Source organism: Magnolia sinica, chromosome 15 (genome assembly GCF_029962835.1).
Source record: "Magnolia sinica isolate HGM2019 chromosome 15, MsV1, whole genome shotgun sequence".
Classification (NCBI taxonomy): Eukaryota; Viridiplantae; Streptophyta; class Magnoliopsida; order Magnoliales; family Magnoliaceae; genus Magnolia; species Magnolia sinica.
In genome coordinates this window covers 3,427,882-3,499,970 of record NC_080587.1, presented here as the reverse complement: position 1 = coordinate 3,499,970, position 72,089 = coordinate 3,427,882, and the positions used below count along the sequence as shown (strand labels likewise).

The 72,089-nt window shown below is 39.8% G+C and overlaps 4 protein-coding genes across 9 annotated transcripts in view; 1 reads left to right on the top strand and 3 right to left on the bottom strand.

The window, feature by feature from the left end:
• Nucleotides 1-14,490: 14,490 nt before the first annotated feature.
• On the top strand, nucleotides 14,491-26,479 carry LOC131228069 (uncharacterized). Of its 2 annotated transcripts, XR_009162704.1 has the most exons (3): nucleotides 14,491-15,772; nucleotides 15,868-15,976; nucleotides 25,869-26,479. XR_009162704.1 is itself a non-coding variant. In XM_058223898.1 (2 exons), exons 1-2 carry the CDS (start codon nucleotides 21,053-21,055, stop codon nucleotides 25,902-25,904), a joined length of 1,179 nt encoding a protein of 392 aa, XP_058079881.1. In that variant the 5' UTR covers nucleotides 21,002-21,052; the 3' UTR covers nucleotides 25,905-26,479. The 2 variants fall into 2 exon arrangements, 1 of the variants encoding a protein (XP_058079881.1); XM_058223898.1 differs by lacking the exons at nucleotides 14,491-15,772; nucleotides 15,868-15,976 and adding an exon at nucleotides 21,002-22,195.
• On the bottom strand, nucleotides 24,555-26,638 carry LOC131228074 (uncharacterized). 3 transcript variants are annotated; one of them, XM_058223906.1, is made up of 2 exons: nucleotides 25,846-26,638; nucleotides 24,555-24,824 (listed from the first exon to the last, which is right to left on the bottom strand). In XM_058223906.1, exon 1 carries the CDS (start codon nucleotides 26,428-26,430, stop codon nucleotides 25,849-25,851), a length of 582 nt encoding a protein of 193 aa, XP_058079889.1. In that variant the 5' UTR covers nucleotides 26,431-26,638; the 3' UTR covers nucleotides 24,555-24,824; nucleotides 25,846-25,848. The 3 variants fall into 3 exon arrangements, with proteins under 3 accessions (XP_058079889.1, XP_058079888.1, XP_058079890.1); XM_058223905.1 differs by having other exon boundaries at nucleotides 24,555-24,829; nucleotides 25,846-26,631; XM_058223907.1 differs by lacking the exon at nucleotides 24,555-24,824 and adding an exon at nucleotides 24,915-25,135.
• Nucleotides 26,639-41,216: 14,578 nt separating this feature from the next.
• On the bottom strand, nucleotides 41,217-54,224 carry LOC131227862 (AP2-like ethylene-responsive transcription factor At1g16060). The gene is made up of 7 exons (XM_058223690.1): nucleotides 53,764-54,224; nucleotides 53,389-53,471; nucleotides 53,219-53,227; nucleotides 52,943-53,031; nucleotides 52,687-52,811; nucleotides 52,138-52,214; nucleotides 41,217-41,935 (listed from the first exon to the last, which is right to left on the bottom strand). Exons 1-7 carry the CDS (start codon nucleotides 53,988-53,990, stop codon nucleotides 41,325-41,327), a joined length of 1,221 nt encoding a protein of 406 aa, XP_058079673.1. The 5' UTR covers nucleotides 53,991-54,224; the 3' UTR covers nucleotides 41,217-41,324.
• A 14,564-nt stretch (nucleotides 54,225-68,788) lies between these two features.
• The window catches only part of LOC131226723 (uncharacterized), a 17,124-nt gene continuing 13,823 nt past the window's right edge, over nucleotides 68,789-72,089 (bottom strand). For all 3 annotated transcript variants that reach the window (XM_058222391.1, XM_058222388.1, XM_058222389.1), the window contains exon 9: nucleotides 68,789-69,971. In XM_058222391.1, coding sequence (XP_058078374.1) covers nucleotides 69,585-69,971 — 387 coding nt within the window. In that variant the 3' untranslated portion in view covers nucleotides 68,789-69,584. The remainder of the gene's footprint in view (nucleotides 69,972-72,089) is intronic.

Below are 72,089 nucleotides of genomic sequence, written 5' to 3'. Positions count from 1 at the left end.
ATTTATTTCAATGATAGATTTTCGAGCATTGAAATAGGGACGTAAAATAGATGTGTAAGTTCGACATTGTTGCTTTGATGATGGTCAATTTTCCTCCAAAGGATAGGAATTTTCTTCTCTAGGAGGATAGTTTTCGGTTAAATCTTTCTAAAATTCTATCCCAAAAATAAGGTGAAAGGCTTACCGAGGGGTCGTTTGGCATGGTGGATTGGAGGGGATTTCAAATCCCCTTGGTTGTTTGGCAGCATAAAAAAGTAATTGGGGGTTTCAAATCTCCCCTCTTTGAGGGGGTTTGCAATCCACGGTGAGAGCTTGGATTACACCTAAAATCATTTCAATAGTTGCAGGTGTCATTCTATTGGGCACATGGCCCACTAATGATGATCAACACCATCCAAACATTGTCCATGTAAATCAGCACCGTCCAAACAATGTCCATATTAATCAACGATTAAAAATCGTTGGTTAGTCACTCAAACATGATCTTGTGCTTGTGGTTCATTCGAGACTTGGAATTTCATCATTTTTAGGCAAAGCATATATTTCAATGGGCTTATCACAATCATAGTGTCAAAAATTATATATCTCACTAATTAGGGATATTAAAGTTGATTTAGTAATTAAATTCAAACCCTGTAAATATACCATGCAGGTATTTTTGAATTAAAGTTGATTCACACTCCAGGGTGCTAAACACACCGGGAGGATTGCCAATCCAAGGGTTTCCAATCCTCGGGGTTCCAATTCTAGGAGATTCCAAATCCATGCTCCCAAACATGCCCTAAGCATAAAGGTGTAATCATTCCACATAAGCACCATGGTAGGCCCCACACAACTCTAACGTTCGAAGGTGTGATCATTCCCTATTTATGTTTCTTATTATCATTTTGTTTTATCATGAATTCCATGAGCCTTATGCCATTGTATCCGTCCAAAGATCCCGTGGACAAGATTATTTTAGGCAACTCTTATTGTCCACATCCACCTCTAAGCATGGCCAAATTGTCACGCCCCAAAATTCGAGTACCCGAATAGGGTGTCCAGGACCCGAATTCCAGACCCGTAACCTATATAAAAAATATAAAAATAAAAAGATAAAGTATGACAATTTCATAAGCATTTCATTTTTTATCCCACCATAGCCCAAAACTTTAAAATTCAAACACAAACTAAGATAACTAATTACATAATTTGTTATTAAATCGATGCATAATTATTTAACTTAACTTGAAGTAAAAATAAAAAATAAAAAAAAATCAAGTCAAACATTACTACATTTAGAGTTTTAAAATAAAATAAAATTTATCCTATGTAAAATGACATGCCACGTGCATCTAACCACATTCCATGCTCCACTACTAATAGTAGTACCCTGCATCTTCAAAATCTTTATAACCTGAAACGGTTAAAACATAATGAGTTGAGAACTCAATAGGATCACATCAATCCCAAGTTGAAAGTCTTACAAATATTTCCAAATTTAACCTCGACATATTAATCAAAATAAGGCGAACATTGGATGAAAAATCATAGTTAATAATTTGACATTCATAATATGAAATGAATAAATTATTTAACATAGCTTTTCTAAAAATACTAAGATTTGGGTGGGCAAAACACTCATGTGTGCTGATCCTTTTAGGGGATGACCTACGGCAGAGCACCGGTGTTGATCCTTTCAGGATATGACCCTCGGCAGAGCACCGGTATAACCTTTTAGGGACAAAAGCCCAAGGCAGTGCACCCATGTGTATTGATCCTTTTAGGGAATCACTCAGGGCAGATCACCCGTGCCGATCCTTTTGGGAATGACCCTGGGCAGAGCACCCGTATCGTGCTGATCATTTTGGGAATGACCCTGAGCAGAGCACCCGTAAGAATCAATTTACAAAAAAAACAATTGTTCACATAAGATGCATCTAACCTACAAGGAAATATGATAGATATAATGTCTATGTTCACATCATGAATATTCATTATCACCACTAGATAATATTAAATGGAAAAAAAATAATATTTACATTGGTTCAATCAAATAAAAAAATATCTCAATGTCTAGATTATATAAGGCAATTACTTATGAATTTTTCAATAGGGAATGATCACCTACCTACTATGGAAAAATTGTGTGATGGAAGGAAAATAATCTAAAGCGATGCTGATCGTTACGTGTACTAACTTGGATTGACCAACTCTGAACTCAACTCGACTTAGGAAGTAGAAGGATCTTCAGGTTAAGCCGTACTCGGCAAATTCAGTCAACTTGGTGGAACAGCTCGATATACGCTACCCCACTCAAGATCTCTCTCTCTCTCTCTCTCTCTCTCTCTCTTTCTAGAATAGTTGTAAGGGATACTGGAAAAACCGACAACGCATCATTGGGGTTTGAGTCAGTGAGTCATGACTTGGATGTTGAACCCTCACGGATACTCTCCCTTCTCCTGATCTCTCTTTTCTTCCCACAATCTTCTTTTGTGATTTTCTCTATGGTTTTCTATAGGTAGCATGAAAAAATGGGGTATAAAAATAATGTCAGGTGAGTTAGTAGGTTGGGAGTTCATTGGACGGTTTAAATTGGATTAGTGGGTCCCACCATGATGATATCATGCATGGTGGATGGGTTCACATCCGTAACCGTACCGCGGAGAAGTGGAAAGAGAGGGAGTCGTGGAGGAGAGGGGCTGGTTACTTGCTTTGTTATTATTTTTTAAATTTTTTTAAAGAGTGGGCCCGATAAAAATGATGTGATAAATCCACACCGTTCATCAGTTTTGCCCATCAAAGTTAGGGCATGTGCCCAAAAATGAGGGTCGTCCACAGTTCAGGTGGGTCACACCAACGGCAACAGTAGAACCTACTGTTAAAAGAAACGGAGTATTACATTCTATCCACTTTAACAAAATTTCGTCCTCGAAATTTATATACCTAAAAGAGGTTAGGATACTTTTCTCAAATTTCTTGTTCTCGCTCCCACGATGCTTCTTCCTCGCTGTGATGACTCCATTGTACCTTCATGAGTGGTATAACCTTCGTTCGAAGTACTTGCTCTTTATGATCGAGAATGAGCACAGGTTGTTCTTCATATATAACATTTTCTTGAATCTCTAGTGGCTCCCATTCAATGACATGAGAATTATCCAGCTTGTACTTTCGAAGCATGGAGATGTGAAATACATCGTGGATATTGGATAACTGAGGCGGTAGGGCCAGCTTGTATGCTACAACTCCTACTCTTTGTAGGATCTCGAAGGGTCCAATAAAACATGGCGCGAGCTTCCCTTTCTTTCCAAAACGCATAACTCCTTTCATTGGAAAAACTTTTATGAACACATGATCTCCCACACAAAACTCTAAGTCTCTGCATCGATTATCTGCATAGCTCTTCTGGCGACTCTGGGCGGCGCACATACGTTCTCGAATGATATCAATCTTCTTAGAGGTCTCTTGAATAAGTTATGGTCCCAACAATGTCATTTCTCCTACTTCGGTCCAGCAGCTTGGTGATCTATAGGGTCTTCTGTATAAAGCTTCAAATGGTGCCATACCAATGCTGGCTTGGTAGTTATTATTATATGCGAATTCCACCAGCAGCAGATGATCATCCCAATTGCCCTTGAAGTCGAGAATGCAGCAGTGTAACATATCTTCTAAAATTTGGTTTATCCTTTCTGTTTGTCCATCAGTCTGCGGGTGAAATGTTGTGCAACAATCGAGAGCAGTTCTCAAAGCTTCCTGTAGACTTGCCCAAAACCGCGATTTAAACCTAGGATCTCGGTCGGAGACGATGGATACTAGAGTACCATGAAGTCGGACGATCTCTTTAATATAAATTTTACTTAAATCCACTGCAGATGTAGAAATATTTATTGGGATGAAGTGTGAGGATTTGGTCAACCTACACGATCACCCATACAGTGTCATGGTGTCAACCTGTCTTCGAAAATCCAACTATGAAATCCATGGATATATGCTCCCATTTCCACTTGGGGACCAGTAACGGCTGCAAGAGTCCTGGTAGTCTCCGATGGTCTGCCTTCACTTGTTGACATGTCGCACATTTAGATACGTACTCGGCGATTTCCCGCTTCATGTTGTTTCACCAATATTGGCGCTTGACATCATGGTACATTTTAGTCTCCCCTGGATGGATGGTGAATCTTGATCTATGAGCCTCGTCTAAAATCTCTTGCTTCAAATCAGGTTCGTTTGGAACACATATCCTTCTACGAAACCTAATCCCTTCATCAGTGTCAATTCGCCATTCTGCATTCTCTTTCCCTATTCCTTCTGCTCCTTTTTCTTATACCCAAACGTCTTCCTTCTGAGCTTCTAAAATACACCGAATCTAAGAGAAAAGTTTATCATGATCTAATTTCAATTCTAAAGTTTAAAAAACTAAATTTAGCTACTCAACTTAAGAAAATAAAAATAAAAATTACACACCAGGGCAGGCTGTGTTACTAGGTTACTTAGATGCGCCTGAGGTTCTTTAAGCTAGAGTTGCAGATCAAAATCCTTGATGACATTTAGCATCTCCCACTCTTTGATCATTAGGCTGGCCACAAGTCTTCGTGTCTTTCTTCTTAGGGCATCACCTACAACATTTGTTTTTCCTGGGTGATATGAAATATCGAAATGGTAGTCCTTCAAAAATTTCATCTATTTTCTCTGATACATATTCAATTTATTCTGATTAAAGAGATACTTTAAGCTCTTATGGTCTGAATATAAGTTGAATTGTTCCCCATATAGGTAGTGCCTCCAAATTTTCAAAGCAAAAACTACTGTTGGTAACTTTAGATTATGCGTCAGGTAATTTTGCTCATGAGTCTTTAACTGTCGTGATGTGAATGCGATAGCTTTTCTTCCTTGCATAGGAACACATCCTAATCCCTGATATGACGCGTCGGTATAAACGACGAATCTTCCTCCTTCGGTTAGTAATGCCAGAACTGGGGCAGATGTCAACCGCTTCTTCAGTTCGGTAAATGCCTGCTCACAATCTTGATCTCACTTAAAGTTCATATTCTTCTTAGTTAGATTAGTTAGGGGTCTTGATATATTGGAGAATCCTTTTATAAATCTTCGATAGTAACCAGTAAGGCCGAGAAAACTTCGCACTTCTGACACATTCGAGGGCTGCTTCCATTCTAATATTGCTTCAATTTTAGCTGGGTCCACAGATATCCCTTTCTCTAACACCACATGCCTCGAGAATTTTACTTCATGCTTCTAGAAGTCACATTTTGATAACTTGGCATACAATTGATTTTCCTTTAACGTTTGTAGAGCGGTCTTGAGATGTTCCTCATGCTCCTCATGAGTCTTGGAGTATATAAGAATATCATCGATGAATACAATAACGAATCGATCTAAATAAGGTTTAAATACCCGATTCATAAGATCTATAAATATCGCTGGAGCATTTGTCAATCCAAATGGCATTACCAAGAACTCATAGTGCCCGTAACGAGTCCTAAAAGCCGTCTTGTGCACGTCTTCGTCCTTTATTCTCAACTGATGGTAACCTGACCTCAAATCTATTTTAAAAAAGAACCTTGCTCCCTTAAGCTGGTCAAATAAATCATCAATCATAGGAAGAGAATATTTGTTCTTAATTGTTACTTTATTCAACTGACGATAATCGATACATAATCTCATAGTTTCATACTTCTTCCTTATAAATAAGACTGGTGCTCCCCATGGCGACGTGCTGCCTCTAATGAAACCCTAATCTAGCAACTGTTAGATCTGATCCTTTAATTCTTTTAATTCTACCAGAGCCATGCGGTAAGGTGCTCTAGAGATAAGTGCAATTTCGGGCATTAGATCGATACCGAAGTCCACATCTCTCTTTGGAGGTAACCTTGGAATATCCTGAAAAACTTCTGAAAACTCCCTAACCACGGGTATTTGTTCAATCCTTTCTTCTGATTGCTCGATTCCCACAATAGCCGACAAACCAATCGGCGCATTCCTTCTTCGTGTCTCACAGAATTTCAGTGGAGATCGTCCTTCTATGTTCAATGTAATCGTCTTCCTAAAACAATCTATCTTGGCACGATACTGGGACAACCAATCCATTCCTAAGATGACATCATATTCCCTCATAGACATAATTATGAGATTTGTTGGTAGTATTTCATTTTCAATTATGATGGGACATTCTTCACATCTTTGCTATAAATTCATGGACTTACCAAGAAGGGTTGCTACGATAATTTTCTTATCTAATCATACGGGTGATACACCAAGTGAGCATGCGAAAAAATAACCAATAAATGAATGTGTAGCTCATGAATCGAATAATGCTTTGGCAAGAGAGGTGTAAGTCAAGATAATACCTTCTACCACATCATTAATAGCTTCAGCACCATGTTGAGGAGTGATATCTGTAAATTATGCTGAGTCCTCATAAACAGAAGCAGTGGTCTCATACATTTGTGCAACATCATCATGAGGTGGCATTGGATCATCATAACTTCAATTTGGATCCTCATACTCCTGAAGTTGGGCTGGATCATTTGTGAATGAAGATAAATCGTAAACACGTCCTTGAGCTCGAGGTCGGGGCGCCTGACTTTCTAGCCTCAGTTGCTGATATTGGGGAGGCTTAACCTGTTGTTGCGATTGTTGAGGTGGTCTCGGATAAGCTTGAGGGGGTCTAGGTTGCTGGGATCGTAGATGTAAATATGCAGGCCTCTGAGGATAAGGTTGTGATGGTCTCGCAACTGACTGAATCATCTGAGGGGGCGGCAGAGGTTGTTGATACGAAGTAGACGGTGCATAATAAAGATGCGGCCTGTAAAATGATCGTGGTGGTCTTTGATTCCCTGGATATTGATGACGAGGTGGTAGAAGATAATAGGGGGCAGGATGACCCACCTTTCCGCAGTTATGGCAAGTCCCAGTGAATTGTGTTGAAAGTTGCATAGTGGCGTGACTGGGTACTGATGTTGGCATCATCTTTTGCCGCTTAGTTGCTTCATGTTGTGTGAGAGATATATGTGGCGTAGTCTTGGCTCCACTTCTCATGTCTTTCCTCGGCTCGAGGTTCTTCCAATGCTTATCAAAGTCCTTTTCCATTGCGCTGGCGCGTTCCAGTGCTTCTACATACATTTTAATAAGAAATGACACCAGTCGAGTATGGATGGAAGGTTTCAGTCCCTCAACAAACTTCTGCGCTTTACGAAGCTCATCCGGTATGAGAAATGTCGCAAATCGTGCTAACTCTGTAAACTTTGCATCATATTGGCACACCATCATATCTTCTTGTTTTAATTTCATGAATTTTGTAACCTTTTGAGCACACACATAAGCTGGAAAATATTTATTTTCAAACTTTGTGCAAAGTTAGTCCCATGTCCACCTTTCTATTCTCGGGTTTTCCTTGGTCGTAGATTCCCACCAATGATCGGCTTCTCCTTCCAACATATATATTGCTAATTCAGCCCTTTGTTGCTCATTACATCTCATAGCTGAGAAAATTCTCCATCTGCCTTTTCCAACCCTCAGCTTCACTTGGGTCAGGCCCACCTTTAAACGTAGGCAGTCTCTGCCTCTTAAACTTTTCCAACAAGGACCACAGCCCTTCAGGGGCTACAAGTGTCGCTTGAGTCTGCTCCTGAGATTGAGTTATAAGTACTTGTGTTCTCATAAATGAGGTAAATCCTTCCATCGCCTAGAGGATCTTGTCAATAATTGTTCCTTTCCTGGCTGCATCGAGTACTTGAGTTTCCGATGTGGCCCCGAGGTTCATACTCTGATCTGTCATAGCCTAGGATAAATAAAGAAAATTATAAATTTAACTGATTAATTTTAAGATTATAATAAATTATATGGTTTAATGTAGGCATACATGAAGATCTAAGAGAAGTCGAGCTAAGATGTAGTTTAGAACTATGTGCAGAAATCTCTGGTCATAAGAGTGCTATTCTAATTGATATTTCTGATATTTCTACATATTATTTTAACTTGAAAATTTTTACATAGATATTTATATAAGTTTAATATACCCCTGTAAAATTTTATAATATTTCGACGCCTATAAAATTTTTAAAAATTTAGAGAGTATGCGTTGTCCAGATTTGGATGATTTCTGGATAGGTTTTTCTTAACCTCAAATACATACATCAAGGGTTAGTATTTTTAATTTTTACCTTTTTTTTACAAAATTATACTTATCAAGCTTCAATTGAGTTTTTGAATCACCTCAATCGGAGTTTTACTTAAATAGTTATGATTTTTCAAAATCAGACATTTTATATTGATTATTGCTGCCCAACCCAAGAAATAGTTAGAAAAATTCTCAGAAAATTCCTAACGTCCAAATTTGATTTTTTTATGTTAATACACAGCCTAAATAGGATCTAAGTATTATATCACAATAGATTAAAATATTCTATATATGTATTCTAAATTTCTCATCTCCTAGTTAAGGCCATTTAGGAAGACTTAGAGCTAAATCTCTATTTTAGGTCCAATGTTTAAGATCAATCTGGCTCTGATACCAACTTTGTCACGCCCCAAAATTTAGGTACCCAAATAGGGTATCCAGGACCCAAATTCCATATCCGTGACCTATATAAAAAATATAAAAATAAAAAGATAAAGTATGACAATTTCATTTGCATTTCATTTTTTTCCACCATAGCCCAAAACTTTAAAATCCAAACACAAACTAAGATAACTAATTACATAATCTGTTATTACATCGCTGCATCATTATTTAACTTAACTTGAAGTAAAAAAAAAAAATCAAGTTAAACATTACTACATTTAGAGTTTTAAAATAAAATAAAATTTATCCTATGTAGAATGACATGCCACGTGCATCTAACCACATTCTATGCTCCACACTAATAGTAATACCCTACATGTTCAAAATATTCATAACCTGAAACAGTTATAACATAATGAGTTGACAACTCAATAGGATCACATCAATCTTAAGTTGAAAGTCTCACAAATATTACCAAATTTAACCTCGACATATTAATCAAAATAAGGCGAACATTGGATGTAAAATTATAGTTAATAATTTGACATTCATAATATGAAATGAATAAATTGTTTAATGTTCACTCCCCAAGTATAGGGTTGTGATGTAGTAATAAATTCGGTAAGACCGAGGTCGAATTCCAAGGGACTGAAACCTGTACGTAATCTGAAACTCACTAGAACTAGAACTAGATTAAGATGAAATCTAAATCGAATGATTTTGAGGAATAATAGTGAAATACTGATCTAAAACTTAAGAAATTCAGAGGAAGGAAACTAGGGATTCAGAGGATCCACTTGTAGAGATCAGGGAGATCTTATGCCTGCATCAGAAACTCAACTGGACTTAGAATCCATCTTCATCCAGTTGAAGGGTGTAATCATGAAAATTAGACTGAACTTCCGTTGATATAGTTTTTAAAAAGATGGAAGTTATATGAATTAGAATGGATTCCATCACCAAACCATGCCCAGGAAACAAAGTAAACAACAGAATTAAACTAATTACCAACCAAACGACATGATATGAAGGTTAGGAAGGGTATCGACATCCAACCATGTCCAGGAGACGATGGCGAACAACAGAGCTTCCTGACGTCATAATCAAAATAAGAGAAGGAAAATGCTCAAAGTCATCGCAGACTCATTGTAATTTAGTCACAACAGACCATTAAAAACTAAAAAAATATTCCTTTAATTAAACCAAAATCAACATCAATTCAGTCTAAACAAAAGGCATAGCAAAAAGTCTCCCATCACGCTACAGGCTTCACCTCTTAGCCCTAGCTAAGAGGTTTAGCCCGACATGATTAGGCTCAACATAAAAAGAAACAATAAAAATAAATATTGCTCTCTCTCTCCTCTGTGCTCCACGGCATGAATCCTTTTCTCTCTCTTGATGTTCCCTTTTATAGACAAAAGAAAGCTAGGCTGGTGGAATGAAGTGCGTCACAAGAGGCTGGAGTCGGTGGCCTCTTTTACGCAGAAGAATCTGCATGCGAAAGGAAACGCAACTCACTTGCGTTTGGCCCGAATCTTGGGACGATGGAGTAGCTGATTTCGAGATCTGAGCCGTTCAAACTCCTTGGTGACGGAAGGCGACCCCATAGGAAGACTTTGAACGATTCAGATCAACGAACCGATCATGATCTTAATCGTGGAATGGCCTGGAAGTCCCGGTTTTCCCGGACACGGAAAACAAGGCCCGCGCAAGATGGGTTCGCTGTTGAAGTCGGTGGGGCCCACTTCGATTTTGTTTTGAGAAATCCATTCTGTCCACCGGATTCCTCTCGAAATTTCGGTCAGAAATGACTGCTTTTGGATTGCTTTTAATGCGGTCCACTGAATTAGTTATGTTGTAATTGTTTTGAACGTTGCAGGGCAGTCCGTTTGTGGTCGCTGTGGCCGGCACGTGCACGTGCAAGATTACACACAGTCAACATATTTTTGACCTTTTTTTACCCATCTGCATGATGGACGGATCGGATTCATCATATGGGCCATGATGATGGCCCACCGGCTTACGCAAAGAGGCCCCACACAATCCGACCACGTACAGAGTAACGGCAGTTGCCGTTTTTGAAAGGGATATGGGTCTAAGATGGTTTGACCGTCTTGGATTTGCCGTGCATATCTGGTGCACTTGTGCACTGTGCACACTCAACTTAGGTGGGGTCCATGGTGATGATAATGAGAGATCCGATCCGTCCATCCCTTTTTCTCATCTCATTTAAGCTATTGAGACCAACTTTAAAGTATATCCAGATATCAGGTGGGCCCCAGATTGATAATTCATGGGTTGATTGACCGTTGGGCGACTTCCACAGGGTTCCAAGGGCTGAAATTCGACGTGTACGGTTAATTTATGGTCCTAAGACCATATATGAAGTCTCGAGCCGAACTGATGGTGGGAACCCTGTGATCTTGCATTCTGGACGATTTTCGAGCCCGTTTTACATGAGTGGCCCGATTTTCTCGAATCTCTGGCGTGTAAATCCGTCGATCTTGGTCCCTTGGAGTCATTCCCTTACCTTGGTGACATCAGAGCGTTAAATATACACTCTTAACATCCTTTTCAGTCACATGCTCGTAAATTCACCCTGCAGCACAAACACGGTTTAAATAGGCCTTTAAACATTTTCATGGTCGTAAATCCATGTAATAACTAGTGTCTAATATACAATATTTAACCCTCAATATTTAACATATCTTTTCTAAAAATACTAAGATTTGGAGTGGGCAAAACACTCATGTGTTCTGATCCTTTTAGGGGATGACCTATGGCAGAGCACCAGTATTGATCCTTTCAGGGTATAACCTTCGGCAGAGCACCGATATAACCTTTTAGGGACAAAAGCCAAGGGCAGTGCACCCGTGTGTACTGATCCTTTTAGAGAATCACTCAGAGCAGATCACCCGTGCCAATCCTTTTGGGAATGACCCTGGGCAGAGCACCCGTGTCGTGCTGATCATTTTGGGAATGACCCTGGGCAGAGCACCCGTAAAAATCATTGTACAAAAAAAATAATTGTTCACAAAAGATGCATCTAACTTACAAGGAAATATGACAGATATACTGTCTATGTTCACATAATGAATATTCATTATCACCACTAGATAATATTAAATGGAAAAAAAATAATATTTGCATTAGTTTAGTCAAATAAAAAAAATATCTCAATGTCTAGATTATATAAGGTAATTACTTATAAATTTTTCAATAGGGAATGATCACCTACCTGCTATGGAAAAATTGTGTGCTGGAAAGAAAATAATCTGAAGCGATGCTAATTTCTACGTGTACTAACTTGGATTGACCAACTTTGAACTCAACCCGACTTAGGAAGTAGAAGGATCTTTAGGTTAGCCCGTACTCGGCAGATTCGGTCAACTTGGTGGAACGGCTCGATATACACTACCTCCACTTAGGATCTCTCTCTCTAGAATAGTTGCAAGGGATACTGGAAAAACCGACAACGCATCATTGGGGGTTGAGTCAGTGAGTCATGAACTCGATGTTGAACCCTCACGGATACTCTCCCTTTTCCTGATCTCTCTTTTCTTCTCACAATCTTTCTTTTGTGATTTTCTCTATGGTTTTCTATAGGTAGCATGAAAAAATGGGGTATAAAAATAATGCTAGGTGAGTTAGTGGGTTGGGAGTTCATTGGACGGTTTAGAATGGATTAGTGGGTCCCACCATGATGATATCATGCATGGTGGATGGGTTCACATCTGCAACCGTACCGCGGAGAAGTGGAAAAAGAGGGAGTCGTGGAGGAGAGGGGCTGGTTTGTGAGTAACATGCGTCAGCACGTCACTTGCTTTGTTATTATTATTTTTTAATTATTTTTTTAAAGAATGGGCCCCATAAAAATGATGTGATAAATCCACACCGTTCATCAGTTTTGCCCATCAAAGTTAGGGCATGTGCCCAAAAATGAGGGTCATCCACAGTTCAGGTGGGCCACACCAATGGCAACAGTAGAACCCACCGTTAAAAGAAACGGAGTATTACACTTCCATCAGCTAGGGAATTCACTTAAGCCCTCCACCCCTCAAGACTATGGCCCTCACCATGGGACCCACCTTGATGTATGTTTTGTATATCCACATTGTCTATCCGTTTTGTCAGCTAATTCTAGGGCATGGTTCCAAAATTAAAGCAGATACAAATCTCGAGTGGAGCACACCCAACCTGTTGATAAGGTCACACAGACTTTTAAAGCCCCCAAGAAGTTTTTAATGGTGGGAATTCAATCCCTACTGTGTGGTCCACCTAAGATTTGAATTTCCTTCATTTTTGGGACCATGCCCTAAAATGAGTTGAAAAAATTGATGGACGGCATGGATAACAAAAAACATATTGAGATGGGCCCTACGGCCAATGCCGCACCAACCTGGCTTCTTCGGGTCACACCAAATCCGAATCCGGTTTTCTGGACTTGAAATGCCAGCCCAGCCTAGATCAGTCCAAAGTCAGAGTGGGGTTGAATGGGCTATCAGTCTAGAGGTGTACGCGAGTTGAGCTTGGCTTGGCCACTTGTTGACCTCAGCTCAGACTCGGCTCAACTCGGTCCTCGAGCCTGATTGGCCAGCTCAGCTTGGTTCGGTTAGTAGCTCGGGCCAGTTTGAGCCGAGTTCGTCTGTGCAGCATTCTCACAAACACATGAACTGCACTTTTAAAATCTTGTTGTATATAAAACAGTAGCAATGAATTTATAGGTATTTCATCAAACGCCTTGTAAACAACATTAAAATCAAGAAAAAAAATGGTATTTGTTTCATATATACGTACCTTCCTTGCCACTAGGCACACTTCATTGAGTCATTTCATCAAACACTTGGTGAGCAACAATAATATCAAAGTAACCGAGTCACTGAATTGATTCGATCCAAGTTTGATTTGAGTTGGGTTCGATTCGAGTCAAGTCGAGTCGAGCTCGGGCAAGCTTGAACTTGGTTCGAAATTTTTTTGAGCTCAAAAAATCTGCTCGACTCAGCTTGAACTCAGTTTCGAACCGAGTCGAATCAAGCTTTTTTGAGTTGAGTGGAGCAAGTTACCGAGCTAACTCTGCTCCTGTACAGCCCTAGCTATCACAACCCCTGATCTAGCCATGTGTCCACATACTTGCACTTTGTACACGCGTGATTCCTCTTCTAACAAGTGACCCAATTTCTCACTAATCCATACCATTGATTTGTTGTATCCCAATGTATGGACGATGGATGAAAATATCCTCGTAAATGCATTCTTTAACCTTCAATCTGTAGCCTTAACATTGACGATTGAGAAGCACAGAGCTACCGTTGCATTAAGCTGAAAATGCATCCAAATAATTAACGGCTGGGATATTCTAATCAGTATATTGTTCAACATTATATTGACCCTCCCGATTAGAGCCATGGGCCCCAGTTTTCAGAATTGAAATGCGTGTATATTTTTTCAAAGTTAGGGGCCACATGTGAAATACTTTGATACTCTGGCAGTGTGATAGATGATACACATGCAGTTAGGAATCACTGGGGTAGCAGACAATTAATTTAAACTAACCGTTGAGATCATTCAGACTCAACTGGACCCGAACCGAGTGGGTGAATCTTTCTAAGTAGATTTTGTCCAACCGAACTCAAACCGAGTCGAATCCGAGTTACCCAGTAATTCGACTTGACTCGACCCAAGACTAGATCGAGTCGGGTCAGCCCTAACTCAGTTGAAAATGAGTATGGCCCTATCTAAAAATCTAGTGCCTATAAGCAGAGATTAGTATTGTTGTTCAGCTGAATCTGATATTTGAGATTATAACTGAGATACAGTGGTGCTACAGTTGATGCCTCGTGTACAATTTCCAAGTGACCGCGTATGAAGCGTCATACGAAGACAGAGTATCAAATAACAATACTGGTTTTGTATTTCCTTCGACTATTCTATGAGGGACGCGAGAGGTCAGAGAAGCTGATGCACAAGCTGCAACCACAGGTATTATTCATCTCTGCTATTCACTCATTAGGTAAACAAAAAAATCAAAATCAAAATTTGTAAGTTTTCATCTCCGCCCTTCATTTCCCATTCCTTTTTTTTTTTTTTTTTTAAAAATTTCTGAAAAAAGAAAGGAAAAAAGGAAGAAGAGGATGTTCCATTTCCTTCATTACAGAAAGCTCCTCCAAATCAACATTCAAACACTCCAAATCCAATCCCTACAAAATCCATTTCTAAAATCCCATTCCCAAACAAACCCTCCTTCTCCTTTCATACAATACCTCAAAAACTCATGTGGGTTCTCACCAGAAAAGGCTCTAACAGTCTCTAAAATGCTAAAACGCACCCCCAAGAACCCAGATTCTGTCCTCACCTTCTTCAAATCTCATGGGTTCTCAGAAGCTCACATCAAATCCATCATCAACAGAGTCCCGCAACTCCTCTTCGCCATCCCCAAGTCCAGCTTAAGTCCCAAGATCCAATTCTTCATAGAGAAGGGCCTCTCCGAATCCGATGTCGTGGCACTCATAGTTTCAAATCCCCACATCTTGGCCCCCAGCCTTGATAGAAGTATAAAACCCGTGTTTGATTTCATCCGCAGCTATTTGGGCACTGACAGATTTGTGATTGAATTGCTCAAGCGGTCCAAGTTGACATTTAATCTCCGTAACTTAGTGAGCAATGTCGCCGTTTTGAAGAACTATGGCATCCCGAATTGTCACATTTCAATATGTCTTGCGAAACATCCAATGGCGTTGTTGCTAAACCCTGATCGGTTTAATGAGAAGGTGAAGATGGTTACAGAAATGGGGTTCAATCCATCAACATTTATGTTCGTGGAGGCGGTCCGTGTGATGGTAAGTCTAAGCCGTTCGATGTGGGACATGAAATTCGAGGTGTATAGGAGCTTGGGGTGGTCTGATGAGGAGATATTGATTGCCTTCCGGAAGCACCCGAACTGTATTATGATATCGGAGGAGAAGATTAGGAAGGGGATAGATTTCTTTGTCAAGGAGTTAGGTTGGAGTACTTCTTACATTTTGAGCTATCCGGTCCTTCTCTCGCTTAGCATGGAGAAAAGAGTCATGCCCAGGTATAGGTTTCTGCAAGTTTTGGAGTCAAAGGGCCTAATTAGTAATGATGAGAAGAAGTTAGCGTGGAGTTTTAATATGAGCCGGAAGCAGTTCTTGGAGAAGTATGTGATGAAGCACCAGGCAAAGGTTCCAGAGATATTGAAGGTTTATGAGGCCATGATCGAATCAAAGGGACTGAGTATCAAGGATGGAAAAGAGTGTGAGGTTCAACACTTGTAACGTTTTGTTTGTGAAATTGCATTTTTTTCACTATATAAGATTTTTTCTCGCTTGCATTTTGCTTGTTTGGAACAGAAATTTCAACCTTTTATTGAGGTTGTGTTTGGTTCCGGAGATATTGAAGGTTTATGAGGTCATGATCGAATCAAAGGCACTGAGTATCAAGGATGGAGAAAAGTGTGAGGTTTGACACTTGTAATGTTTTGTTTGTGAAATTGCATTATTTTCACTATTAAACATTTCCGCTCGCTTGCATTTTGCTTGTTTGGAACAGAAATTTCAACCTTTTATTGAGGTTGTGTTTTGTTGCACCAAATTTAATTGATTTATCATGAAAAATCTTGATATTTGGTGCAACCGAAGGCACCCTTTTGTTTATGTTAGGGTTTTGATAACCTTCACAATTGGGTTTACTATGTAAAGAAGGCATTCTTTGTTGCGGATCGTCCATTAGAACAGCCACCTCTTGGAGGGACCACTACCTAGAACCCGGGGTCATGGGCTGATCCATTGATTGGACGGTCAAGAACTGTAATTTTTCCCAAAATTGTGTTGACAGTCTGAATAACTGCAATGTTTTGCACAACTCAGATTAAGGTTACTACTGTAGGTGGTATGGGAATTGGAAGATGGTAAACTAATTCCTCCAGCATGGTATATTAGGGGTAGAATCATGTGGGTTGTTTCAGTACATGCTACTAAATTTACATAAAGTGGTTATATGAAATGATCTGTGTTATTATCGTAAATCTTGTATGTCCTAGTATTATAGTATATAACTAAAATCCAGAAATAAATATTTATATTCAAATTATAAATATAAAAACAATTTAAAGAACAATAGGAAAATAAATAATAATTTTGGGTCAGTAAAAATGGTGGTATGGATCTTAACTGACCCATAATACAGCTTGGACAATTCAGAATGGAAAATGTGGGAGGTTGGCGATTTAGGTGACATTGGTTCAGATCATCTAATGTATCCGGTTTTGGGGCAGTGGCCTATCTGATGGGTTATCTGATGGGTGCTGTTCTAATAGATAGTCTGGATCAATGAGCCCATTGCCAATGAGTTTTAGTGAAGATTTATACACCTTCCACATGGTGAAGGTTGATAAATTCCATTTATCCTCTTCTTACATTTATTTGTGGGCTGCAAGTTTAAGGTTTTTTCTCAAGGATTTTGCCAACATTACTTTGCTATTTGTCGCTCGCATCTTGCAACTGTTATTCCGGTACACCCCACATTGGTTTCTAGAGTCAATTGCCATGGCATTAGTATCACTCGATGTAGACAGATGCCACTTTGATAACTTAGGCTGCTTTTGGATGCACTTTCCAATTGAATGACAAGTAGTTCATAAACTAGAAATCAGCAAATTGTAGTTAGCTTCCTAAGAATTCATGTTATTGGTTAGACTCAAATTGCTGTCATGTTCTATTATTTCCTCATGCTTGAACTTGGATGTTCCCAATTCAAATTCTGTTGTGCACCCAAACGCGCCGTTGGATATGAGATGGGAATTAGATAACTGATTCAGTTGCAGTGTTCCACCATCTGTTCCTATTGTTTTGTGGAAATTCTTGCCAGAGAACTGAATAGTGCAAAATAAATGAAAATGCTTTGAGATTGATAGAGTTTCATATAATTCCTCTATTCATAAGTCAGTACATTGCTGCATGTGGTGGAGCACCCGAGTTTTGTATTGGGATGATTCTTGGCATGTATGGTGAACTTGGAGAGTCTCACTTTCACCAAATTCACGGCTTGGATTCCACATAAACATCATGGTAGGCCCCACACAGCTCTAGCAATTGAATGCGTGATAGTTTTCTATATATGTTTCTTATCATCATTTTGTTTTGTATTAGTTGATGTGTTGCATCATGAATTGCATGAGACTTGTGCCATTGTATATGGCCAACAATCAAGTGGACAGGATCTTCTGGGGCAACTCTTATTTTTTGCATGGTCCATACTGGGTGGGATGCACCTCTAAGCATGGCCAAACTATTAGCCAAGTTCAAACACCCACTGAAAAGGGGCAATGCATGAACAGATAATTGATTGTTTCGGCGTTCCGAAGACAAAATGCATGTGCTAGGAAGAATGAGGCCTCTCTTGTGCAAGTTGTTGGTTGTGACGACTCACCCCCACAAATGAGCCAAGAGAAAGCGGTTATTTTTGGTGGAACTCCATAGAATAGACTTCACTTGTAGGGGTATAGTTTTATAATGTTGTCGATTGGATTGAACGAGAGAATTGTAGGAGGAGCGCACCAAGAAAGTCCCTGAAGCTGATGGTCTTCACATAGGCCTATCACCCTCATCAACTGATGTCGAAATGACCTACAATTCGAGTTAAAAGAGCATTTAGGCTACCAACCTTGCCTTGACATAGGCCTATCACCCTCATCAACTGAGGTTGAAATGACCTACAATCGAGTCAAAAGAGCATTTAGGCTACCAACCTCGCTACCCCCTCAATATTCTCCTAAAAGAGGATACCAAGATCTAGCTCCATCACTAGAGTACAAGCAAGATGGAACTGAGATATCAATATTAATACTAATTGTTGCAAGATCTAGGAAGTCATCAAGAAGAGTATTATTCCCATCCCAAGAATCAAACCAAAATCTAACATTTTAACCATTGCCTAAAGAGAAACTAGATCTTTGGAAGACAGAGGAGGTTGATTTAGTAATACCTTTTCAAATATAGGACAAATGAGTGTAAAGAGGAACTTTTGGTCCACCATCTTATATGGGAAATGCCATGTTTAGCTGAAATCAGGGATTTCCACAAACCCTTTTCCTCATTGGCAAAATGCTACACTCATTTCTCAAGAAGAGCAAAATTTACCATATCTATGCTCTTTTATACTCACTCCCTCGGGAGTTGGGGAGCAAACCTCCTTCCAATTTAATAACGGGAATTTTCTCAAGGAAGGGGGCCGCAGCGAATCAAGCTGTTGCCATAGCGTGCTAGCATGCGCGTGGGAGCCAGCTGAAAAATGTAAGCACCAACATGCGTTTGCATGTGGGCGCTTTTCAGTGATGCTTCAAAACTATAGAGCATGCTAGCATGCAACGGCTTCAAAGCCCCCATAGAAACTGTCCATCGGAGACTGTCTTTTAGCCCGTGAGTCCACAAGGTTAGAATTCTAACTCTTCTAGAGTGGCATCTCACTAATGCACTCGGCTACAAGAATTCCCCTATGAATTTATTTGGATGATAGATTTTCAAACATTGAAATAGGGACATAAAGTAGACGTGTAAGTTTGATATTGTTGCTTTGATGATAGTCAATTTTCCTCGTAAGGACAGGAATTTTCTTCTCTAGGAGGATAGTCTTTCGCCCAAACCTTTCTAAAGTTCTGTCCCAAAAATAAGGCCAAGGCTTAACTAAGCATAAAGGCAACCCAAGATAAATAGGCGGCTTACCTGACTCATTTTTCGTCTCACATTTTAACATAAGCCGGCTAAATGGACAGATTGGGTGAATTTCTCACAAACATCATGGTGGGCCCCACCTAGCTTCCGACCACAGGAACTTCCTACTGTTTAGATCGCAAGCAATCTGCATCCCTTAAGCCCTTCACCTCATCCATCTACTTCTCAGTATAATTTTAGGGCATGAGCCAAATATATATATATATATATATATATATATATATATATATATATATATATATAGAGAGAGAGAGAGAGAGAGAGAGAGAGAGAGAGAGAGAGAGAGAGAGAGAGTCATGCTCCCCTGCGCACCTACGCACGTGCGCACCTTTGCACACGTGTCATGGGTGTCTTATCTGAACGGTCCATGTGATTCGGAATCCTATGAAAACCCCTGTGACAAATTTTGACCCTGATCTAAAATTCTGGTGGGCCATAGCAAAGAGAAATGCAAATCAAGGGAGGAAACTGTTTTCATTTTTCATGGCCCATCAAAGTTTTAGGTCAAAATAAAACTTGGTCCTGGGGGGTTTCACGAGGTGCTGCTTCACATGAATGGTTCAGATTTTGGATCCACATCACGTATGATGGGTTCTCAAAAAAGTTCGTATGTAGTACGTACGAACTGGTTCGCAGGTGAGCGTTTCCGTGTGTGTGTGTGTGTGTATATATATATATATATATATATATATATATATATATATATATATATATATATATATATAGCAGATCCAAATCTCAAGTGGACCAATAAAAGCTTCATCAAGTGAACATGTTATGCTAGACCTGGCCTGGCTCCCTGGGCCCAGTCCGTCCAAACTCGGAGATGTGCAGGACGGGCCCACCTGGATGTACGGCCAATCTTAACCCCTAGATCTAGCCACGTGTCCACCTACTTGCATATTGTACACGTGTTTCCAGTTGTGACATGTGAGCCAATTTCTCACTAATCCAAACCATTGGTCTGTTATATCACACGGTGGATAGGCCACGGACGAAAATATCCTTGAAAATACAATCTTAAACTTTCAATATGTAAATTTAAGATAGACGATTAAGCAGAAGCAAAAAACTACCGTTGCATTCAGCTGAAAAAGCATCCCAATAAATAACAGCTGTGATATTCTAATCTGTATCTTATTCTCCATCAGATGTATTATTCAACATTCTAATGGCCCAGATTAACCATGGGCCCCACTTGTCAGAATTGAAACGCGTGTACATTTTTCAAAGTTACTTTCCAAGTGTGTTTGTTTTGTGAGAAATACTTTGATACTCTGGCATCGTGACGGATGATACACATTCAGTTAGAAGTCACTGGAAAATTGCATACGTGGCAAAGAAGTAATTCAAACTAACCGTTCGGATTAGTCTTGCTCGGTTGTCTAAATGCTTGATTGCTAAACATTCATCGGACGGTTGAAAATGAAGTATGGCCTTTTAAAAAAATCTAGTGCCCACGAATCAGAGATTAGTATTGTTCAGCTGAATCTGGTTTTCGAAATTGTAACTGAGATACATGGGTCCTACAGTCGATGCCACGTGTACATTTTCCAAGTGACAGCGTATGAAGCGTCGTACGCAGACAGAGTATCAAATAAGTCGACTGGTTCGTATTTCCTTCTACCAGAGCTCTACCAAAGCTCTAAGAGGGCAAAGAAGCTGCTGTAGCTATTGTAGAAGCTGCAACCACAGGTATTCTTCATCTCTGCCGTTCACTCATTAGGAATCAAAACTTTGTTACTTTTCATCTCTATTATTATTATTATTTAATTTCTTCGAAAAAAAGGGATAACGGAAGAAGAAGATGTTCCATTTCCTTCATTACAGAAAGCTCCTCCAAATCAACATCCAAACACTCCAAATCCAATCCCTACAAAACCCATTTCTAAAAACCCATTCCCAAACAAACCCACCTTCTTCTTTCCTACAATACCTCAAGAACTCATGTGGGCTCTCCTCAAAAAAGGCTCTAACAGTCTCCAAAGTGCTAAAATATACCCCCAAGAACCCAGATTCTGTCCTCACCTTCTTCAAATCTCATGGATTCTCAGAATCTCACATCAAATCCATCATCAACAGAATCCCGCAACTCCTATTTGCCATCCCTGAGTCCAGCTTAAGTCCCAAGATCCAATTCTTCATAGAGAAGGGCCTCTCCGAATCCGACATCGTGGGCCTCATCGTTTCGAATCCCTACATCTTGATCTGTAGCCTCGAAAGACGAATAAAACCGGGGTTTGATTTCATCCTCAGTTTGTTGGGCACGGACAGATTCGTGATTGAATTGCTCAAGCGGTCCATGTTTAGATTGCATCTCCACAAATTGGTGACCAATGTGACCGTTTTGAAGAACTATGGCGTCCCGAGTAGTCACATTTCGAAATGTCTTGCGAATCAACCGATGGCGTTGATGCTAAACCCTGATCGGTTTAATGAGAATGTGAAGATGGTTAAAGAAATGGGGTTCAATCCGTCTACATTTATGTTTGTGGCGGCGGTCCGTATGACGGTAAGTCTAAGCCGTTCAACGTGGGACATGAAATTCAAGGTCTATAGGAGCTTGGGGTGGTCAGATGAAGAGATATTGTCTGCCTTCCGGAAGCACCCAGGCTTCATTACAATATCGGAGGAGAAGATTAGGAGGGGAATGGATTTATTTGTCAAGGAGTTAGGTTGGAGTACTTCTTACATTTCTACCCGCTCGGTCCTTCTCTCGCTAAGCTTGGAGAAGCGAGTCATGCCCAGGTATAGGTTTCTGCAGGTTTTGATGTCAAAGGGCCTGATTAGTAAGGATAAGATGTTAGCAAGTAGTTTTATTATGAGTGAGAAGCTGTTCTTGGAGAAGTATGTGACGAAGTACCAGGAAAAGCTTCCGGAGATATTGAAGGTTTATGAGCTCATGATCGAATCAAAGGGACTGAACATCAAGGATGGAGAAGAGTGCGAGGTTCGGCACTTGTAGCATTTTGTTTGTGAAACCGCTTTATTTATGCTTATTTAAGATTTTCACTCTATTGCATTTTGCTTGTTTTGGAATGGCATTTAAACCTTTTATTTCGGGTGTGTTTGGTTGCACCAAATTCCATGAAATATCATGAAATTTTGCACCAAATTTGACTGATTTATCATGAAATATCTTGATATTTGGTGCAACCAAAGGCACCCTTTTGTTTCTGTTAGCATTTTGTTAACCTTCATCATTGGCTTTACTTTGTAAAGAAGGTGTTCTTTGATGTTGATCATCCATTAGAACGACCACCCCTTAGAGAGTCCACTACTTAGAAATCGGATCATGGGATCAATGTTTGAAATATCGATATCGCATTATGTATTGCATCCTTGGGATATAGATACGTATCAGTTATCGCACAGGATATATCGTGTATCGGGTAATCTATTGCACTTTTTGGGAAACATGAGAAAAAATTGGGAAAATGATTGAATTTTTTAATGAAACTTCAGCAAGTGTTTAAAAAGACCTTAATTCACACTTTTAAATCATAACATCTCAAAAAAGAAGTGCACATAATGGATTTCCTTTGTATAGGGTCCTAAGTTATTCGGCGTCTAACTAAACCAATGCAACGATATTCAAATTGGATGCATAACATTTAGAGTATATGTGATGATCATTTCATTAAACACTCCTAAATACTTCGAAATTAGTCTCAATTGACAACTGGTTGAAGGGAATTTTGAAAAAAATAAATAATAATATTTTATTAATTTTCAATTAAAAAATGATTTTTATTTTTTGAAAATTGACAAGGACTTGACAAATCCGTAGATCAACGCTCATACATGCTTGATTTCATGTTTGGAGTGCAGTATTGCAAGTAATTTGGGAGAAATTGGGGAGATTTTGAAAATTTCCCCCTTTTTTTTTTCCAAATCAGATCACCTACACTTAAATTTTGAAATCAGAGTATACGTGATGATCATTTCATTAAATATTCCTAAACACTTCGAAATTAGTCTCAATTGATAGTTGGTTGAAGTAAAATTTTGAAAAAAAAAAAAAAAACACAGAGAACATGAAGAACCAATGGATATTGAAATCAAAGCTCAAACTCCATGATTTTTCATGCAAAACATGAAAAACCAACGGATTTGTAACCATTTGACACTGATTTAACATAATTTGAACAAAATAAAGGGATCAAAAATTTAAAATGCTCACCGGATTGAACATGTGGTATATATTGACACTACCTGTGCATTTCGTATCGCAAAGGTGCGATATACAATATATATCATGGGATATATCGGCCAATATTGTTGATATTTAAAACTTTACATGGGATGATCCATTGATTGGGTGGTCAAAAACTGTAATTTTGCATAAAATTGACTTGACTATCCGAATAACTTCAATGTTTTGCACAATTCAGATCAAGGTTACCTCGATCGCAGGTTACCCTGGTATGTGGGTCATTCCAGTACATGCTACTAAGTATACATAATCTGGTTATATGAAATGATGGATGTTATTATCATAAATCTTGCATGCGTCTTATATTTTATATAACTCAAATCAAAGAATAAATATCGATATTCAAAATATAAATTTAAAATACAACTTGAAGAACCATAAGAAAATAAACCATAATTTTGGTGATATGGATCAGAACTGACCCATAATCTGGGTTGCACGATTCAGAATGGAAAATGTAGGGGGTTGGTGATTTAGGTGAGAAATTGGTTCAGAGCATCTAGTGTATCCAGTTCAGGGAAATTGGCTTATCTAAAGGGTGCCGTTCTAATAGATATTCTGGATCAACGAGCAGAATGCCAGTGAGTTTTCCTGAAGGTTTATACATTTCTTCCACATGGTGAAGGATAATAAATCCCATTCATGCTCCTCTTCTTATTTTTATTTGTGGGGGTGCAAGTTAATATTTTTAAAAGGATTTTTCCAACAGTACTTTGCGACTTGTTTCTTGCATCTTGTGCCTCAACACATGGTAATATAGACCGTCCCCCGGGTAGGTCCCACTGTGGATTCTAGAATCGATTGCTATGGCATTAGTATCACTCTATCTAGATGGATGCCGCTTTGATAATTCAGGCTGCTTTTGAATGCACTTTCCAATTGAATTGCAACATAGTTCATAAACTGGAAAACACCAAATTGTAGTTACCTTTCTAAGAATTTGTATTGTTGGGTTAGATTCAAATTGCAATTACAATAAATGGAAACTGCAACAGCTCATTATAGTTCTAGTATTTCCTCTTGCTTGATATTGAGTGGGTTTTCGTGTTTTTAATCTATGTTCTGAGGTATGTTTAAACAGGGCTGGAACAAATCCAAGAAGAATTAATGAGAACTTGATGAGTTATAATTGGTGCAAATTTACAACAATGGCCCACCCAATGGTGGGTCTCAGAAGAGCAAATGAGTCAAAAGAAAAACAACCACTATCCATCAAACGGCATTTTGCAGGCCACTTATCCAACAACTGTGATGACCTGATCCGATCAGATTCCTTTCAAAGCATGGTTGGTGCCTGCTAAAACTCCATCGGCATCATCCTCATCATAGCCTTGTCCCAACTGTTTGGGCCCGCTTTACAAATCTTATCTAGCCATTATATTTACAACTTGTTAGAATATTCAGAAAAGGGCAGCAAATCTATCTTGAGATATTACCTAGAAGAAGTCGAGACTAAAACCTGCAAATATGGTATTTTTCATTTCAAATTTCTTCATTTTCTCAACTACTTACTCTTCCTTTTTACAAGACCTTGTCATTTCAAATCCCTACATCTTGACCGCCGGCCTCGGAAGACATAAAACCATCATTCGATTCTGTCCGCAGCCTTTCGGGCACCAACGGACTCTTAGTTTGATGACAAAGGTGTTTTCTTGTATGAGAAAACTTGTGTGCCTGTCGGGATGATCCACCAAAGGTCTGAATGAGAATGGGATGATATCATTCCTTTCTCAGTTCACCATGCATTCTATGGACAGCAACATTTGTGCAATGTGCAGATGGCCCGGTCTACATTCGATCTTGTTCACTTTCTAGGTAAATCCAAACCATAGGCCAAAACCCCAAAAATCATGACTTGACCCGATGTCCATTCGGCCAGGTTGACTCAGAGACTTGGCTGAATCTTTGCTTGAGTTGACTCGGTATTTAAATGAATAGATACATCTTGTAGATCAGTCTGTTGATCAAAGATCTTTGATTCCTTGGCTATTCCTTTAAACTTTTATTTAAGAAAGAATGGTCGATTACGTGCAAGTGACTCAACTCTCACTCACCACCAGTCGATTTGGGTCGATGAGTCTTGTCGATTTGGGATTGGGTCACACTGACGGCCATGTATCTTGGTGATTCAGTTTCCTAATCTTATCAAGCCGAGTTGACTATGCCGAGTCACTGAGTGTTAGAACAATGATCCAAACAGGCCTCAACAGCTCAACGTGTGAGAACCAATCCATCCATGAGATGGGTCTCACCAGGCAGTCCTGGCCTAAAGATCAGGCCAGTCAGATAATTAGGTGGGCCACACTGGATGAAGGAACTTTTGATGGCTAAAAGAACAGTTGGCTTAATGTACATGTTATGAATCTGATTTTTGATCTACTCACCATTTAAATTCTTGCAATTTCAGCAGACATCTTCAAAGCTTGCAGAAGGCTTCTCATGATTCTTGGCTCGCCGGGAGGTGGTTGGTCTTTCAAGGGTCCGTTCCTCACTGCCTGAAAGAATGGTCCAGATTCTTTGGTTTCAGCAAAGACCAAACAGTCAATGTACACACATACCTCAGTCATCCCATCTTCCACCTTGATGAATCCCAGTCTCACTCCACCTTTGATTTTATCGACCTTCAACGGCACAGGAAGCGGCAGATTCGCTCCCTGACATAGGCTGTTGGCCCACTGGAAGAGCAATGTCTCGAATCTCCCCACGTCAGTGTCCGGTGGGAGCTTCATGGTGCCTAGAGAAACGCCTTCGCTGTCGTCTTCGGGCCCCACAATGTTGTCATTTCTCACCGACGAGGCCTTTGGTGGTGCAGTCGCCGGAATTCGACGGTTGGATAATGTGCACAGGTTAGAGAATGGGCCCTTGTGGGTGTTGCAGACTGAGGTGAAGTTGAGGTGGGGTGAAGGGAGGGAGACTGGCACGTGCAAGGTGGCACGTGTGAAGTGGAGGAGTTGCCTTGCAGCAGCCATGGCTTGTGAGAAAACAAAAGTGGAAAACTGAGGTATTTTGTTTATGTGATCTTGGTTGGATAAGCTTTTGGATGAGGTTTGCTACATCACGACTGTGTGGCCCACTTTCCTTTTCCTGCCCCACCGTTTGACCGGATGATCCAGACCGTCCATCTAAAAGTTCCCATTGTAGATGTTCCATATGGGGTAAAAATCACTTGTTAGAGATCTCATCATCCCCACAAACTGGCTTTGAGAAGATAGTTGCAGGAAATATAGTTTTCCAACTCACCTTTGCATGTATGGTGACGATCTTGGGTTGATGAGATTCCTTTCATATTGACTATATGCCATAGGAGCTTCGAGATGAACGGTTCAGATCATCACATGGTGAGGCAGAAGGGGGCGAGAAGATTCGGTGGGTCTTTGGTCCCATTAAAATTAGTCACGGCCCACGGATCCATAATTGAAACCGTCCATCATGTGGGTCTCATCATGGGTCGTCAGCACTGTTTTAAGACCCACTCATCTGATGATCTTAACCGTCTGATCGGTGGCCTGCAAATGGATGCTAAAGAAGACCAGCAGCGGTCCGTGTTTTTTTTTTTTTTTTTGGTCTCCCTCCAGATGGTGGTACATCCACGGTAAGGCCCACCTGATTAACGGCTAGCTTCCTATTGATGGGCTGTGATACAAAAAATGGTAGAACCAGCAGCTGCTAGTAGTTACTATTGGTGGCTGGAGAAACGGTGGTTAAAGGCTCTCCTAAAAAACTCAGCCTGATGAAGAACTAAGGTGGGCCACACCACAGGGGAAACGGATTGGCTACTCCCCCTGCCACCAGCCAATGGCTGGTGGTCGGTGCTATGTGGGCCCCATCATGATGTAAGTATTTCATCCATGCCGCCCATCTATTTTTCCAGATCATTTTATGGTATGAGACAAAAAAATGAGATATATCCAATCTCAAGTGGACCACATTACAGGAAACAGTGTTGAATGAGCGTCGACCATTAAAAACCTTTTGGGGGCCATAAAAGTTTTGGATCAAGCTGATATTTGTTTTATTCCTTTCATCTGGGCCTGTATGACCTAATCAACAGATTGGATGTCAATAAACAGTACAGTGGGCCTTAGGAGGATTTTAATGGTGGATATCCAATCACTATTGTTTTCCTGTGGTGTGGTCCACCTGAGACTTATATCGCTCTTATTTTTGGTATAAAACCCTAAAATGATCTGTAAAAATGGATGAACGGAATGGATGAAACACATACATCATGGTGGGGCCTACAGAGCACCGACCACCAGCTACGGGGCTGGTGGCAGGGGGAGTAGCCAATCCGTTTCCACCACAGGAACAGTGCCAATCATGCCTACAATCTCTAAAATCAGGTGGTGGGGTCCAGTGAGTTTTGGAATATCCTGGTTTTTGGTCTGACCCACATAACATCTACGTGGAACACCTACAATGAATGGGTCGGATTGCATTATAAACTTGATGGTGTTCCCCACACTGGCCAGCTATGGGCGCCTCCTCTCCACTGTTCCATCTGGTGTGGCCCACCTGAGTCACAGACCGTGCTGATTTTCTGTCTCTGGGTCAACATCAAGGGCCATGATTGATGGACAGGTTGGATGTCCGAAATGCATTATCGAGGGTCAGGGCCACAGCCTAGTTTCGGACCGGATTTGTAGCCTGGAGGCATCAAACAGCTTGTCGGGCATCGCCACCCTCAATTGCATTGTGCACCATCGGACAGATATACGAACACAATGCCCTTAAAAGTCCTAAACAGGCCGAGCTGGTGAACCGACTTAAATTTTAGGCCCGGGCTGGCCTTTGGTTATAGCATTCGTACCCAAGCCTAAGCAGGCCAGGCCCGTATACGGACAGCCCATTGATAGTTATGCGTGCAATACATAGAAACCAACCTTTTCTCTTATTATGAAACTTTGCTAAATGGACTGGGGCCAAATGCTGCTACCTTAGTTACTTTAGAAAATAATATGTTGGATACATTGAAAATGAAAAATAAAATAAAATATGAATTTTGTTTCAATAGGATGAATCACGTAAAAAACGATATACTATCCTTAGAGTGTTATTCACCCCTTTATCAATTGTTGATGGGTTACAGGTGAATTCCTTTTAGGATAAGACAAGTCTGTTTGGATCTAGCTTGCAGCAATCATGATGGGTCTACTTAGGAACAGTTTAACGCAATAGATCTATTCTGACAGAATCAGATAGTGGAAATGTTCACAATATTCTATAAAGGAGATTTGGAGTATCTGATGGGAGAGATAGTGTTGAGATGATTGATTTTGGACCGGAATGGTCCAGTTTTTATAGGCACCAGGGAGTGGACCATTGCTAAGTGGCTATCAATAGTTCAGAATATTTAAAAAACGTTTCTGACCGTTGACCATTAATTCCAGCCGTTCTTGGTCGTTGGATCACAAGATCTGACCGTTGGATCATCATGGCCCGTCCATTTTCGAACCGTTATGGCTTTTAAGGCAGCAAGCCATTTTCAGAAACGGCTGAACATATTGGATTTATGATCTGACTGTTCTTAGTCGCCTATAAAGCTCTGGCTCATTTCAGACCGATCATACTTATGTTCCTACTAGACCTCTCGCACCACAAGTACAAAATGCGCCAACTAGCGCCACTACAGCCATACTGCCCATGCCCGTGTTGGAGCGCATGTGTGTTCCAGTGCGTACGCAACCCAAGCATCTCCATCTCCAAAACATCCAAGTAAGAATATTACACACACATCCATATGTAAACCTCAAAAACTTTTCTACCATTTTTGATTTGGGACTAAAGGCAAACACCGCACTTTTTGCACTTTTTAATTTGAAATTCCTGAAAACCATTTTGGCAACAAATTCCTGAAAATTTGAAATTTGAATATTTTTCAAAAACCACAAATTTCAACAGTTACATAGCAAGCACTCTTTATCTCCATACATGTGGTGCATGTGTAGAACATCTAGACCGTTTACTTTGTGGTCCTGCCATGGATCGGCAATACCCCAATGGCTGCCATATATATATATATATATATATATATATATATATATAGAGAGAGAGAGAGAGAGAGAGAGAGAGAGAGAGAGAGAGAGAGAGAGAGAGAGAGAGATTAGATTACTAATATAATATGAGATATTAGTAAATCTCAGGGGTCGTTTGGATGCCTGGAAAGTCCTTTAGTTGTGAAAGGATTACAAGTAATTTGATTACCGAGCTATTTTAATGTATGTATTTGCCTGTAAATGCTTTATAGGCTTGAAACAGATTACAACTTTTAGTTGGAATATGAAACCTGATAAAAAGTCATGTTTCATATTGCAGGTAAAGTCTTTACAATAAAAAAAAAAAGGCATTATATATGTTAGAACATAATGATTAATATACACTCTTGATATGTGGGGCCCATCGTTCTATCTATTAAGTACTTCCCTTGTTCCTCTTCTTTGACCCTTAAAAAATAGGTTGTTCATTATTAAATGGATAACTGAGGGAAGGATGGGATGTCCACCATTAAAGCCTTCTAGATTGCATTTGAGGCCCACCGTGATTAGTGGAAGACATCCAATCCATTTAGTATGTACATGCTTTAATGCTTTCTTAGGGCTTTAAAAAAAAATAAAAAATAATCAAGTCTTTCTTACATGATTTGTAGATTTTGGAAGGTTCACCGCCCAAGTTCCATGGTATGAATACCTACTTTACTTATTGTAAACACTTTATAAGCCAGCCACAATCTGTTTACCACTTAAAAGCCAAATGAAATAGCATGTAAGGGCGTGTTTGGATTCACGTTTGGGAGTGTATAGTATCGTATTATTTACCTTGATGGGACATGTCCGTTGTTTGTTTTCGAACGGCCGGGCGACGCATGCCACGCGCGCGAATATGGAGTCGAACCAGTTTTCGTCATCGATTGTAGAATACTTGCTGACGACTATTCAGCGTCCGGTCCCGTCTTTTCGCTGTATCACATTGAAGAGGGATAGAAGTCGAAAATACACCATATCAATCTATTCGTTGGGAGAACGGGCGATGCTATACTCCTTTGTCTCCGTAGATCATCTCCCTTACTCTGCATGTCGGAGATGAACTCAAATTATTCCCTATCTTAGACAGACTTCATCTTACAGTGGCTATAGTACCTTGCTGCCACCTTCTTCTTTACGAATTGGGTATCCGTGCTTCTCATTCCAACTGCACAGTGCACTTGCTTCAGGTATGATCCTCCCTCATCTGGAAATCGGTTTGGATTCATCCAACGACCTTTACCAAGATCGTATTATTTCTCTATACGGTCAGGCGTATACACCCTGACTGTATACACCCTATTTCCCATCTCTATGCGTATACGGGCGATGGTAGAGCAATCTTCTCCTGATGAATCTAATATCGGTTTTGATAAAATATTCCACTGAACACTGGAAATCTGGAAAGGATGGGTGCATGACACCCATCTGTTTGCGGAAGGCCATGTATAGGTGGTGTCTATACCGATGAATCTTTCCATCAAGTGGATATGCCCTGTATTACATAAAACCCTTCTCTGAGATTTCAAAACCATTCCTGAACGACATTTCTTGTCTTCGAACCTTTCGTTTTTGGGGAGCAAGTATTATCTCATAAGGAACTGTACAGTCTGGGTTGATCTCAAATAGAAGTATTTTTGTACTGTTTATAACTTGTTTCATATCTTGTGAGTGTGATGTTAACAGTTTTGATGTATCAATATGTTCAGTACCAAGTTAAAAATTGTAAGATGAAATAAAAAAAATAACTCATAAGCCTGAAACATGTGGTTTAGGTATTACTATGAAATCTGTGTATAACTTCTTTTGATGCTATTTACATGCTTCATGTATCAATCTGAGTTAGAACGACAAAAAACTCTCAGAGGCATAATCTGTTGTTAACTCTGCTGTACTTTTTATAATTCTGCTATTATCTACTGTTAAAATCATCTATTCTAATATCTTCATTAACTGATTGAAGAACCAAATGATTCATGTACTCTTTTTAACTTTATGTACATGAATCACTTAATGTTAACAGTTTTCATGTCTCAATACTGTTCAGCAGAAAGTATAAAATTCTCAGAGGATAAAAAAATAACTGATAAGCCTGTAACATATGGTTTAACAGTTATTATGATTTCTGATTATATCTATTTTTTCATGCTTCACGTATCAATCTGAGTTAGAACGAGAAAAAAATTCTGTTGTATGATGTGTTTTTAATTCTGATGTACATCTTATAATTTTTCACTTATCTGATGTTAAAATATTATATTCTATTATAATCATTAACTGTTTGGAGAACCAAGTGGATCATGTATTCTTTATAACTTTATGTACATCTTGTTAAATTGATTTATACTGTTTTGATGTATCAATCTGTTCAGCAGCAAGTTAAAAAATTGTCCCCTAAAAAAATAACTGATGTAAGAAATAAGTGTTTAATCTGTTATTTGTAACTTCCTGTACATCTTCTAATTATGTTGTTATTAGATGGGATGTATCAATCTCTTCACTGACGATAATACATATCCTAGTGAGAACCAACATGTTTTAATCAGTTATTATGCAATCTTTAAAAAAAAAAAAAAAAAGCTTACAAGAAGAAAAAAAAAATGCTTGAATAAACAAGTGCATTATCAATTATTTTGAATTGTACAAGTTTGATGTAGTATATATATATGTTTATATACAAGTCAAATTTACATTTTCTTCTAATTGTAAATCAGATCAATTTTTCGAGTTCCCTTTAAATTGTCATGACTTCCGAAAGTGTGAAATATTTCGATGATAAATCATTTGGCAGTGATTGGCATGAGAGTGAAATAGCCGTTGCCATAACCACCATTGCAGCTGCAGTAACTGTAATGGGAGCGGCTGAATATTATCGTCGTTAGTGTATAAAGGCTAAACCTAATGAAAGCCATATTGAGAGGGATAGGTTCATAAGCCGAATTATACGTAAGAGCAATACTGAGTGTCTTGTGCAGCTGAGGATGGGTAGGAATAAATTTTTTGAATTATGTTACTGTTGAGGGATCAAAAATTACTTTCCGATAGTAGGAGATGTAGCATAAAGGAGCAGGTTGTAATGTTTCTTCATATCGTCGGACATAACGTACGTAATCGTGTGATTGGTCATCGTTTCACACGATCTTGTGAGACTGTGAGCAGACACTTTAGTAAAGTACTGGATGCTATAATCGGTCTATATCCCGAGTACGTGAGGTTTCTTGATTTAAACACACCCAACGAAATTTTCGACAATTCATTGTGAAGTTCATATTTTCAGGTAAAGTTGAGGATATGTTAGAGAAATTCCTAAATTATAAGTTGATAGTTAATGGATGAACTGATCATATGCCATCTTTCTGATTGTAGGACTACATCAGGGCTCTAAATGGTACCCATATCCCGGCTTATTTGCCAAAAGAAAAAAGTTTAACTTTTAGAAATCGAAAAGGATTTCTATCACAGAATGTTTTGACCGCATGTACTTTTGATAAGAAAATAGTCAGAGTAACGAGTGAGTGCATTTTGTAGCATACGAGCATCGGATACAGATCCATCCCAACCAACAAACACAAATAAGGGGTGATTGTTTTTTCTGTAGGTAATTACGTGTGATAGATATCTGAAATATATCTTGCAATTGTGTAGGAAAATATTATGTTGTTGACGCTGGATATGCACATTCGTCTGGATTTATGGCACCCTATCAAGGTGTGTGATATCACTTGAACGAGTTTCGTACTGAAAGGAAGTCTACCAATAAAAAGGAACTTTTCAATTATCATCATGCACAGTTACGAAATGTCATAGAGCGTTCATTTGGCCTTTTAAAAAGCCGCTTCCCTATTCTACGTACTCCTCCTCAGTTCAAGTTTATAACACAAGTGAAAATTGTTATAGCTTACTATGTCTTTAATAATTTCATTCGTATTAGTGGTGATGATGGACTGGCTGAGGTAGTTGAGGATAGTGGGGATAATTTAGAGGATGTTGCACCATCCCCTGTAGATCCTCAGTAGATGAAGGACAAACGTTAGCTCGGGTGATGGATTGCACACGTAATGAGTGGATAAGGAAGAGAGACGAGATTGCTGAGAGAATGTAGAATGACAGTCTTCCACGTACAAGACAACGGACTTATGTTTCCTGATTTATGTAATGATTCGCTTAGTCGAAAATGGGAATATTTTGACATATTTTCACCAAGTTTGGGATATTATGTTTAATATTCGTGATGAATGTCATTATGTCTGCCTATGAGTCATTATTATACTGCATTACTTGACTATAGTTGTTATATCTCTATTTACATTTTCTGCCTGTAGGATCTATGAATTTTTTAAGGAGCACTGTCAAGGACCCGAGAAAGAAAGATGTGGAGTCATCACCTTCAAAGAAGGGTTTTGGTTCAAACCAGTGCCCGAATTTACCAACTGAATTAATTGGAACTCTTAAGAAAAAGCATACACCCTCCCGCAAAGGGTCATCCCCGAAATGTGTATCCCAGCCAGGGCGTAGTGTAGGCGGTCCACGTAAAGTTAATAGTCTTCAATGGACAGACAACATGGATAACGCATTGGTTGATGGGTTGGTGGAACAAGTGAACCTAGGACTTAAAAGTGACGTCGGGTTTAAACCCGAAGCATACAAGGCCATGATTAAAGTAATCTACGATACTTATGACACTTTGCTAGAGAACCGTCATATTTCTAATCGCTTGCGGACCCTAAAAATGTTGTACTGGGCAATAAAGGACATGCTCAACGCCTCGGGTTTTGGATGGGACGAAGAAAACAAGATGGTTCTTGCTATAGAGGATGTATGGGATGGATACATCACGGTATGATCTTCACATATAAATGCTTTTAAAGTTTGTACAGTCTGATTTTACAAAATTGATGAAAATATTCTGTCTTTGTGTATATAGACACACCTCTACGCCGAACGGGTGCGAGGCAAACATATTGAAAGATGGGAAGACCTCAAGTTTATGTTTGGCAATGATTGTGCCCACAGTGAATTTGCTAGTACGGCATATTCTTCTCCGATATCAGGAAAACGGCGCGTCCATGACGAGTTCAACTCTGACGATGACTTGGATGAGGGGGCTTCCCAGAGAGTACATTTGTCATCCTCTGACGAGGATGACCGAAGGCCCCCTCCCAGAGTTCGAGGTGGTGATGAATTCTTATCAAATCGGGCAAAACGTGCTAATAAAAGCTCAATGGAAGCCACTTCAGGTTCTCGTCATAGTCGTATAGAGGGGAGTGAGATAAACCGTGGGCGGAGGTGTAGGCCAAGTGAACATATCAGCGAGAAGATGGGAGAAGTGGCTGAAGCCGTTAACAACCTGACCATTTACATTGGGTCAGGGAAAAAGCATGACGCGTATTCAGCGGTTTCTGGGTATCATGGAAGAGGTGGATGGTCTTTCACATGAAGACCAATTCTGTGCTGCAAGGTTCTTGCAAACTGATGTAGTCAGTGTAGGGTATTTTATAAAGATGGATCATGAACGCAGGAAGGAATGGATAGAAAAAGTGATCCTTCCTCGTTGTGGCACGAATTGAGAATAGGGGCACGTGGTTCATATCACTTGACTGTTTACATTTGGAGTATGTGTTTTTTTGGATGGTTTGTTGCATTAACTGTTTTTTTTTTGAGTCTGTCATTGCTCGGTTTGGATTTGTTAACTTTAATCTGCTGTGGATGATACATTTGCTGCTGGAGCAGCAATGCTAATATTGTACTGAATGGACTGTTCTATTTACAAATTCAGAAGCTATTACCATCGTACTGTTGATACTACTTACAGGGTGGAACTGTAGACTTATACGATATTTTTGTACCAATCTCCCCATCTTTTTTTATAGTGGAGATACATTTCAATCTGGTTCTTATGTCATTGGACTCATACAATGACCGGGACAATGATTGCTTTTATGTCTTACTGATTTTATGTCACTAACCTGATATGTCAGTATGATGTTTTTTTAACTGAATGAGATTATTACTGTCTGCAAATTGTCTTTTGTATTAACACTCTTTTATGTCTTATTTTCTGATACGCACTCACATTCGTAATCTATTCATCTCTGCTGTACATTGGTTTTGCTGGTTACTGTTCTAAAAGTTATAGTGATATACCTTTGTCATGGGTAACTGACGTGGATTAAGACGCTAATACTATCGACTCTTTGTATAAATAGATAGGTAATATGGATATTTAAGAGGTTTGTTCCGGTGTTTTCTTTTTCTGATTCAAATATCAGTAATGGTCTACAGTATAGATGTTTCGTTTTTGTATTTTCACTTTTCAACTTTCATAGGTATTTTTATGTCGAATTGATAACTGCATGTCTTTTTCTCATTTAAGGTCCTAACTTAATCACTACAGAGAGCATGTTGTAGACACAAATCAGCTGGGATAAAGGTTAGTTGATTATGATAATGATAAGGGCCTAAACCTGAGTGAACTCAAACATTGTTTGTTACTCTACTTCTTCTGAATGTTTAAAGCTAATGTTCAGTTTGATTTGTTGAGTTTGCAAGAGCTTGGAACCAGTTTTCTTTACCCCCCACTCCCCCAAGCTACCCAAACCTTGATCTACTCAAGTTGAATTTGGTGGGTTGTTGCATTGCTCAATGTAATTTCTGAACTTTAACTGTCTCAGAAGGATTTCTGGCAATTTTTATTTCATATTCTCTTTACCTCCCTCATATATTTTCTGAAATATACAACACTCTGCTGAGAGAGATTCACTGTAGGACTGATACAGTTTTTTGTTTTCGTGTAAATCACCTTGTTTACTTCGTCTTATTGTAAAGAAAATCAAATTAATACTGGTAATAATTCTGCTATTGCGAAGCTTTTAATGTTGAATGTCAATATGAATATTTTATTACGGATTGATACACTTTTCACTTGCATTAAACTTGACAGATTATTTTCTAATTTAGGGACCTTAGATCAGTGAAAGGTCTGAAGCTCGCCTGTGTCTGCAAATTTATCCTGGTGGTAAGGAGATTTAATAATATTGTCAATGTGTGAACGATTTCTATGGAACGTTATTGACCTGAACATTTCATTTTATTTGCAAAGGTGGCTGTGGGGATCAATTTGTAACCTGTTTCCCAAAAAAACGAAATTTGGTGCCAACATCTTCAAAAGTCTGGTAATATGGAGATTACATAATACAACTAGAGGCAAAAGGAAGATAAATGTTTTTGTTTCAGTTTTTTTTTTTTCCAATTCAGATATCCTACCGATTAAGGCATTTATTAATTCTTGCAGAGGAATGAAGCAAAAGTATTATGTGGTGTTTGTGGGGAGGAATCCCGGGATCTATGCAACATGGGATGCATGCAATGCTCAAGTTAATGAATTTAGTGGATGCAGACACAATTCGTTCACGACTTTTGAAGATGTTACGAAAGCTTGGAATGTGTATCAGGTTTGTAGGATACTGTTTATTTCATACTCTCTAAAATTTTGTTAGTCAAAGCAGTGAAGATTACATCATATCATTCTCTTGGGTGGGTGAATTTTTTACTGTTTTTTATATTATTTAGCCTTTTTTGCCCGATCGAACGACACAACATACAACTGGAAGTGGGGCTGTTCGTGCATCTCATCATCCCTCAACAATGGACAGTGGCAACTGTGTAGCTGCTCTCACAGATCGAACCCAAATCGGCACCAAGAATGTCTGGGAAGATGGACCTGCTGAGAGGGTGTCTGTTGCTGAAGTTGGAGACGAATCTTGCATGGCTTCGCTTCTTCATATGCTGCTTGGATTGTTGATTTTTTATGCCGGTATCAGGTTATTTTGTCGGTTCTAGAATATGTATGGCTGAGGAGAATGAAATAGGTATGTTTTTTTTTTTGGATGGTTGGGTCCTCTGGTTTTATCGTGGACTATTTTTTCAGAGACATTCAAAAGGGGTTGGATAAACTGATCACACATTGACATGTTGATGTTTTTGAACTATAGTATCGTATTTTTTTTTTTTTTTTGAGATTTCCAAATAGTGAAATATATTCACTGATATTTGATCTTTACCGTGGAAAACCGACGAACGATCAGGATAATTCATTGTTCGTGAAATTGTGCCATTGGATATGACATCCATGTCGTTAAAGACGTTAATCGAACAAGGTGATAATGGATGAACGGTCAGGATCCTTCCAAATGGTTGGTAACCCATGTGGGGCCCACGGTCTTTGTAGTCCTGAAAAATGTTTTCCTAGCATCCAGACACGGTTTGGAGTCTATATGTTGTTGATGTGTATCGTGTGTTAGATTTTTAGGATGCTGTGGCATTTTTTATGACATTCATACCGTTAAACAGGTGAATCCAAGTGGAGACACTGGCAGAACGGTCATCATTCATGTACCAGAACGTGATGGACCGCAGAGATTAATCACAACAACAAGAGAAGGGCCCGCCTGAGATAGAATGTCTGAGCATGTACAAATACGCTTCATAGTACACAGACTACCAATATCTATATGTATATACAATGTGTCGCCCTTATACGTCATTTCCAGACATTGATCTGTACTAGAATTTGTATACTTGCTAAGACAATACGTCCTATCCAAACATTAGTTAGAGGCACGTTTCTGATGGATGTATTCTGAATATCGCCCAACGTATACATGAACAGTACCAGAATACAATGCAATTCACCCAAAACATGAATCCAAATGCACCTTAAATAGATTACACCTATAACCTTTTTCAGTTGTAATGTGTTTACCATCCAAACGACCCCTTAGTCACATGGGTTAGGGTTGAGGATATGGTATGTCAAGTTGGGTGGGGCCACATGTCGCGCCTAACTTGATATCAGGTTGGGTTGGGTTGGGTGTGGTCTTACCCTCAACTTACCTGCCCTCTCAACTTACGCCAATAAACATCTCTCATTTATAGCGTGTTTGGATACCACCAAATTGGTTACTTTTTAACTTATGTTAAATTATTAAAAAGTTGCCATTTTCACTTAAACTAGTATGGTAAGTATTATTATAAAAGTAAGTTTTATAGCAAAAGTTACTTATTTTAATAAGTTATTTTAACGTGTTACTTTTTTACTCCTCGCTTTCACAGTTGGCGTCAAAGGAGGCTCTCTCTCATGGTCCATATCAAAGAAGGCCTCACATGATGGAGACACCAAAGGTGGGGCTTATAAGATGGGGCAATCCACATCAAAGGTGGGCTCCACATGATGGATGACCTAATATTAATGTGGGCTCACATAATGGATGGTCCACATCAAAGGTCAGCTCATAATGATAAATAGCCCACATCCAAAGCGGATTGGTACGATGGATGTTTCACTTCAAAGTGGGGCTTATACAATGGATGGTCCACATCAAAGGTGGGCTCCACGTGATGGGTAGTGGACATTGAAGTTGGGCTCCATATGATGGATGACCCATATTGAGCTTACCCCATATGATGGACAATCCACATCAAAGGTCCGCCGCTAATGATGAATGGCTCACATTGAAGGCAAGCCCTGAATGATGGGCAACCCACATTGAAGGTGGGGCCCACATGATGGACAATCCACATCAAAGGTGGACCCACATGATTGGCAATTAATAGTGGACCCTACATGATGGATCATACACATTTAGGTGGGCCCCACATGATGGAAGGTCCACATCAAAGGTTGACCCTAATGATGAGTGGCCCATATCCAAGGTGAGCCATGCATGATGGATGGCCCTATATTAGAGGTGGGGCCACATGATGGATGGTCCACATCATAGGTGGGCTCCACATGATGGACGATGGATATTAAAGGTGGGCCCACATGATGGACAATAACATTGATGGTGGCCCAACTTAATGGATGACCCATATCAAAGGTGGCCCTACATAATGAAAGGTGCATATTAAAGGTCAGCCCCTAATGATGAATGGTCCATATCCAAAGTGGCCCCGCGTGATGGACAACCCACATCAAAGGTGGGGCCTACACAATGAACGGTCCGCATCAAAGGTTGGCCCCACATGATGGATAGTAGATGTGCGGGTGATCAATCAGATTTGAGAGATAATTACTTTTGATGTTAGAAAACAGACATGCTTTTCTACTTTTTAATTGATAAGTATCTTGTTTATCAAACATACTTATCAATCGTGGAAACCAAGATAAGCTACTTATGGCATAAGTAGCATATTTAGGTCTATTTTGTATACCACCAAATAAATTACTTTTCCTCCTTACAACAGTAGATAACTTATTTGAGTTAAGTTTGGTTTATGATCAGTTATAAGTAATTTTTTATTTAAAGTTACCTGATCACTTCAATTTAATAAGTAGAAATCAAGATAAGCTACTTAAAGCATAAGTAACTTATTTTTAGTAAGTTACAATCCAAACTCCCCCTTAATATTCCCTTTCGGATTATGATCAATTATAAGTATCTTCTTCTTTTTTTGTCATTCATACGCAGCATATTACAATAATGAAAGTTATATTTCTATTATTTAAAGTAGATAAAAGATGTATTCATCCATAAAGGTGGGTGTAAATATCAATTCTATAGGCTCTTAAAATTAAGGAAATTTTTTAAAAGTCTACTTAATATAAAATTTCCTTTCTGATACTTTTTTTTTTTTTTTTTTTTTAAAATTTTTATTGTACCCTATTCTATTAATTCAAGTAATTATCATTGAAGTATTTTCAGATTTGTTAACAAAGTCCGGGTTAGCCATGCGAGCAAAGGGATGGGTGGCTTGTGTGGCCCCACCTTGATGTTTATATGAAATCCACCCCAAACATCACATCTTAGGCCAAGGCCTCCTTTAAACTATTTCCTGTAGTGTGGCCTACTTGAATTAGGGATGAGCTTGATGTTTGGACCTTGGGCTTAAATTTGGGTTTGGCATCCAATGGTTGGAGTGAAATTCATATAATCATCACAATAGGTCATAAAAAAAATAATAATAATAAGGGTGGACCTCTCTCTCTCAATGGTATCCTTTTGTGTGACCCACTTAAATCACAGATAGCTTGATTTTTTGTCTTTGAGCTTAACATGAGATTGTACATGTAATAGTCAGAGTCGATTTCACATACACATCACAGTAGCCCCCAAACCCTCTGGTAACTGTTTTAAAAAAAGGAGATTTAATGGGCATTTTAGAGGATGTCCACCCTTGGTTTTTGGTGGGTCCAAGATGAAAAATCAAGTTGACCTGTGATTCATGTGGGCCACAATAAAATCTCACATTAGGCACAGGACAAACAACTAGGAGAGAGACCTCATCCTTGATTTTTACAGCGCCTTCCAACAATGATTATATGAAATCCACTCCCATCATTCGTGATTCAAGTAGGTTACACGAAGTAAAATCACACTTGATTGTCGCATCAATTTCACATGAACAACACAATGAGGCGCACCTGAGTCACCAATCCCTTTGCTAGAGAAGGACCTCAACTTAAATCTAACCAAACGTACCTGCATTAATAGGTAGCTTATGAAAACCTGAAAAATGTATCCAAATGTAAATTATATATTAAGCAGGCAGGTTTTTTTTTTTTTTGGGTAAAATTTCCTAAAATAAACAGAGGCTAACAATCTTATCAGTCCCTTCAATAAAAACCCAAATGAAAAAAAAAAAAATAGTATGACTTTTCTTTCAAATGTTTCCCAAGGACCTTGCCATTCTCACTGTCACACAGACGCAAACATTTTAAAAAAAAAAAAAAAAAGAAAAAGAAAAAAGAAAAAAGAAAGTCAAAATCCCAACAACAACAGCAAACTCAAACAAACCCCACCAATCCCAACCAAAGTCAAAACCCCCCACATCCACCACATATCTTAAGAACATATACTGATCTCAAAAGGGTATGATATGGACCCCACAGAAGACATCACCTCCTCCATTAACCCACACTCCCCACCTTGCTCAATCCCACTCAAGAAATCGCCCCCGAATGCTGCTGTATTATCAAAAATGCCATCCACTTTCCCCACCCCACTTGGACCACCCATTTGGGTGTTGTTATTGTTGTTGTTGTTGTTTGTGTTGGTGGGCCCCACACCACCACCAGCACCACCTTCAGACCCTTCAAAGAAGAACTCTATGTTGTCTTCAAAATCAGCACCATTGATCAAGTCATGCAGCTCGTTGGATTTGTCGAGGCCGGAGTTGGAGACCGGTAACATGTTGAAGTTGGGGTCCATGCAAAGGTTCCAGGGCTGTTCTCCAAGTGGGTCCACTGCTGTTGTGTGATCGATGGTGTGAGGATTGTCTGGGAGGAGAATCTGAGGTGGGCCTATGTCAACAGATCCCTCACAAGGGGACTGATGTGCTATTTCTTGTGGTGGGAACCTAATGTAATGACTGATATCGAAATTAGTCACTGCATTCAGTCCTCTATATTCAATGGCAGCAATGTCATATGCTGCAGCTGCTTCTTCTTGAGTGCCTACAAAACAAAGGATGAAAAGGAGAAAAATAAGACTAGTGAAAGAATTTATATACACCGAAGCTCGGTATATAAACCATATCTCCCCCCAGTGTTTGCAAATTCCATCTATTATGGTTGTCTAGCTGAAGGGTCATCTCTTTTATTTCTAACCTAAATTTGAATTGACAAACCCTTTCTACCTGTCCGATCTTAATCTAGCTTTTGGACGGCTCACTAAAAGTTCACCATTGTATTGAAAAAAAGGTTCCATGGGTAGCACATTTTTGGGCTCAAGTTGACTCTACGGTTCAGATCGAACGAAAAGATGGTTCATGCACTATAAAGGAGAAATTGAGAGTGAAAAATAAGACTAGTGTGATCATGTACACATAAAACTATATACTGCAGCTCGGTGTATAAACCATCTCTCCCCACTGTGTATGCAAATTCCATCTATCAAGGTTGTCTAGTTGAAGGGCCATCCCTTTGATTTTTAACCTAAATATTGAATTGATAGGCATTATCTACCCCTCCAATCTCAAACTAGCTTTTGGACGGCTGGTTGAAAGTTCATTGCTGTGTCCAAAGAAGGGTCCATTGGTGATACTTTTTTGGGCTCAATTTGAGTCTATGCTTGAGATCGAATGAATAGGTTTATATACTACAAATATAAGTATAGAATTAATAAGACAGGTGATGATCTTGTACACATAAAATTAGTTGAAGGGCCATCAATTTGATTTCTAACCCAAAATGCAAATTGATAGGTGTTTCCTACACGTCCCATCGCAAGCTTGCTTTTGGACAGCTGGCTGAGAGTTTGACACTATGTCCAAAGAATGGCCCATTGGTGGTACATATTGGGCCTAAGTTGAGTGTACAGTTCAGATCCAAGGAAGAGAATGTTTATGCACTACAAAAGAGATTTACAATGAGAAAAATAAAACTAGTGATGATCAAATGCATATGAAACTACACACCAGAGCTCGTTTACAAACCACCTCTCCCCACAATGTGTGCAAATTCCATCTATATGAATGTCTTCCAGTTGAAGGGCTATCTCTTTGATGGCTAACCTAAAAATTGAAGATGCTGAGTATCCGAATTGACTATATGGTTCAGATTGAAGGATAATATTGTCTACACACTAAAAAAAGAGAAATAGGGAGAGTAAAATATGACTAGTCATGATCTTGTGGACATAAATCTATATACCATAGCTTGGTGTATAAACCATCTCCCCACAATGTGTAAATTATACCCGTCAAGGTTGTCCAGTTAAAGGACTATCTCTTTGAACAGCGTTTTCTACCCGTCTGATCTCAAGCTAGCGAAGGCTGGCTGAAAGTTTGAGGCTTTTGTAAAAAGATGGGTCCATTGGTGGTACCATCTATGGGCTCCAGTTAACGTTATGGCTCAGATTGAAGGTAGAGATTGTTTATGCACAACGTTTCAATGCACAACTTTTACAACTCTAGTTCAAAGTATTCAATTAGGTTTTTGTTTGGACGTCACATTTCTAAAAATCATGTTTTTAGATGTTTGTACATATTGGGTTTGGGCGAGACATCAAACATGCCAAATCATTTCATGGGAGAAATGTGTTTCCTTTCCTCAATTTCTCTCACAAAACAAATGGCAAGATGCATACCAACATGCCATAACAAGTCCACAAAAGTACAAATATCTAATACTTCACCACGGCAAGCGCACACCGGGAGAGTTGGTGGCTGGCGGCTGCATACATTGTCTCCTACCATTTAAATGTTGAGATGTGGAGCCACATCTGGGGCCCGCATGACTGGTCCTGGGCCCTGCTCCACCGGTCGTGGCCCACCGCTCGACCAGTTGTGGACTGACTCAACTCAAAATCCAGCGCGCATAAGTTTTTGGGTCTGAGGTGCTCGACCGGTCATGGCCCATGCTCAACCGGTCGTGCAGCCTGCTCGACCGGTCGTGGTTACGCAAATTCATTTTCGAATCTGATGCAGACTGCAGAAAATTGAGTCACATTTCACAAGGGTGCGAAAGGGAAGTTGCCAAAACTATAAATTGGGGTCCCTAGGGCTATTCTAGGGTTAAGGTGAATATTGAGAAATATTTCTAAGATGTGGGCAATGGATTTTCTCTTTACTTCCAAGGGAGAGGTTAGTATATTGCCTTGTAATCTTCATTTTCTTCATAATGGAAGTTTGCATCCGTGGTTTTTTACCCTAGTTTGGGGTTTTTCCACGTATATCTTGTCTTGTAGTTTGTTTGGATTGCTTTAATCTGTTTCTAGTTTATATTTCTTATTGTTTATCGTTTGTGGGTGAGACTTGAGATTGGATCTCGGTTTACTGCGTTGTTGGCATGCTGCGCAACAACTGGTATCAGAGCTATTGGTTTAGTTCTATTGGGAGCGATGACGGAAGAAGTGAAAACTAGAATTGAGAAGTTTGATGGTTCAAACTTTATCTTCTATAAGATGCAGATGGAGGATTATCTATATCAGAATGACCTCTATATTCTTCTATGAGAAAAAGAGAAAAAACCAGAAAAGATGACAGATGATGAATGGTTTTTACTGGATAGGAAGGCTTTAGGAATAATCCGACTCTCTTTGTCTAAGAGCGTCGCCTTCAATATATCCAAGGTAAAAACTACAAAAGAATTAATGGAAGTCATAGCCACTATATATGAAAAGCCCTCAGCATCCAATAAGGTTCATCTTATGAAACAGCTATTTAACATAAAGATGTCAGATGGTGGGAGCGTGGCTGAACATTTAAACGAGTTCAATAGAGTCACGAGCTAGTTGGAATCCATTGGTATTATTTTTGAAGATGAGGTCAGGGCGTTATTGATGTTATCTAGTTGTCAGACTGTTGGGATGGTTTGGTGATTGCTGTGAGCAATTCTTAAAGGTCGACAAAGCTAAAATTTAATGATGTGGCCAATCTAATTCTCAACAAAGAATCTAGAAGAAAGGTATCAGGAGTTTCAGGAGATTCAGGGAATGCTCTAAACGTTGAAGGAAGAGGAAGATTACTAAACAAATGATGCAATAAACACGGGCGTTCTAAGTCGAGGAAGAAGTCCAAGGGACCGAAAGACAAAGACAGGTATTGGTATTGCGCAATAAGGGGCACATGAAACGTGATTGCAGGGCGCTCAAGAAATAAAAAGGAAGCTCTCAAGGTGGGAAGGATTCAATGAATCTATCTGAGAAGAGTGACATAGAGGCATTGATCTTGTCTCTTTGGTTATAGACTCGGGTGCTTCGTTTCATGCCACTTCATGTAAGGAAGTTTTGGTGATTACATGTCAGGTAACTTTGGGAGAGTCTACCTGGGTAATGATGATCCGTGCAGTATTGTTGGAAAGGGAGACGTTCATATAAATCAGAAAGACGGAACGACGTTGAAATTGAAGGATGTCAGACATGTACCGAGTTTGAGAAGGAATCTGATCTCAATGGGGCAGTTGGCCGATACCGGTTATGTGATGACATTCACCAGTGATTTCTAGAAGATCACAAAAGGTGCCTTGGTGGTATCTCGAGGCAAGAAGGAAGGTACTTTATATGTGACTTCAGGATCGTATACTTCACTCGCAGTCGCATCAACTAGAGTGAATGGGCAATTATGGCATCAGAGGTTGGGACATATGAGTGAGAAAGGGATGAAAGTGCTATTGTCAAAAGGAAAGCTACCAGGGCTGAAGTCTATTGACTTGGAATTCTGAGAGGACTGCGTGTATGGCAAGCGGAAGAGGGTAATCTTCAAGAAGACGAGATGCGCTCCAAAGACGCATCTATTGGAACTTGTACACACTGATGTGTGAGGACCGGCACAGGTATTATCTCTTGGTGGCTCACGTTATTTTGTTTCATTTATTGATGATGCTAGTAGAAAATTATGGGTCTATTTTTTAAAGCATAAATCTGATGTATTTGATATATTTAAGAAGTGGAAAGTTATGGTAGAAAACAAGACAGGTAAAACAGTAAAATGTCTCAGAACTGATAATGGGGGAGAGTATTGTGATAAGAGATTTGAGGAGTATTGTGCAGCAAATGGAATCAAACATCAGAAAATGATTCCAGGGACATCACAGCAGAATGGTGTGGCTGAGCGCATTAATAGGACTATCCTTGAGCGCATCAGGAGCATGAGGTTACATGCACGGTTACCTAAGACTTTTTGGGCAGATGCTGTGAATACTACCGCATATCTCATCAAAAAAAGTCGCTCAGCACCATTGGATGGTAGGCTATCAGAAGAAACGTGGACTGGGAAAGAAGTGAACCTCGCACATCTCAGAGTGTTCGGTTGCACTTCATATGTTCATATTGATGTAGAGCACAGAAATAAGCTAGATGTGAACTCCAGGAGGTGCATGTTTATAGGCTACGGGCAGCATGATTTTGGCTACAGGTTTTGAGATGCAGAAAATAGAAAAATCATCAGAAGCAAGGACGCAGTCTTCAATGAAAAAGTGATGCATAAGGATAGTGTGCAGGAAAATAAGACCGAAGAGAAAGAATTCGTAGAGTTGGAAGAGTTACAGGACATGGGTGTTAAAGCGCCACAGGATGATCATGCACAAGAGCATTATGAGGCAGAGCTACGTACATCAGGTGTGAGGAGGTCTACTCGGGAGAGGAGATCCACGGTCTGATACTCACCCTCCTTACATTATTTACTGCTGACAGATAATGATAAACCAGAGTGTTTTGAAGAGACATTATAGTCGGATACACGGGTTAAGTGGGAGTAGGCCATGGATGAGGAGATGGACTCTCTTGAGTCCAATCGTACATGGGAGCTAGTCACTCTACATAAGGGTAAGAAAGCTCTTCATAACAAGTGGGTTTACAGATTGAAGTAGGAGCACGATGGTTTGAAACGGTACAAGGCTAGATTGGTTGTGAAAGGATTTCAACAAAAGGCAGGTATTGATTTCACCGAAATATTTTCACTTGTGGTGAAAATGTCTATGATTCGTATGGTCTTGAGTATAGTAGCTACAGAGGACTTACATGTAGATCAGTTAGATGTTAAGACAACCTTTCTTTATGGAGATTTTGAAGAAGAGATATATATGCATCAGCCAATAGGATACGTGGTACCAGGAAAGAAGAACAATGTGTGCAGACTGAAGAAGAGTCTATATGACCTGAAGCAGGCCCCGAGGTAGTGGTACAAGAAGTTCGACAGTTTCATATCGGGAAACGGTTACAGGAGATGTCATGCTGACCACTGTTGCTATTTGAAGAAGTTTAATACGTCATACATCAATCTTCTTCTGTACGTTGATGACATGCTTGTAGCTGGTTCAAGTATGAAGGACATCTCAGATCTCAAAAAATAACTATCTAGAGAATTTGTCATGAAGGATTTAGGAGCTGCAAAACAAATCCTAGGCATGAGGATAAAGCGTGACAGTGAAAACAAGAAACTGATTTTGTCACAAGTAGAGTACATAGCCAAGGTACCTGATCGATTCAATATGGGAGGTGCTAAGCCGGTTATCACTCCATTAGTCAACCACTTCAAGCTATCTAAGGAGCAAGAAGCAAAGACACAAGAGGAACAGGACTACATGGCTAAAGTTTCATACGCGTCAGCTATTGGGAGTCTCATGTATGCTATGGTGAGCACGAGGCCAGACATTGCTCAAGCAATGGGAGTTGTTAGCAGGTTCATGAACAACCCCGGGAAGGAAGATTGCGAAGCTGTGAAGTAGATCCTTAGATACCTGGTAGGTACTAAGGATGTAGGGTTATGCTATGGTGGATCGGAATTCAAGCTACAAGGCTACGTGGATTCAGATTTGGCAGGGGACATCAACAGCAGAAGAAGCACTATAGGTTATGTCTTTACTCTGGGTAGTGCTGCGGTCAGTTGGGTCTCTCAGTTACAGAAAATAGTATCATCAGTACGACAGAAGCAGAATATGTTGCAGTTATAGAAGTATGGAAGGAGATAGTGTGGATGCAAGGTTTTATGGAAGAGTTAGGTAAGAAGTAAGCAGATTGCAAGCTGTACAAAGTAAGCAAATTGCAAGCTGTACAGTGACAGTCAGAATGCAATGCACTTGGCTAAGAATCAGCCTTTCATTCAAGGACCAAGCATATTGCCATCAGATATCATTTCATTACTGGAAGATGGATCGATTGCTCTGGAGAAGATTCATACAAGTGAAAATCCTGCGGATATGTTGACCAAGGCGGTCACACGAGAGAAGCTGAAGCTCTGTTCAGCTTTGATTGGTCTTCAGGCTTGAAGACGGGGAGGTGATGCACTCTGAATAGAGAAGACAAAAGTTTATGGCGATATGTCTCCAAGTGGGAGATTGTTGAGATGTGGAGCCACATCTGTGGGCCGCACGACTGGTCGTGGGCCCTGCTTGACCGGTCGTGGTCCACTGCTCGACCAGTCGTAGACTGGCTCGACTCAAAGTCCAGCGAGTCTCAGTTTTTGGGTCCGAGGTGCTCAACCAGTCATGGCCCATGCTTAATCGGTCGTGGGGTCCGCTCGACCGGTCATGATTACGCAGATTTGTTTCCGAATCTGATGCGGACTGCGGAAAATTGAGTCGCCTTTCGCAAGGGTGCGAAAGAGAAGTTGTCAAAACTATAAATTGGGGTCCCTAGGGCTATTTTAGGGTTAAGGTGAATATTGAAAAATATTTCTAAGATGTGGGCAAGGGATTTTCTCTGTACTTCCAAGGGAGAGGTTAGTATATTGCCTTGTAATCTTCGTTTTCTTCATAGTGGAAATTTGCATCCATAGTTTTTTACCCTAATTTGGGATTTTTCCACATATATCTTATCTTGTGGTTTGTTTGGATTGCTTTGATCTATTTCTAGTTTATATTTCTTCTTGTTTTTCGTTTGTGGGTGAGACTTGAGATTGGATCTCAGTTCACTGCGTTGTTGGCATGCTGCGCAACATTAAAGACCGTTGCAAGGAATCTAGTAGCATTTCAAAATTTAAAATTTCAAAAGTCCATTTTGAAATAGGTGTTTATATTCCCACCCATGTGTTTGGGATGGTGAAAGATATGTTCCCGCGACCACATTGACCATAGAAACTTTTGGGGTGACCATGTAATACAATGCACCAAAGGTGCAATATTTGGCTGTAGCTGTGGAAAGTTAAGGGCATTCGGTACACTTAAAGTGTCGCGAATCTTGATATTATAGGTAGTAAATATCATGTTATTTTTCAAAACTACCTAAGTTTCCACACAATAATTTGAAAAGAACCCGAAAAATTTGTTATGTTCATGTAAACTACATCTTGGCTTTCCTTCTAAATTAAAGAAAAGATAGTTCAAATAACTCTACCATATTTGTCTATCATTTTAAAGTTTTATCCTTAACAAAGATAATTTAGAGAAGGAGATTAATTGGCCTATTTGGGAGATTCAGTACCACCAATGCTGTGTGGCCCATGGGATGATTGGGAAGGAGCATCTTAAATGGCTTATGATAATTTTTCCAAAGAAAATGATCCTTTTTTCTATTATTATTATTATTATTATTACTATTATTATTATTTTTACACATGCACACACACCCCCCCATACTCACACCATAATGGGATTTCACCACCTATGGATACTTGATCCCTTGACCAGGTGTTGAAACTCCTGAGAGTCTACCACCGGACCCTATTGTGATTTCTGAGAATATGATATGTTCATTATGTTCCTACCAATATAATATGATTATTATGTTAACGAGACACACACAAATATATATATATATATATATATATATATATATATATATATATATATATATATATATATATATATATATATATGGATCATCCTACCATCTTTGCATGATGGCCGAAATGGCCATTGTGGTGTAATGAGCTGGTTTGATGATCTTTTTTCCATTCCGCTCATCATGGAATTGGGGGTTTGTTATAAATGCAATTTTGAAATCACTATTAAATTACTTATCTATATTTATCATTTTTCTTATTCAGAGATGATTCGATACAGTGGGTGTATCATAAGTTATGATACAACCTTCTATTTTCCACCACTGTGTTATTCGTGGAATACCCAATCCGAGCAATGGGTGGGCCACAAAATGATTATCAGCTGATATGAAAACCAGTCCAACTAGCTTATTGGGTGGGCCACACCTGCATTGAGTCATACCATTGGCGGTCCATTAATTTTGATGTTGCATCACAATCAAGATTGTATCAGCCTGATTCTGATATCGGATGATCACCATTGTGCGGTTTGCCTATTTCAGGGATTGGATATTCAGCACACATTTAGCGGGATAAGAAAATGTTGTATCACGACTTACAGTATATCCGCCTCATCGGATCATTTCTCTTCTTATATAAACCACACCAGTATTTTCTAGAACTATTTCTGAAAATAAGGCCAGTAAGAAAATGCAAAAGCACATGCATGCACATGCACATACATACATACATAAATACATATATTTATAGCTATTTTCCAACCCCGATGTTTTGAAATTTACTGAATTAAACTCAACTTCTTCATTCATGGATCCACCACAGCGAACCCAATTTCCGAAATCATCTATATATACATACATATATACTGAACTTATAACTAGGTTTCTCAACGAGCCGGACTTGGGGTTGGTTACAGCCCGATTTTTGAACTGTTAGGGTGGGGCCTAGTCAAAATTTTGTTTTGCTCGCCCGAGCCTGACCCATTGACAACCCTACTTATAAATGCTTTTTATGAACCGAAGTATGAATGTGTAATGAAATAAACCTAGTTTATTCATTCATCAATTAATTGAATTAATTCATTGAATCAAACCCACTTCATTCATCAATGGATGTGTTATGAATCTAATTTCATTGACCCATTTCCCAAACCTAAAAATAATTTATAATATTTTTTATCACATTTTTAGTTTTTTTTATTATTATTATTATTAAAAGGGGTTTTAACTTAGTTTGGTGAAGATGGTGAGAGATTTCAAGTAGGGAGAGACATGATGACACATATGTACTTTATTTTAATTTTCAAATAGGATTGGGTGGGCCACTCCTACAAATGTGTCATATGTGTAAGACATCCAAGCCAAGTAAAAGATGGGCCGCGTCATAAATATCGGATTCTGTAAAAATCGACCTGATCAACTCATTAGGTGGCCATACTTGTGGCCATTGGATATCCTTTGGTTTTGATGGTGCCCATCTGATGAGTAGATCAGCCTGATTTTCACTCTAGGTGATTATCACACTGTGGCCCACATTTTTCATGGCTTGGATTTTCTAAAAACATGAAATATCAGCAGGAAAGATGGGGCTGTATGTGAAAGTTCAGAACATTGCCAAAAAAATACGAGTGGTCATATCTAGGAGGCAGGATTTTAACGGTTTTCCTTTCCATTAACTTTTGGCAGTTGACGAAAATGCCCCTCGGCTGCGCCTCCGACGCGAGGCGCATTTACGTCTTTTTCCGCTCGTGCATGCGATGAAACGAGGGCAAGGTGGCCATTTTAGAAGATTCCTGAACCGCCACCTTTCTCTCAAATGCCCCTCGGCTGCGCCCCCGACGCGAGGGGTATTTACGTCTTTTTCCGCTCGTGCATGCGATGAAACGAGGGCAACGTGGTCATTTAAGAAGATTCCTGAACCGCCACCTTTCTCTCAAATCTGTAAGAGAGACCTTTTGCGTGTGATATTCAGGTGCATGCTTGCGTGGTTCTAAACACGTGCACCGGGCATGCGGTCGCACGTGCACACGTGACATCTGCCCCCAAGCGCATCTCCACGTGAAAAAAAGACACCCGCCGAGAAAATGACACTTGCCGGAAAGAAGCATATTCCGGCGAATATTGTCAGGCCCTAGCCATGCAAGTCTAAGCTGAAAATATCAACATCATGTAGGAAAGCTAATAACATACAACGCCTCCTTTTGAGTAACGTGCCGTTCATGTAAAAAATCTGAGCCGACCAAAAGGTGGTGCACAGTATAAGGAACGCCTCAGGAAAAGATCAGGCCAACCAGCTCATGGGGTGGGCCACAAATCTAATCTTGATCAAACTACATCCTGTCCTTTGATTTCAACGGTTTAGCCCATATGATGAGTGGGCCATCCTCCATCTGATCTTTATGGTTAGTTCCACTTTTTGCACGGCTCAGATACAACATTGTATAGAGAGAGAGAGAGAGAGAGAGAGAGAGAGAGAGAGAGAGAGAGAGAGATTTACTGTAAGTTCCCAAGTAGAGATATTTATTCCCGAAAACACGACCGATCCTTGCTTCCCACCGTCCATTGTGATGATGCCTGCCAAAGTCCGGTAATGTGTCAGAAACGGTCATCGGAAAACCCAATTTCCGATTATGCGTCAGATGCCTTATTTACGCCATCCTGAAAGTAGAACTCGCAGCCTTACTCTCCACACGTGTCAATGCAGCATACGTGGATTAACGATAGAGGCCTTTCTTCCATCAGGTGGGCCTTGCTACCCATCTCCAACGGTGGGAACATTAGGACTGCCCCGATCATAAAATGACCGACACGTGTAATGAATATGGACCGTCAGTTGATCTTTCTGTCTGCCCATTTCTATACAAGTGTGGCCCATCAAATGTATAGGACAATCCCGATTTTGCACAGAATCATATGCAATGGTGCGCGGTCCATCTGATGAACGGTCTGGATCCTGAACATAAGTGCGAAATTGGCACGTATGGGGAGCAGGACTATCCCGCGAGTATCCATTCTTATCTGTTTTCTACTCTCTTGATTACGGTACCTTGCCACCCCACGGTATTTCGATACTCCTCTAGAAAATCCACTACTCCTCCTCCTTAGAGTTGCTAAATACTCTTCCTTAGAGACGTTTTGCATCTCATCATACTCCTTTGCATATGTACTCAGCTGCATTTTCCAAAATAAATAAATAAATATTAAAATTATATTATAATGATACAACCCAATATACATGCATACATATGAATGTATGGATACATGTATCGGCCATGAAAATGATTTTTATTTTAAATACTTACCGGAAAATTCAAAATGGTATCAGGGCCCCAGTATTTAAGGGCAGCAAGATCATATGTATGGGCAGCAGCCTCTTCATCATCATAAGCTCCTGCAATTTTCCCACCATTCATTCAAAAATGAGTATATATATATTTAAAAAAAAAATTAAATGAAGGGGCTTCACTAACGTGCGCCATATGGGTCCACAATAATCCACATTATGATCTTCACCACCCCAATAAAGGATATATATATATATATATATATATATATAAAGAAGAACAGATACAACTTACCCAAATACACTAAAGCATCCACATGACCAGCACATAGGTGTTACATATGCAAATCATCAACAATTAAAAAATAAAAATCAGCCTAATAAAAATAAAAAATAATTAACTAAAAAGTACAATTGCCCATTTTATCCTTTTTTTAAAAATTAAAAATAAAAATAAAAACAGACCTTGTTTTCCTTTCTTGTTTTGAATGGGATTCCAACTGTTCTTGTCCCAAAGGTGGGCCTCATACCTTCCTGTCCATCTATGCCTGCATTAATGACATGCAACAAAAATCCATCAAAACCCATGAACCTACATACAACACAATCCCATCTGCATGAGTGTATACACCGATAGATGTGTGTATACACCATCCACCCAACAAAATCCATCAAAAGCCATTAACACACATTTATGCATGCATGAGTGCATACACAGATAGATGTGTGTATACACCATCAAAATCCATCAAAACCCAAAAACCCACATAAACATAGATTCAATTGTGAATGATGCATACACAGAAAGATGTGTGTATACACCTAAGGCAACATTCTTACCTAGTAACACCTCTATATATAGAGCTCCTCCTTCCTGGGCTACTGCCGGAATGTCGTTTCTCAGGATTGAGATTCCTCCTAATGCGTTTGGCCTTGGGTTTTGCTGAGTTGGAAGGAGATGGAGAAGAATATGAGGAAGATGAGGAGAGAGAAGATGAAGATGAAGGAGAATAGTTCTTCATTTGGGTGGGAAGAAAAGGTGGGGTTTTTTGTATGTGAGTTTGCATTTAAGGGATGGTGGGCCTTTTTTCAAATGTTGAAAAGGGGAGTTAGGAGAAAGAAAGAGGAAGGGAGGGAGGGGGTTATATAGACTGAAGTATGGTGTATAAGAGGGAGGGGGTTGGGTTAGTTTAACCAAGGTTAGTTAACCATGGTTGAGAATGGGACCCAACACTTGGCTTAAAGGGGGGCCATGCTTCCAATGAGAGGAGAGGCTGTGACTGCATTTTCATGCATTGCTGCTGTTGGGGAATCTACAAACCTCTCTCTCTCTCTCTCTCTCTCCTTAATTTGAATGAGAAAAACGCTTACATGAGGTGAAATAGAAAGAGATGTAGTAGAACGTGTTCGTTTGTAAAAACAAAAAACTGTGGGTGTCTTTTCAGGAGGTTTGCTCCAATACATCTCCATGTATTAGGATGTGATACATCGAGACCTTTGTTTTTCAATATAGATCGTATTCCAATGATCCAGACCGTTAATACGATGAGAATAAACTTTTATGCTCTATAAATAATAAATAAAATCTTTATATTTGAATATTTCAACCATTCAATTTTTGGGTATTTTTTTTAAATGTACGGTTAGAATAAAGTTTCATGATCAATGATTTCCATTAATAAATCTAATAAAAAAATTCCCCTATCATTTAAACGGTTTGGATCTTTTAAAAATAATCCAATTCCAATAGATAATAGTATCGACGTATCACATTTTAATACGTCGAGATGGATTACAATTTACAGCGAAACTCCTTGAAAGGAGGATTGGATGGCTAATCGCGAGTAGCCAGCTGAATCCTGCACACTTCACACATGCCAATGTGGCAGGCGTGTAATGTATCCGGATCGTTTATGTTGTTGGGCCTGACAAATAGGTGTTTCAGCTCCAAAATCGGCCGGTTTGATCATTAAGTCAGCCACACGTGTATGGCTAAAATGGATGGTTAGAAGAGGCTAATGATCCAAATTCCACGTTCGTACCTATGGCTACCAATTTATTTATTTTTTTGGACTTTAATATGTAAAAAGTGGGGTCCATTTGATGAAAGGAGTGGATGTTGTACACATTGTCACGTGCGAGTAGGATTCGGATGCCTGGATTTGCAAATAGCCATAGCAGGATTCATCTCGGTACAAACCATTGCATGTGAAGCGTCAGGTGTATACAGCATCCAAGCCATTCGAAAGGTGGGCCCACAATGTGATATCTAAACATTTCAATAGGTTGGTACACACATTAGGATCACCTAATGCAAAAATCAGCCCTATCTACTTATCAGTTGGGACACAACATAGACAACAATTTCTAGCCACTGATAAATACCGTAGTCCATTTTATGAGTGGACATGGATATTTATGCATTTATGCATAATGTGATCCTTGTGATAGGACTAACCTATTGGACGGGTTGGATTTTGCACGTACATGGAGGTTGGAAGTTATCTGCTGGGTGGACCGTAACTTACAGTCCGACCAGTTAGACTTTAGATTTCCTCTATTAAAAATCCATTTTTATCTAAATTCTCACTTGCTTAGAACTAGTTTTAACCCCTTTTCTTAGAAATAATCTTTTATTATTTTGGGCTGTTTGCCCTTTTTTGGAAAGGGAGTCTGATACTCTGAAAAAGTATGATAGATGATACGCAGGCACTTGGAAATTACTGAAAAAAAATGTATACGTGGCCTATCATCATTCAAATGAAACCATCGAAATTATGTCTATAAGAGAAAGATGGCTTTTTTTTAATCATCTAACTATCAGATTGGTAAACATTTATTCGACGGTTGAAATGAAAAATATCTAATGGTCTTATTTCAGGTAGAAGGTGTCCACAATCAACGATTTGGATTGTTCAACCAACGTGTACCGACTCTAGGTTCCAATGCTTAGTAGGTTTAACTTGAGTTAGGAATTGCCACGTGTACCATTTCCAAGTGCATGCGTATCAAGAGTCATTAACAATCGGAGTATCAATTAACTCCGTTAATTATTTTATACCTTTGAAAAAAAAAAAAAATAAGATGGTAGAAAGAAAATTTCAGTCCTGCCATTTTCACGAGAAGAAAAGTTTGATACTCTGGCAGAGTGAGATGGATGATACACAGGCACTTAAAAATCACTTACAAATTGCATATGTAGTATGTAATTAATCCAAATTATGTGTACTGGTTTAGATGTATAATGAAGCAATAGTTACACTTATTTGATTATCTGACTGTCGGATCGGTGGACATTAATTGGAACGGTTGAAAATGAAATAGGCCAATGGTCCTATTCCAAAATGCCACGTGTACATGAATCAGAGGCTAGGATAGTTCAAGTAAAAGGATTTTGGGAGCATAGCTTAGTAACAGCGGGTTCACAACTTAGCCGGTTTATTGAGAGTTAATATATGCCATGGATAGAATTTCTTATAGCCTGTGCATCAAGCGTTATACTCTGCCAGAGTATAAAATAGCTCTCCCACACGTTCGATCTATGTGTGCGGCACCGTTACTTCTATATTCCATCCGAACCGTCCATCATATGATCCCAGCCATTTAGAGACATCGTATAAAAATCATCCTAATAAAAAAATCCAAGTTGGTCATACGGAAAGGAACAACATAGAGCAATGGGAGGAGAAACGTCCACCATGTCTGTTGGGCTCAACATGCTATTTGTATACGATCCAATCCATTCATCAAAATCGAAAACTATAATAGATGTACAATCATTATTTCATCTCATTAGATGACTCTACTGGGCTGGGATCGGTCATGATTTTGGAGCGTACGATCAAAATGCAACAGCACAACTGATGAACGGTTTGGATTTCTAATATACTTTACTGTGGCTCCCACGAAATCTCAAGCCTATGGAAACTCACATATGTCCGAACGTATGCGATCAATGTTTGAATTTAATTAACCTGATCCTTTTTCTGTTTGCATTTAACGAACCTGATTAATGCAACACGTGTGAGGAACTCCAAACGAACCTGTACATATCCGGAGATATGCTATCACTACACTCGCACCTATCTCCACACGTATAAAAAGTGCCAGCACGACAAATCTGAACAGTGCATAGGATGGGTCCACCATACAAATGCCCAAGTATAAAAATCAAGCTCCTCCACGCTTCATCTTAGCCATCACTCTACTGAAAGAATGGACGGCTCAACTATCATCATTTTTTCTCTTACGATCATCCTCATGGTATGGGTCACCTTGTGGATACTTCAGATGCTTTACACGTATGGTAGTTTGGCAAACGTGGCCATCAGATTCTCCACACGCTTGGCATTTGGCACGCTTGCTGCGTGTGCACATGGACAGACTGTGCGTGCAGGGGTTAAACATCCACCTCTGCTCTTCCACAGAATTACAACCATACCCTTGATTGTGCCCAATACAGGGAGAATCAGCAGGGCGGTCTAATTTTTGTAATAAACAAATGGCGGATTAGTAAAATGACATAAATACCCTCAAATTGTCGTTTGTCTTTTACTGAGATTTAGTAACGAGCCGTAATAAGCTGAAAAAATCTTAGGAGCATTCTGGTCAATTTAGAGTTTCTAGCTCTTCTCAAGTGGGCTTTTATTTTATTTCTGACCAAAATACCCCTCTGCTGTGATATGTGAGGTAGTAAACCATCCCTGTTCCAGGATATTTTCGACGGGCGCTGCTTCGGTGAATCCCTGACCGTGGGGCCCACTGTAATATATGTGTCTTATATCCACACCGTCCATCGGTTTCTCCAGCTCATTATAGGGAATGATCTCAAAAATACAGCAGATAAAAATCTCAAGTGGACCATACGACAGGAAACAACACTGATTGAAGGCCAACCATTAAAAAATTCTTAGGGCCCACTAATGTTTATTTTCCATCCAACCTGTTGAAAAGATCACACATACCTCGATGAAGGGAAAACACAAATATCAGCTTGATTCAAAACTTTTTTGGCCCACAGGAAGATTGAAATGGTCAGTCACCATTGTTTCTTATAGTGTATTCCACCTGAGATTTGGGTATGCTTCATTTTTTGGCTCATGCCGTAGAATGAGATGGCAAAATAGATGTACGGTGTGGATATAAGACTCATAAATCAGGGTGGGTCCCACAGTTACGGATCCACTGACATCGGTGGACCCACCAAATCAGCGTCCATTTTGGACGGCCACGATTTAGGGATGCGAAATAGTGGGGTCCATGAGATGAACGGTCTAGATGCTGCGACCATTGTCAACTTACAAAGGAATAATGTGTAAAGGGTATGTCAAGGTTGTTAGTCTCCAGTCTATCTACCATTGTTGTAAATCATTTTCTAGTGACTCGGAAATTAGGTTGCCTAATTAGAAAACCGGGGTTAGGTTTTAAACCATGGCTAACCAAACGGTTTCTTGCAAGCTATTTTCGTGGACTAAACTCCTGTTGTGGCTAACCAGCGTTTCAAAAATGGTGGTGACTTGCTGTCTTCCTGTGTGAACCGGTTATCTCAACCATCCAATTGGTGGGACGCATTTTGAATAGATCGTTCTATAAAATCGCACCGATGGAAAGGATGGTTAAAAGTAAAATAGTGAATGGTGTAAATTCCATGGGCCAGATCGGGGGGTTTCTATTATTTTATCATTTTAATTTTTTGTCATGCTAGGTATATGATGAGGCCAGCTATTTTAACGGTCTGGATTGCTGTATGATTTTGATGCATCGAAGGTTGAATGATCAGTAGTGTTTTTTTTAAATGGTGGTGAACTTACACAGGAGTTTACAACCCCCCTATTTCGTTGTACTGTGGCGTGGGCTGCAGGGTCAAGTACGTAATTTGCTAAAAACTCCAGGGTCCAACCTACATTCTCTTTTTGCACTTTCAAAGCGGAGCAGTTCTAGTTGGTGGGCCTAAGGGCTAGTCACGCGTCTACGATTTCGATTCATTAGATCCGACACGTGTGCCGATGTCGCACGTGTGTGAAAATCTGTCCCGTTCATCAGATCTTACGGGAGAATATGAACGTCATCAGGCGACCACCACATTTACATTTTGAACGTGGGAGATGATAAGTAGAGGCATGTAGAACTCGAGCATGGGATAGCCATCTCTGTGCAGTAAATGTGGCTGTGTGAATTTTAAATCGGAACCGTTCATCTAGTTTTCCCTACCGTGGATGGGAGATGGTTTAAATTACATATTGATCGGGTGATCCTGGCTATCTAATCAGTGGTTTTCAAATCAACGGTAGATGCTAAATTTGTTTGGCAGACGAAATTCATCAAGTGAAAGTGAAAAACCAAAAAGATGGCCATCGCGATTTAGATGGACAGTCTGGATTGATACATCACCTTGCCACGTGGACGGTGGAGAAATGGCTCTACTGTTTAACTTGGTCGTCATGTGTTTTTTTTTTTTTTCTTTCCAACCCATGGTTAGATGAATAGGGCCCACCTGATGAGTGGCTTGCAAATCACACGCCACGTTGGCTGACGTGGCATTAGAACCGAGATTCTACTCTCACAGAATCCTTTGACGTGTCTTTATTGCATACGCAGGTGGGCCCCAAATACGACAAGGGCAGTTTGGCAATTTCAATCCAAATGCGGTGGCTATTCTGAAAAACGTGTTCAATGGCATAACGTGGCTCCGTTGCCCCATCATGATGTATGTGTTTTATCCACGCCGTCCATCAATTTTGATCGTTCATTTTAAGGCTCTGGCCTAAAAATGAGCTAGATGCAAAGCTCAAGTGGACCACATCATAGGAAAAAGTGAGGATTGAATGCTTACCGTTGAAAAATTCTCTAGGGCCATAGACGTTGGAAACGGATTGGCTACTCCCCCTGCCGTTAGCCAATGGCTGATGGTCGGTGCTATGTGGGCCCCACCATGATGTATGTGTTTCATCCATACTGTCCGTCTATTTTTCGAGATCATTTTATGGTACGTGACCAAAAATGATATATATCCCAATCTCAAGTGGACCACATTACATGAAACAGTGTTGAGTGAGTGTCGACCATTAAAAACCTTTTGGGGGCCATAAAAGTTATGGATCAAGATGATATTTGCTTCTTCCATTTATCTGGGCCTATATGACCTAATCAACAGATTGGATGTCAAATAAACAGTACGTTGGGCCTTAGGAGGATTTTAATGGTGGATATCCAATCACTATTGTTTTCCTGTGGTGTGGTCCACCTGAGATTTATATCCCTCTCATTTTTGAAAAAAGGTCCTAAATTGATATGTAAAAATGGATGAACGGAATGGATGAAACACATACATCATGGTGGGCCCACAGAGCACCGACCATCAGCCACGGGGCTGGTGGCAGGGGGAGTAGCCAATCCGTTTCCACAGAAGTTTGGGTTACGGGACTTTATGAATAGGTGGGATGGGAAATAAATATTGCGGTGGACCGTTGTACACTCCCTTAAAATGGGCTGGCAAAATGGGATCAGTGGGGACCGCAAATCTTTGACCCCTGGTAGTTGGTTGTTGTTGGGTTCACCGGCCAAACTACGTCCACTTCAATGCCGACCGCCCCCGACACGGACGCGGATTTCCTGCTGAAGCCTTTCGTAGGAAGGGTTTCGTAGGAAGTTCTTGCCCTGGGAGCCCAGGTGGGGCCCACTGTGATGTTCGTGAGAAATCCTCCCCGTCCATTCATTTTGTGAGTGCATTTTAGGATATATGAGGCTAAAAATGAACCGTATCTACAACTCAAGTGCACTTAAAACGGGATAATTGAACGTCCACAGTTGAAATATTCGTGGGCCAACGGAAGTTTTGAATCATGCTAATATTTATGTTTTCAATTCGTCCCAGTAGGAATGATGTTATTAACGGTATGGATGGCATGTAAACATCACTGTAGAACCCAGGGAGGTTTCAACGGTAGGAATTTCATGGTCCACTTGAGTCTTGGATCCTTCTAAATTTTGGTCTAGCCCACTTGAGTCTTGGATGCTTTTAAATTTTGGTCTAATCTCCTAAAATGAGCTCACAAAAAAGATGGACGGAACGGATTCTTGACAAACGCCCCACCTAAGTTTACAGCGCGGGGACTTCCTGCAAAGGCTTTCGCACGAAATCCGCGTCCCCCCGAAAACCAAGGGATGCGGTGAGGCCGACAGTGGTGGTGTGGGAGGAAACGGATCGGCTACTCCCCCTGCCACCAGCCAATGGCTGGTGGTCGGTGCTATGTGGGCCCCATCATGATGTAAGTGTTTCATCCATGCCGTCCATTTATTTTTTTTCAGATCATTTTATGGTATGAGACTAAAAATGAGAGATATCTCAATATTAAATGGACCACATTACAGGAAACAGTGTTGAATGAGCATCGACCATTAAAAATCTTCTGGGGCCATAAAAGTTTTGGATCAAGCTGATCTTTGTTTTTTCCCTTCATCTGGGAATGTATGACCTAATCAATAGATTGGATGTCAAATAAACAGTACATTTGGCCTTAGGAGGATTTTAATGATGGATGTCCAATCACTATTATTTGTTTTCACGTGGTGTGGTCCACCTGAGAGTTATATCCTTCTCATTTTTGGTATAAAGCTCTGAAATAATCTTTAAAATTGGATGAACAGAATGGATGAAACACATACATCCTGGTGGGTCTCACAGAGCACCGACCACCAGCCACAGGCGTGGTGGCAAGGAGAGTAGCCAATCCGTTTCCGGTGTTCCCACACAGCAAGATTTGATTGATACTTCGTATGTAGTTATGGATGTGGGCGGGCTCTATTTTTAGGTTATGCCTTGAGTAGCTTATCTTAATTTCTACTTATTAAAATGAACTGATAAATTTTATTTATTTATTTATTTTTTAGAGGGCTATTTATAATTAATTATAAACTAAACTTATTTATCTCAAATGAGTTATTTATAAGAAATTTTTTATGTTTATAAGAAGACTTTTGCATAGGGTTTGAGCTTCTTTCAAGGGCATGCAAATTTGGTCTTGTGGGAGAGATATGCTATTAACCCTAACCTATGCCTTTGACCACATGCATGGGAGTTGATATGCATCAGGTTGGTTTTGGGTATGATTTTATGATGTAGAGTGGGTCGTGGACATTTTCATGACCAAGATGGACTAGAGAAGGCCCGATCAAAGGTGGAAGTCATCAAAACCGTTGGAATCTTAAAACAGGCATATCTCGTAAACCGTAATGAGTTACTCGACATACCGTATATGATTTTGGGGTAGGACGGTCTACTTTAGCCACCTACGCCGAATTTGCGAGATTCCATCACATGGATAGTCAAATTCCTTGTTTATTTATGTTTTTACTATTTTTAGTAAGTTTTGTTTGATTGTAACTCTTTATTCGTTGGGCTTTAGGAGTTGCGTCCAACATGAAAAGTGTTTAGAAAAATTAGAAGAATAACTTAGTTAAGCCATATAGGACACTTACTATAAATAGTAAATTTACTATTTATAATAAGTTACGAATTTTAGGGAGTTTTAGTTATAGTTTAATTCATAAACTTCTTCCAAGATGTATCCCTATTTAAAGGGTCGTAGAGTCATTTATTTCAATCATCAACAACTTTATTTCAAATATTTTAGAATTATTTCTATTTCTTTTCCTCGTGGATTCGAGAAGTCTATGTGAGGAGTCCAGAGAAGATTCTTAGATTTGGAGTAGTTATCCTTGAGGAAGACGGTGATCGACCTCATCATGTTCATCCCTGCGTCAATTGGTATCAGAGCGAGGACTTCCCTCGGGCCGATGGCAAACAACAAAGGTATGAACCAAAATCTCGTGGACAGTGATCTAGGGATTCATTATCTTTCGAAAAGAATGGAAGCTTTCCACCGGAAGAGTCAATTGACCATGCAATTGTTGTATGCAACCCTCAACCATATTGCGGATGCGCTAATTTCGTCCCAAGCTTAAGGCGATGCTCAACTGCCCATGGTCGTCGACGACACAACACCGATTTCCGTATAGCACCACCCAATGATGATGAATCGCAGGCCACCACTTTGATTGTGAAGAATCCATTGTACATATCAAAGGTAGAGATAGATTTACAGCGAGAAAACATCTTTCAAATGAGGTGTACTGTGAGCCAAAAAGTCTGTAATGTGATCATCGATGTCAGGAGCAGTGAGAATCTCGTGTCGAAAATAATTGTGGAAAAGCTGCAACTGAAAATAGAAAAGCATCTATTTTATACATTATTGGATGAATTAAAGAGGTCAACAAAACAAAGGTAACCAAATGATGCACTAACTCGTTTTTCAATAAGTAAAAATTATAAGGATCAAGTACTTTGTGATGTAGTCGATATGGAAGCTTGTCTATGTTACTTGGGCGGCATGGCAAAATAATATTGATGCTATGTGTAGAGGTTGGGATAACATATTTGTATTTATTAAAGACAGTAGAAATATTGGCTTCATCCTTATGGGAACGAAGAAACAATTCAAGACTTCTAAAGTTGAGGAACAATCTCTCATACCTAAACATGATTTCGTTAAACAATCTAAAGAAACAAGAGATGTGGATGCATTAGTTGAAAAGAAAAAATATATGGAGTCTATGAACACCCAAAGGATTTGAAACCAGTGTTGCAAGAGTTTAAGGCGATTGTGCTCAATGAACTCCCTAATAAATTGCCTCCCACATGAGATATACAAAGCCACATTGATCCCGAATCAGAGGCAAATTTGCCCAATTGTTCACATTATAAAAAAGAATGTGAGATCTTGAAGGCAGAAGTGAAGAAACTGATCAATACTAGTCAAGTCAAGGAAAACATGAGTACAAGTATTGTGTCAGCTCAAAAGCCTAATGCCAAGTAAAATAAAAAAGGATAATAAACATCGACGTCAGAAGTTATCTCATAATCATGAACTAAGTCCTTTGAATAACTCGAAAATGAGTTTTTTTTTTTTCCAAGTGAAGGGGTCTGATGTAGAATGTGCCATATATACATTCCTAGCATGGTTGGACCAAAAGAGGGAGGACCGTAAATTGATCATAACTTTTGATCCAAGTATCGCTACAGTGCACCAAACCGAGTATTCAGAACTGAAGCAGTACGAGAACTCAATAACAAGTTCTTTTGAAGTGGAGGGGACTGATGTAGAGTGGGTCGCAGACATTTTCATGACCAAGATGGACTAGAGAATGCCCGATCAGTTGCGAAAATCATGAAGACCATCGGTACCTTAAAACATGCATATCTCGCAAACCGAAATGAGTTACTCGACGTACCATATATGATTTTAGGGCAGGACGAGCTACTTTAGCCAACCAACCTGGCTATGCCTGGTTACCCATGTTGAATTTGTGAGAATCTATCAGATCAACGGTCGAATTCCCTGTTTATTTCTGTTTTTACTATTTTTAGTAACTTTTGTTTTGATTATAACTCTTCATCTGTTGGGTTTTAGGAGTTGTGTCTAACATGAAAAGTGTTTAGAAAAATTAGGAGAGTAACATGATTAAGCCACATGGGACACTTACTATAAATGGTAAATTTACTATTTATAGTAAGTTAAATATTTTAGGGAGTTTTAGTTATAGTTTAATTCCTAAACTTCTTCCAAGTCTCGGTATCCCTATTTAAAGGGTTGTAGATTTATTTTTTTCAATCATCAACAAATTTATTTCAAATATTTTAGAATTATTTTTATTTCTTTTCCTCGTGGATTTAAGAAGTCTCTGTGAAAAGTCTAGAGAAGCCATGTGGATTCGGATTAGTTATCCTTGAGGAAGATAATGATCGACCTCATCACGTTCATCCCTGTATCAATTTATATAGGGACTGAGAGTATGTGGATGCTGGATCCCGGGTGAGGGAATCGACTCGCTTTCCACGAGTTGCATCTCTTGAAGGCTTTTGGGAGTAAGATGTTGTTATGTTTGATCAAATTCGCTACTAACCAATTACTTTGATTATACAGTCAATTAGACCTTGTAGAAGCGCTTATGATTGAAAATCCGACAATCATTAGCCATAAGATGACTTTTGAGTTTACGTTTTAGAAATTCTAAGTAAAGGACCACGCTTACTGAGAGGGATGGTGTTAAGCACCCACTCTGCCTGTACAGGTGTATGGTCTTTACTTTACAAGATTTGACTAATTTCTGATGAATATGGTTAGTTTTCAGACACAAAAGATGGGATGTAATGCAATAATGATGGTAGCTAATCGATCCAAATTTCCAATGGATATGATCCAATTATACTGGCAAGCCACAAAGCATGCATTTGAATCAACTAGGTGTATGGTGTAAAGTATGTAGAAATATGATGTGTGGGATGCTCAATGCTATATTGATGCTTATGATAAAACAATGACTAACTGGTTGGGTTTTTGGTGGACAAGCTCTGATTATATCGGCAAGGCATAGAGCATACATCCGCCAATTAGATACAAGAAAACAATGAAATGCAATGCAGTGATGATGTATTTAAAAGGGGGGGGAGGGTTGAGAAGGGAATAAGTGTTGCAAAATGCTAATGCCTCGTCTTAGATGCAGGTGATTGAAACTTGAATGGTTGAGTGAACAGTAATGTCATAAAGGCAAGATCGAGTGGTTAGGAACTTGGGTGGCTTAGGAGATTCAGACTCTGGCTAGGTTAGGCTAGACCCAGGTTGGACACACACACACACACACACACTCTCTCTCTCTCTCTCTCTCTCTCTCTCTCTCTCTCTCTCTCTCTCTCTCTCCTTAGTGGTGGGATGGCTAGATGGTTAAGGCCCTAAAGGATAAGGAGGGGTGCTTAGATGTAGTGGATGCCTTGAAATGAGAATAAGAATGAGAGGAGGTTATTTATAACCCCTAAACTTGATTCTCTTATAATTCTTGCAAAGTCTATAGGGAAAAGGTGATTGAAAGGCTAGGATTGGAGATTGTCACATGACATCATCTCATAAGTTGGATAAGATGATAAAAGGTAAATTTAGGTAAGGAGATTGGCATCAGAATAAATACACACCAACTGCACACTTAGATGCTGTAAAAAATGGATTTCACATGCTTGAGGATGCTAGCCCAAAGAGAAATAGTGCCACGTGGCTAGTGGAAACTAAGTTGTTGCCGATCCACACTTGTAACTCCTCCTTCGGCAAGCCACCTCCGTCACTCGTTGAGGCTATGCATTATACTCCGATTGGGCTTAATTTTGGGCTTTGGTTCGGGTTTGGTTCGGGCTTAACTAAGTGAGTGGACTAGGTTGTTTAGACTGGGTAGGCTGGTTGGATGGGTCGACTTAGCGAGTTCGTTCGGTGAGTTGACTCAAGGCTCTAGGTTTTTAGGATTAGATCAACTGAGTATATTAGGCTGAGTTTAGGGTTTAGGATTATGGTTCTAAGGGCTTAGGTCTATAGGATTGGGGTTTTGGTTGACCATCTATTGGTTCAAACTCAATTAGCTTATCGGCTTGGGGTGAGGTGTCTACAGAATACACTCAAATCGTCAGTCTTACTTCGAGAGAATACTCACAATTCATTCATTTAGAAAAATCATCTTTTCTTTGCTTCTTCAAACTATCTTTGGCTTTTTTGCAAGTGAGTTCACCATTGAGCTAACTCACTTCGGTTTAAGCTCTGCACGGTGGTTCAAGCCCCGTGTATGACAAGTGCATTGTTGGGACTGGGTTATAGTCATTGTATTATGAATAACAATTGTTTATGATTCTTGTTGGACTTGGTATGCGATCAAGGAGAGCAAATTTGGTTTCAAGTGAAATGATACAGTACCGCCGCATACTCAAAACAAGTCTTTCTTTACTTTCTATTTTTTGAATTTTTGTCTACTGTTTTTAACATTATTATCCAACACAGATCTGGCCACATTGTCACACCAGCTACCGTTAAGGATGGTGAGGACCTCAATTTGTGTGGAAGCAGATTGCGAACTAAGTAAACTCTATGGGATCCACCGTGGTTTATATATTTTATCCACACCGCCCATCTATTTTACAAGATAATTTTAGAGCTTGAACCTGAAAATGAAGCATATCCTGCGCTTAAGTGGACCACACCATAGGAAACAATGTGAATTGAACGTCTACCATTGAAAAATTCTTGGGGCCATAGAAGTTTTGGATCAAGCTTGTATTAGTGTTTTCCCTTCATCCATGTCAGCAATCTTATTAACAGGTTGGATGACAAATAAATATCACTATGGGCCCTAGAAAAGTTTTAATAGTGAAAATCATTATTTCTATTTTTTTCCTGTGATATGGTCCACTTGAGCTTGGGATATGCTTCAATTTTGGGCTCAATCCCTAAAATGAGCTAGAAAATGGATGGATGGCATGGATAAATCACATACATTCACAGCGGCTCTAACAGAGTTTACTCAATACAATAAAAGCATACTAAATAACTCAGTACACAATCGGATTTCAATCCATGTCCAAACCACATAGCTCAGTGGTGTTGGGACCAGGTGGAAAATTCAGAGCCTTAAGTGAGCCACCAATGCCAGGATCACAAACAAGCAACTTACCAACATTTTCTTAACCGGCCATTTAGATGTCCAACATTTTGATATTTTAGATCATTCCATACATGTGATCTTAATATTGCAGCCATTGTTTTGGGATATTGTCATCATGCCGTGTGTCCAATGAATTAGTAGCCTCGAGAGACCTTGGTCACCTGTGCAACTCTCCTGCTCTTAAAATAAGAGGGAAAAAAAAAAGCATTTACCTCCCAATTACATTGGAAACTGAGTATTTTGCTGAGATTTCGAAACACACTAAATCAAAGGTGCCAATGGTTGTGTAAGTGCACGTTGTCACGTACATGAATTATACCTACTATATCTATGTTAAGGTGTGTCGACATGGCAAAGTTTTATGAGCCTACCATGATATATGTGTTATATAACAGGGTCCATCCATTTTGCTGGATCATTTGAAGGCATGAACCCAAAAATGAGGTAGATCAAAAGCTCAAGTGGACCACACCACAGAAAGCAGTGGGACAATGATGCCCATCCGTGAAACCGTCCTAGGACCCACCATGATGTTCATTTGCCATCCAACCAGTTCATAAGGATGAAGGGAAAACAAAAATATCAGCTTTATCCAAAACTTCCATGGCCCCAAGAAATTTTCATAGTACGGGTTCAATCCCCACTGTTTCCTGTGGTGTGGTCCACTTGAGCTTTGGATCTATCTCATTTTTGGGCTCATTCCTTGAAATGATATGGAAAGATGGATGGACAGGGCCAATATAACACGTACATATCAGTGCGGCCCATAGAACTTTGCCACGTCACCATGCAATCCAACTACACAAACCACATAAAGGTGGATCAGGATGGAAGTAGTAAGAAAAGACCATGTCTTAGATGATGATGATGATGTGGTTGATGACTAGATTGATAATGCAACCTGCCATTTGCACTGCACATCACACAGTTCTGTACCAGTAACATCAAGAATAGAAAGAAAAAAAAAATGTACAAGGGGATGAAAACATTAGCACCCTTTATATAAAGAGGAATTACAATGTGATCTTATGGTCTAGATTGTGGGGGCTAAAAGTCTCCTCGATCATATATTCCTAATCCTTCAAACAGTATCCCAAAAATAGATGGTTAAGGAAGAAACACAAACGGTGAAGGGGAAAAAGAAGAAGAAAGTATATGCATCTGGTGGCTATGTATTTGATAGAAGAGTTTTGGGCCATCCCTCATCTGCAGTGGGTTGCATAACATCAACAGTCCGGATCAATGAACCATAAATGGTATGGGGGTCATGGAGAGTTTGATGATACTTCAATCATGACACAATAGTTCCCTTAAATTACAAAATACAGATGCATACAAAAACTGCAACTTTGTAAATAAGATCTCCTGCATAAGGATGAAGTCGTCCTAAAGCAGTCACATACAAGCACAAGGGCCTATTCGAAACATCCACCAACTACCAGGTGGACCCCACATGTCCCCCGCTTCAGATGGAAATGCAATGATATGGGGTGGCCCATTATCACCCACATCAAGGTGGTATGAGAAAGGGGACATTTAGAAACTGGGGCGCGCTCCAGTAATACCGGTACCACCGCAAGCTTATGGTGGTACCAGTTGGGCGTGGGGCCCATGTAATGTATTCACAGCATCCAACCTGTCTATCAGGTAGGTCACCTAAAACCCCTAGAACCCAAAACTCAGCCCTACCAAAACTAATCAGGCCACAAAAAAGGGAATGAGATGGGAGGGAACAACCACCCTTGAATTTCACAGGGACCCACCTGAGTTGTAAAACATCCTGAATTTTGTTCTGAATAGCCTTGATTATACAGCCACCCCAATGCTGAATGGCCTTGACTACATATAAACAACATGGTGAGCATTCCCTCTCAAAATATTCCCTGTGCCATGGCCCATCTGAGTTTTGGATCGGGCTGATTTTGGGATCTGAGTGTTTCTAAGATTAGGCATCTTAAGAATGGGTTGGATTCCATGAACACATCACTGGCCCCACATCTACCCAATACTGCAGTAAGCTTTTTGGTTTTACTGGTAGCACTGGAGCACACCCCTTAGAAACTGCACACAAGTGGGGCAATATTCCTCATTCTCATTTCGGGGTGCATCCAAACAGGCCCAAAGGAGTATCAACAAATCCGAACATCACATAGAAGCAGACCCCCATACCTTATTCTGTTCCTAAAGATCACCTGGTCAAATAGCAATTTCTCAGTCGACTGACTCGAATCATAGTCGTCCGCATTGTAGCTCGACCTAGCACTCCGATGTTCCCTGCCTTCCTTCTGGAAATCCTTTTCGAACTTCTTAATGTAATTCTGTATGTCGTGAATTCCCTCTGTTTCTGTGGACAAAAATGGGAACTGAAGATTCCCACCAAAACCCGCATTGGAACCTGCAGGATTGGCTAGGTTAGCATTTGCATGAATCGGTTTGATGCTGTCATTACTACTGCTGCTGGCTGTTGGATCAAAACCTCCATAGCCATGGGAGCATTGTGATTGATTGTCAAATTCCTGCGAGCAGAAGAATCGATTGAGAATTAGTTAGAATTTTTAAGGGTTTGTTTGGATGCACCACTGAATTGAATTGAAATTAGAAGTCTAATAAAGTGGTGATAACCAAATGGAGATTTACTAGCATTCATATAGGCAGTCTAGCGCTCCAAATTGCCAAGTATGTATGTTACGCATGCTCCCTCACTCCCTCTCTCCCTCTCCCTCCCTCCCTCCCTCACTGACTATGTGGGCCGCACATGTTTGTTGAGTCAGACCATCAGTTGACCATTGATTCCAGCTCTGTAGCCCAAGTGATGAGCGGACCACCTTAATTTTTCGTTAGATGATCTTCATGGTATGGGCCTAACATTTCTTGGTACTGATGTCCTACACAAGTGGCATGCATGTTGGTGAGAAAGATGGTCCACAAGTTTTGGTACCATGCATGTAGGTGATTAGTTCTCTCTTTCTTAGGGGGTAGATGGAAGTAACTGCAAATTGATATATGTTAGAAATCTCTCAGTGGGTGGGTGGTGTGGAAAACACGACATTAAATGGGCAGATTCTTTCTTTTCCACCCTCAAGATAATATTTTGCTTGTTTCAACTACTATACAAAATGGGGGTAAAAAATGTTTTGGCAAGACAGCATTCGGCCCACTCTCAATTCATGAGGAACTTCCAAACACGCTCCTTATTCCTCTAATCATGTTCCTAGCCTTGTATTACATCTCTTAGACCTCAAAACACATGATAAAGGACTCTTCTAAGTGGTTTCTGATGAACTCAATGGAACAGCTATCCAATTAAACTACATCAGCATATCAACAGATTAGATGTTAAAGAAGATTGTTGGTACTGTATACATAGGTTTTCAGTTCTGACAAGTGGGACCATGCTTTAGAAATCCAGGCCACCCATTTTTTCTGTCCCATCATGGATGGACCATGTCCCAAGAATCTTCCAGACCAGAAGATGTAGCCACCAATCCTTGGACTTTTTTAGTTAAGTGCAGACCATTGTTGTATCTCTCCATAACCATCTATGTAGGCCACAGATTGAAATACTACAGTTCCTCTATCAATAAGCTTTTTTGGGCATGGCCCAACCATGGAGGGATGCAACAGATGGTGGAGGGGACTCTCAAAGCATGGGTCCAACTTGTCGGATCAGAATTGAAAACCTGCACATGCCAGCCAAAGCCTCGGGTTGAATATCCTATAATTCCTCATAACTAGAGAGGTTTCCAGTGTTTCGAGTTTGTTTGTAACTACGATGCATGGCCCTACAATTTTCACAAGGTAATACTAGTACCATGAGCCCTGGTGTGGCTACCTGTAAGAGAAGGATATTGAATCTTCCTCTCCCACGCATGCAGTGGCATGCCAGTGCAACTGTGCAAGATCCACGCTGTCTGGATAAGGCGAGCCATGCCATACATATGTTGTGGATGGCTGATTCAGCCATCTCAAATGAGCCACACAGACACATCAAATGTGGACCATTGGTCAACCCTTTCAAAAACGATCCATCTTTCTTTGCACTTGTGTGGCCCAGCAGCCACAACACATACAAACACAGTGGGGCCCACCTGATGAAGGCCCAGATCTTGCACATATGTGCATGAGTGGGAGTAGGATCCAATATCCTACTGCCGCAAGTAGCCAACACACTTGTCTACTTCCTGAAATGCCTATTTTGCATTTTTCCTCGAGGCCTGTTCCTGTAAAAGTCCTAGAATAAGCTTATTCTACCTTATTCACCTGAGTGTAACAGTTACTCATCTGCTTGTACACAATTACCTGTGTGGGAACCACTGTGTTGTGTGTATGCCATCTATCCCACACATTATGTGGACCTCACAAAGACAACAAGATGCACCAAAAAGCAGGCCTATCCAAAAATTAGGTGAGTCACAACATAGAAAACGATGAACAACTACCAAAAACCTCCAAATTCACAAGGTGGGCCAGATGATGGTTAGATCAGCCTGATTTTTGGGATGTCCAAATTTCTTGAGTGGTGGGGCAACCCTGATGGACAAGTTGGATGACACAATGGTGGGGGCCACGTGCAATCCTCATAGAATAAACTTATTTTACGAGGAACCGGCCTCTTTTTCCTCCTGTAAAAAATA

Excerpts from the sequence above, each read along its gene's own strand:
- LOC131228069 (XM_058223898.1), top strand. The coding sequence starts at position 21,053 with ATGTTCCATTTCCTTCATTACAGAAAGCTCCTCCAAATCAACATCCAA. Across the intron at positions 22,196-25,868 it reads AGGATGGAGAAGAGTGCGAG|CAGACATCTTCAAAGCTTGC; the intron begins GTTCGGCACTTG and ends TTGCAATTTCAG.
- LOC131228074 (XM_058223906.1), bottom strand. The coding sequence starts at position 26,430 with ATGGCTGCTGCAAGGCAACTCCTCCACTTCACACGTGCCACCTTGCAC.
- LOC131227862 (XM_058223690.1), bottom strand. The coding sequence starts at position 53,990 with ATGCAAACTCACATACAAAAAACCCCACCTTTTCTTCCCACCCAAATG. Across the intron at positions 53,472-53,763 it reads ATATATAGAGGTGTTACTAG|GCATAGATGGACAGGAAGGT; the intron begins GTAAGAATGTTG and ends TCATTAATGCAG. Across the intron at positions 41,936-52,137 it reads TCTCTACTTGGGAACTTACA|GCACTCAAGAAGAAGCAGCT; the intron begins GTAAATCTCTCT and ends TTTGTTTTGTAG.